At 40.2% G+C, this 72,089-nt stretch overlaps 1 protein-coding gene across 1 annotated transcript; it reads left to right on the forward strand.

The window, feature by feature from the left end:
- The first annotated feature begins 23,432 nt into the window (after positions 1 to 23,432).
- LOC147881762 (uncharacterized) lies at positions 23,433 to 27,627 on the forward strand. Its single transcript, XM_087401751.1, has 9 exons — positions 23,433 to 23,713; positions 23,823 to 24,741; positions 24,854 to 24,936; positions 25,097 to 25,105; positions 25,251 to 25,339; positions 25,516 to 25,589; positions 25,741 to 25,791; positions 25,900 to 25,976; positions 26,196 to 27,627. Exons 1-9 carry the CDS (start codon positions 23,452 to 23,454, stop codon positions 26,987 to 26,989), a joined length of 2,358 nt encoding a protein of 785 aa, XP_087257877.1. The 5' UTR covers positions 23,433 to 23,451; the 3' UTR covers positions 26,990 to 27,627.
- Positions 27,628 to 72,089: the final 44,462 nt, after the last annotated feature.

Consider the following 72,089-nt stretch of genomic DNA (forward strand, 5'->3'; position numbering starts at 1 on the left):
ACACCAAATACTAGGTGCACCCAAATGTGTATTCCACAATAGAGTGAAATATCACCAAAACTCAAAGCTCAAAGCATCAAAAGATGCAGCTGACTCAAGCGCATGTACTATGCATCCATATGAGCACATCTGGCCCAAAAGAAAACCTGCAATGGCAATCCAAAATGTTAATAAGTGCCAAATGGCTCAAGCATAAACACCGTCCATGGGCATATGCATCAATAATATCTCATCCAAGAGGGCATAACACTATCAGTGCATCACCTGCAATGTGTTAAAGTTGTCCCTCAGCATAAAATAGCATCCATGTGCAAAGCACCCATTAAAAATAACATCCCACATGGCAATCTAGACCTATGAACGCATCCAATAAGAATCGCAATGCATCCAAATGGCCTATAAATCATCCACTGCAACCCAATGCACACCACAAATGAGTGCACATGGCTCAAACTGCAACCAGAGTGATCTGCATAAGGTATGCTCAAGAAATCATGGTCTTATGGCAATGACCGCTACTTAAAATAGAACCTGAAATGCCTCAAAACATGGGTGCCATTGCATAGTCGGACTTAGCAAGAAAATCTGCAAATATCTCTCTTCTACTGGAACTCCAAAATCCCAACCGATGAGTGAGAAATGGGAGTCAACACTTATCCATTGCCATGTGGCATAAATCTAAGGTTTCAAAACCTTATAATGAAAAATGCATAATAGAGAGATGAAATCCAATACACAAAGATCTATAACTCTAAAATTACTCCACCTAATTGCACAAGAACTAACAAGTAGGGGTTTTTAGGCATCCGAAATGCAATGGGACAAACAGTTTTGGAAACCGTGGTCTCCATCACTAGGTCCAACACACAAACTGAAAATAGGTGGAGGGTCTTGGGTCTGCAAAGGTGGTTTCGGTCCCAATTTGTGGTTTGGGAACTAGATGATGTTGACCCTCCCTTCCTACTGACATGCTTGCGAAGGGTTTCTCCATGTCTACTGAATTTGTTTGGCCTAAATGTCCGAACATGTTGGAGAATGTACCTCTCAGCCTAGATGCAACCGAAGGTGCAAGAGACTTGGGAGAGGCCACATTGAATGGGACATCGGAGCCCTTCGGATGCCCTTGGACTTAAGGGGTCTTGCATCACTTCATCCAAGATCTCCGTCTCATCGGAACTAGATAGATTTTTCTATCGAGGGCTTATTAACGAGTGGGGGCTAGGAATCGGGCTTTCGAATCCCCAGCTAGGGTGAAGGGTGGGCTAAGTGTAGTTCAAAGAACTATCTTCCTGCATGGGATCCTTGGGCAAAATTCTCTCGGACCCAACAATCGTGGGGATAGCTCTATGGCAATATTCGTAGGGCACATGTCTCAGCTGCCACCACCTCAAACTTATCCATAGCAAGAAAATGTATGGTGTCCACACTGCATGGCCAATCATACAACGAATGAATGCCTGGTCCTAAGAGCCAGGATCACTATGCACACAAGCAAAGCCACCACCTAGGTTGTAGTGCCATATCTGCATAGTCAATGGCCATGACGAAAATAGTTGCATCTTGAAGATGCACAACAACCCGCCTCGACCTCAACAATACCAACCAGCACCCATCCCAGTGTACAAGCAACTAGCACTTGCACAAGCGCCCCCATCTCCGAGGCTGAATCCTATTCCCATCCAGACCCAAGTTTTGCAATTACTCAAGAATCCAAATCCATGACCATATCCAAGAGCACCAAATCCAACTCCTCTGATAGTTCCAATACAACAACTTCAAGTTGAGGAAGTGGATTTGCCATTTGAGTATGAAGTTGAGTACCCAGTGTACTATGTGGAAGGAGCAAAAGGCTCAATACCAGTCCATGCAAATCAAGTTCAGCCCAATACATATCGAGCACCAATCAAGTGCTACAATTGTGGAGAGAATCACCAGATAGCAGAGTGCCCTCATCATGGTAGCCCTGCTAGTTTCCAGCCACTCTGTAGAGATTGTGGCATAGGCCATGCCTGTATGGAATGTCCCATGAAAAATAACGTCCCACAACAAAATGAGACTAAGCCTGACATACCAATCGACATTATTGGGGTGGACCATCAAACTCTAAGGCGTGCAAGTGTAAGATCACAACTTGTGAATGTAATTACATGCTAGCAAAAATAGGCCACCAAGGACCCTAGTATTCCAATTCAATCAAGACGACTTCTTCAAAAGAAAGCACAAGTGCCTCTACCTCCGCCAAGCACAAGCTCATCCACATCAGCTCCCGAGCCTCAAATAAAAGAAGCTCCATACCCGAATGCAGAAGTGGAGAAGGCTCGATTTCAGGTACTTCAACAATGGGTACAAAAGGAACAAGCTCAATTTGAGGCTGAGAAGCAAAACCAAGATACAATCCTTGACTTGTACCCACTGAGTATTGATACTCTACTCGAGCCTCTATTCCAACAACAGAATCTACAACATAATGTACCACCATGCCAACTTGAAGGCCTCTTGAAAGAGCCACACTCTCTAGCATTCTAAGTTGCCCTATGTCAATTCCCATTGGAATCCTATTACGAAATTGTCCCAATCTCTGGGAGAGTTTCAAAGGCTGAGTTGAACTTGAAAATCCCCCTCCACCTATGGAAGACATAGAAGATATCCTCGTACTGATGGGTGAGAGAGATGACATATGCAACATCATTGTGCCTTTGATCCATAAGGCATATGATGAAGTCCAAGTCATAGTGGATGGTGGAGCAGGTGTAAATGTCCTATCCAAGGAGCTCTACAATGAATGGGGTCTCCCACTAATGCAAAAGGCTAATTTCAACATACGCCTTGTTGATGATTCATGGGCAAAACCCTTGGGAATAGTGAATGGCATGTCAACAAAAGTCATAGGAGTCTGCTTTTCCCTTCAATTCACAATCTTGGATCTCCCCAAGAAATCCTATCAAATCTTGCTAGGACAACCTTTGTTGCGTGAAGCATCAGTTCTCCATGATTCGGGAACTGATGGACTGACAATCCAAATTTGTGACACCGCAGTAAGTGTCAATGTGGGGATAGAAGCAATAAAGCCAATTGTGCCTAGAGCATTAGATGAAACCTCTTCAACGACGAGATCTCAAGCAAATAAGCTCCACTCCAACAGCATGCCATAGTGAGTGATAAACAAAGCAATGTCAATAAATGGATACAAGCATTGGCAACCATTGACAACTACCATTCACTAGACCCCATCTTCTCATAGATTGATGCTAAGGTCATGCGGGTAGATCCTCCACTCACAGAAGAACCAATTGATCTAGAGGTGCCATTCTTTATCGTTGATCTTGAGTGGAATAATGAACCTGAAGAAGGTACCCATATGAATAAGAACTCAAGTTTTCCTTGTGACCTTGAAACTGAGGCTGAGAATGCTCACTTTAAAGATCAAGTCTTTGACAAAATGATTTAGCCATTCTGCATGCCCTAATGGTGGTCAAGCTTCCCAAAGTTGAAACTCCAAAGTTGAATAACAACACAAGATCTCGCAAGAAAGCTAAAGGAGGATATTGCCACAAAGCCAAGGCCGATGAACACTTCAATGAGTTCGAACAAGTCCAAACTAGGATTGTTGAATTGTATCTTACCAAGCCAACTCCCTCAAAATCTGAGCCATGTCAAAATCTAAGCCACCTCATCTTGAATTATCCCTTGATGGACTTGAAGGAGTATGCACAGCAAATGAATCCTTACTTGGGAATACCTTGCCAATGGAAAAGTTACACCATAGTTCCAAGGTAAGAAGTTTCAAAAGTATAAGCCACATGTGTAGATGAAGCTTGATCAAGAGACTTTGGAAAAAGAAAGTCCCCAAGAGCCTTAAAAATTGGTTAATGATACTATGCCACCCAGTACCCATAACACATGTTAGCCTAGTTCAACACCATCAAAGGCTGATCTTTGAGAAGTGCCAGAGTACTTCAAAAACTATAATGCCAAGACACTAAGAGAAGTTTAAGAAACCGATAGCATTGGAGAGACTCCAATCTATGAGGGACTGACAAAAACTCGAACAATATCTCACCCTTGAAGGGGAGGAAGAAAATTTGTTTTTCATTGGGAAATAGCTTACACAGGAAGATGAAACCAAGCTCAAAGCACTCCTAATGGAATACTAAGACTGTCTAGCATGGTCATACAAGGAGATGAAAGGAATTTCACTAAAATTGGTAGTACACACGATACCTATAAGGGAAGGTGCTCACCCTAAGATATGTGGACCTTATCAAACAAATCCAAAGTATGGCACCATGGTTTATGAGACGAACTAGAAAAACTCTTAGATGTCGGATTCATCTATGAGATAGAGCACACTGATTGGGTTTCACCCATCATCATCATGCCTAAATGCAACAAGAAGCTAAGAATATGCATTAACTTAAAGAATGTGATGCCGCCACAATCAGGGATCACTATCCCCTACCCTTAATAGAAATAGTGTTGGAAAAGGTGGCAGGATCCGAGAGATATAGCTTCTTAGATGGATTTAGTAGCTATAACCAAGTACAAATCGCTCCTACTGACTAATCAAAAATAGCATTTTCTATCGAATGGGGTATATTTGCCTATAGAGTCATGCCATTCGACCTTTGTAATGCCTTGGCCACATTCCAAAGAGTCATGTTCATAGCTTTCAAGTCATTTCTGAATATGTTTCTATAGGTGTTCTTGGATGATTTGTGCATCGACTCAAACAAAAAAGACCATTTCAAATGTCTTGCAATAGTTCTAATCAAATGCAGGAAGTATGACACCTCCCTAAATCTAGCAAAAATTCCATTCATGGTCACCCACGGAGTTGTTTTGGGACACATCATTTCTCAACATGGGATTGCAACTTACATGGAAAAAATCAAAATCATCATGGAATTGTCTCCTCCTACAAATTCCAAAGGCATATAGGTCTTTATGGGACTTGCTGACTATTATAGAAGATTTATCTTGCGGTATGCCATTATAACCAGACCACTTTACAAATTATTAGTGGAATTCTTATGGACGAAAGACTGTGACCAAGCCTTTGATCTTTTAAAGTGGTGCCTAATCATAGAACCCATCCTTATATCTCACAATTGGGATATTGATTTTCATGTTCACAGTGATGGATCCAATTATGCAATTGGGAGTGTGCTTTGTCAACCTGGTGAAGATAAGAAAGACTACCCATTCTACTTTGTCAGTTGGACAACCCAATGATGTGGAGATCAACTATACTACCACAGAAAGATAAGCCCTAGCAATGGTGTATAGTGTTAAGAAATTTTGGCACTATCTATTGGCAAATGATTTTGTCTTCTACACCAACCATTAAGCATTGCTTAATCTTGTGAACCATCCGTGTACAACAGGAAGAATAACCAGATTTCTCCTCTTGCTTCAAGAATTCAACTTCAAAATAGTGGTCTGCAAAGGTGCCCAACACATTATTTCCGATCACATATCTCATGTCAAGTCAGGAGAAGAAGCCACTGGAGTAGAAGATGACTTACTAGATGCCACACTATTTCAGATAGATGCTGTTCCAAATTGGTCTACAGATATCATTGGGTACTTAATGGCAGGAAGACCACCCCTTGAAATAAAAGTAGTGGATGCTAGAAAATTAATTTTAAAAGCTGCACCCTATCAACTCATTGCCAGACAACTATACAAGATGGGCAAGGGCCAAGTTTTAAGAAGATGTGTAATGCCTCATGAGATCATGTTGATCCTGATTGAATTCCATGAAGGGCATTGTAGGAGGACACTTCTAGCAAGAAACCACATCAAGAATAGTCCTCCTCGTAGGCTATTGGTGGCCAACACTTTGGGCAAATGCCTACTATGAATATGTCAAAGGCTGTGATGTATGCTAATGGAGTACTAAACCACAACAAAGGACTTCAATTCCCTAACATTAGTTTTTTCACAAAAACCATTTGAAAAATGGGGGCTTGATTATGTAGGTCCCATCCATCAAGTAGCAAAGGGGACATAGGCATGCTACATCATTGTGGCCACTGATTACTTTACCAAATGGGCTGAAGCTAAAGTAGTCCAAAAGGTAGATGCAAAATCACATCAAGATTCTTATACAAGAATGTGATCACCCAGTTCGGATGCCCCATTGAAATTGTGTTGGATAGAGGCACACATTTTGTCAATGAGGTAATCCAAGAACTCTTGTCAACCCTACTACCCCCAAGGGAATGGATAGGCCGAATCCACCAACAAAATATTATGCATTATCCTCACCAAGGTAGTAGATCCACAACATTCTGATTGGGCAACAAAACTAAATGTTGCCTTATGGGCATACTAAACCACACTCAAGGTTAGTACAGGGAATACACCATTTCAATTGGTGTATGGCATTGAAGCTATGGTCCCACTTAGATTTGTAATACCAAGCCTACGCATAGCACTGCATGGGAGATCATGCATCCCTGAAAGAAAGACTCTATCAATTGGAGAAGCATACAAAGACCAGATTAGTCACCTACCATGCCATGACAATAGAAAAATGCATAAGAAAGGCATGGTTTGATAGAAATCTTAAAGCCAAAGACATCAAGGAAGGTGACCTAGTCTTGTTATACAATGCCAAAGTACACAAGGGAAAACTCAAGTATCTAGGTCAAGGACCCTATCGAGTGAAAATAAATTCCATTGGAGATGTGCTGCTAGAAAATCTAGATGGAGTCCAATTCAACACAACTATAAATGGGAGCCAATTGAAGCACTACTACTTCAACACGCAAGCCATCCCCGACAAAAATGAAGATTTGGCAAACCCAAGTCTTCCTTAGTTAGTAGTATTAGATTGTATCACGAGCACTCACTTGCATATGTACGTTTTTGGACATATAGGTAGCATCAACTAATTTCAACCTAGGGCTCAAAAGTGATGCATGAGTCCTAGCTGCCCTATGAAATCCTAGCAACAATGAAAAAATCATATAGTTAGTCCCTACCTAGTTACTAGGTCACGTGCACTCACACACTTTTGCTTAGACACATCATCGATTGCATGAATCATTGTTCCACACTCTCAAAGCATGTGTAAAAATAAGATTTCTCACAATACACACACAAATGTCATACCTGCATGCCAACTAATCTAATGATCAATGGTACACCATATGAACATGGATGCAAGTTCAAAAACAATGCTGCCACTAAAGAGAATGCAAAGAAAGAGCCCACCACCTCAGCCACCCACCACAAGACCCCCTCCAGAGTTCACAACCATCTACCTCCTCTCAACCAAGGTGACCATAGGAATTTGTGGTTCAGAATGATAGCTTTGAGGAGGATTCAATGCATGACATGGAAACCCAGGAAGAACAAATGCCACCCTAGGAACCACTGGCCTACACAACCATTGACAGGGCCCAGTCCTTGGAGATTGTGTGGCCACCTACATCGACTTATGCTCTTTCCAATGCAACAACATCTTTCTTAGAGAAAAGGGGTCTGGGTAGTTTGTATGAGAGCCTAAAATCCTTGGAAATTCCTACAATGACCACGTACATCAGGGACTTTCTCCATTCTTACCACTCCAGCGATGCACAGGGTGGCAAGTATGGCACCATCACTATACACCAGAGCCCAGTCAACATTATCCTCGATAGTGTAATACCCTCCACCTCAGAAGCCCCTATGATGCCTCCTTGGCAGTAGCAAAGCATGGGAGATATTCCCTACCCAATAAGTGCCCTTTATAGGCCTATGCTTGCAAGAAACATACCACTCCCTAGAGGACCTCCAATCCACCAACCTACTAGGCCCAACCCACTCCAAGTCACAATGCAAATGCCTAGTGGGCCTGGATCCTCCCATCCCAACCTCATGCCATCAAGTCCATGGAACCCTTCATTAGGACCACCAATGTATGGGACAAGGCCCACCATTCCACAACCTCCTCCTATATTGCAAACGGTCCTTCCAGATGAAGCTATGAGAATCCTAGTGCAAGCACTAGGAAGGGGGGCCACCACTCCACCACTAATGTTCCTAGGATGGGATACCAACCCCTCAAGGAGCAAACCTATTACAATATCCAAGCTAATCACCAAGTTTGTAGGAGAAGGAGACTCAGTCTCCCATGTTGAGAGTTTTGAACAAATCTGTGAGACCTTTAGTGCCATTGGGGATCTAGACAAGGTCAATGATTTTAGCTTGATTCTTGATGGCAAGGTTGGACAATGGTTTAGAGCCTTAAACCCTAAGGAGAAAATAAATTGGGACACACCGCATAAATCCTTCATTGTGGGGGTTTGCCCCCAGTGGTCCCAAGTGGAGCTTGCTTAACCAACTTTATGAGGTGAATCAGAAGGACACTGTCCTTAAGAGACTACATCACCAATATTAAACATCTAAATTTGTGATGTGAACCCCATGAGAGGATGAGTGATGTGCAACTTCTACCATGCTTCCTCATAGGGCTACGAGATGCTAAGCTGCATGATCATCTATTTGCTATGAATCTCACATCATTTGAGCTATGCAGCAAGACAGCGATATGCTTAGGGGATAACATGAGGGAGATGACCCAAAAGGATAAATCCTTAGCTTCCTCTGATATGTCCAAAATAGCACAAGCTTCAACCTTAGAAGCAACTAGGGATGCAAGCTTTATGCCCAAGGTGCTCAACATGGAAGAGTTGGCCACATATCTATTAAACAAGTTGAGCCAACAATGGAATTTGGAAGCACCAAAAGATGCTCCTAGCAACCCCCATCTCTTTCCACAAAGAGATAACATATGTTGTGGGGTATGCACTGGAAATCATCCCACTAAGAAATGGCCTCATCTTAGAGCCAGGCCAACACACTATTGTGCCCATTGTGTTCATTGGGGAAATCATTACACATCTGAATGTCATTATCCTAGGGTGCTTCCTCAACCCATGTATCAACAAAGGTTGCCTGCACCACCCAATCCATCTAATTAGGCACAATGGACAATACAAGGAGCCACATCAGCCAATCAAGGGCAAGTGGAAGAGCTACCTAGTGATTGGGGAGACCCCAGACCTACCTGCAATGGACACAACTATCCCTAAATTGGTGACAATGCAAATCAGTCTAGCATTATAAGTCACTATATTATACAAGGTGACCAACACATTCTAGTCTACCAAACGGCATTGATTCCTCAAAAAATGGGATATATGAATTTGACCAAGACACAATCCATTCAATGCCATATGTGTTAAGGGCCACACCCAACCAATGAGTGTCCATATAAGGAGCAATCTAAGCATCCAATCACATGTGCAACAACATGTAATGCACCACCACCATTATGCACTAGGTGTGGTGTGGACCATCTTTTTAAGGATTTCTCAATGAGAAAGCCATCTAAGTCCACAAGCCTTAACTTGTTAAGCATTTATAAAGGCCAAGTGTCATCATTATCCTTCAATGTAATCACGAGGTTGCAAGCTAAATCCCTTAATAAAGAGCTTTGCAACAAACAAGCCAAAAGGGATGAAGCTAGTACATCACAGCCTAGAGAGACAATTGAATCAGCACGAGTAAGCACAAAGGGTGCAACAAAGATTGGGAAAGGATAAAATATGGTCATCACCCAAGATGGGTCGACGAATGAAGATATAGCCTCCCTAGCGCCATCACCTCTGATGATACTCCCTCAAATGGTACCAACAACAACCACCAGCATGAGGCAAATGAGGCACCGATAATGGCTTCAACCCATGGCCAAGCTACAACACCTAAGGGTCATGGTGAATATCCCAACCCATGGGTGGGGAAACAAGGTCTCACCGAGGCACATAAATTGGTACACAAGAGCCAAGAGGAATGTCAGCAGAGTCTCAAGGCAAGCAAGAGTATTAATACAATTCATCCTAGACATGAGATAAATGCTCGAGCCTCAAAAGCCTTGCAAATACTTGAAAGGGTAGAGAAGAAGGTGTGTCATGCCCTTCAATAGAGGGATCCACCCTAATGCAATGGAGGTTTGAAGAGGAGCCTGCCTTGCAACAACTAAAGGAGGATGACAAATGTCCTTATATGGCTTAGGAGAGTCTAAATCAGTAGGCATGGTATCTATCACTGGTCCTCAAGACATTGCAAGATTAACCTCATTCCTATCCATTGAGATCAAGATGCCCATCACAACACTATTATGGGGTAATCCTACTCTATGGAGAGACCTCTTGGATTGGATAAATGGGCAAATAGTGACTCCTCAACTCACAAATCCTGATAATGTTGAATCTCCCAATCATGTTCAAGACCTTCCAAGGGTGCCAGTCAACAAATCGGGCCAATATTTTGAGAGTGATGACATGAATGTAGTGATACCCATCTCCTTCCATGATAAGAAAGCTATGGCAATCTTAGATGGAGTTAACATCATCACAAAACAATGCTGGGAAAAGTAGGGAAGTCCTGACCAAGAGAGTACTTCCTTGTTGGTAGTTAAATTAGCTGATGGAGACACGGCTCGGGTCACACATATCGAGTGTGCCTTGTTGTAATGGATTTCCAAAACAACCTTAGGTATGAAGCTATTCTAGGGAGACCTTTCTTGCGTATGGTAGGATTGTGGCACTCCAACAACATTTATCTAAGGAAAGATCAGCAAGTCATGAGGGTTGATCTCCGAACATGGAAGGCTCACACTATGCCTGGAAATCTATTTGCAGCTGAATCGGATACCATCGATATGTCTATGCATTGGTAAAGCTGGTTAAAAAATATGAGAAAGAGGATAGTGAGAAGAGTCTTGATGAACCTTGGTGTGTTCCTTTACCAGAACTAGAAGACTCAATTGATTGGATCCATACACTGGTGATAATAGATCCACCAACTACTGAGGGCACTCAGACAATGTACCTTGATGATGAACAACTTAACTCCATTACACCTTTTACACCATAAGAGTGGTACTACCTAATCAAATTGAATTAGGAATTGACAATTCCCTTGATCCTAATGAGATAGATATGACTCCATCTCAACTTTAGGTGGATCTAACATCAGTACAACAAGTGCAACATGCCAAATGCAGGCCATGGTAGATGGACGAGCAAGCCACAACCTCATCTCCTTGGAGATATTAAAGCATCTTGGCCAGGTATGCCTTCAAGTATGTGATTCTAAAATTCAATCCATATAGGGCACCTCTATTAAGGTTAATGTTCAATGTTTCCTTGGACAATTACATTGTGCCTTGCAAGTTTTTTGTAGCTCCTATAGGCACCTTAACAGAAGCCGCCATTCTTGGTAAATGCTGGATCCAAGACACTTACAAAGGGTTATTTGAAGATGAATCATCCCATCAAGATGCACCAATTGCTAGCCAAGGATCAACATTAGCAACTACTTCCACCTCCCCACCTCGACAAGGATGCCACCAACGAAGAAGATGAAGACAAAAGGCAACCAAGCAAATATTGGTCTGAAAGGATCTATTGAAGGCTCAAGGATACTTTGAGGGTGAATCATATTTTTGGATTCGAAAGAGACCTCAATAGATGAAGCCACCCCCTCCTCTAAACATCAAGCCTCACCATCGACAGCCACCCTCTCATGTAAACAACAAACCTCAACATCAAAGAAGAAGACGATGCCATCCAACAAGAAAGGTACATTACCAATGGGTTCCCACAAGACTACTCGAGGCCCAAGGATATTACCTTGGCAACTATTATATATGGGTACCCAAGCCTCACCAGAGCAATCAACATCCCATTCATGCTTGCCCTTAGCCTAAATGTACACCATCTCCATTGCAAAAGTAGGAATGAAGCCCAATTTCTATCAATACACAAGCATCAATGAGTGCAGATGCACCAATACTAGTCACACAATAACCTACTCTGCAAAGATGCCAAGAACATCAAGAACCTACTTCCAAGGATAAGGGAAAAGCACCAATGCAAGAGGATCATACGCAAAGGAATTCATCTACCTCCTCTCGAGTAGTTACACAAGAACCTGTCTCAAAACAGGATACAGTAACACAAGAACCTGCTCGATCACAAATCTATCAAAAGGGATGTCAATTTATTGCATCATCTTCAAGGCAGCTAGCAGTAACACAAGAATCTATCTTGAAAAAAGATATGATAACACAAGAACTTGCCAAGACAAATGCTGAATCCACGTTGGGAGCCCCACAAGAACCTTCCAATGTCAACAACAAATTATCTTCATCCCTAACAACTTTCTCAACTGAAATTTGGGCTCAACAAAAGCAAAAGATCTCTAAGACATGAGGAGACATTGTGATCCTACTCACATTTGATACATAGAACATATATCATTTTATTACGATGAGTGTCATAGAAGTGGTACATGTGGGAGATCGCAATGCTCAATGATGCAACATGACAATAAGAAACATGCCAACAGTAGATCCACAAGAACCTGCTTCTAAAAATGGAGTAGCTCCACAAGAACCTGCTGCTGCAATCAAGGATCTCGAAGAACTTCAAGCAACGTTGTCAATGGGATGACAACTACACGCCAAGAAAGATCTCTAGTGATGTCTTAGTGACTCCTTCCAAGTGATTATCAGACTTACATCAAGTCCCAAATACCTATACAATTCATATTCCTCTGTTGGTCTATAGAAGGATGTTCTTGCTAGGTTTGGATCACAATTGGTCAATATGTCACATGTAGAAGTCCTAGGTGAAAATAGAACTAGGTGAAAATGGGCAGACAGTCCTCTTCAGATCCTAAGCATGGCACACTCAGCAAATCACAACTACATCAGTCCAAGGGCTCCTTGGCCAGGAAGATAAGCTATAAACACTATGGAAAGTCAATACACCAATCAGCATCAACAACACATCCCTTCAATAGAGCCAAAACAAAACACGGCACTGACTTATGCCTAAGTCATCAGGGTCTTGAATTTGACTTTGCACATGGAATGACAAGTGGTTTTCCACAAGCAGCTCTCAACAATGCATTCAACTCCAAGGTGAATGTGATTACATAATAAGGGATTGGATGAGTTTCTTGTGACTTGAAAGCTTTTTTCACATTCCTTTACTAACAACACCATTAACTAACTTCTACTCATCCTCTTTTAGGAGTTTGTATGGTGTATTCTCAGACTCCTCTCGATTTGATGACTCAGACAAATAAAGCTCCAAATGGTGCCACAACCTTATTGGGCTCAAATACTTCCAAGCACAGCCCTCAATGAAATGGATTTTAAAGAATCTTCAATATAGAGAAGCAAGACAAAATTTCATGCACAACTCCAGACGTTTAAACATGGCATGACAAAGACATAGTCTGATGAGAATCCATTACAAGTCCTACTCAAATCAAATATGGGACTTAAGAGGATCATGAGAATGCACTTTACTTACTTTGCTAACACTACACCACTAGGGTCTTACATCAATCCCTACTGACACCTTCTTCCTACTAACTTACCCCTTAGATTTCTCTTTTTCTTTTTCTTATTCCTTCTTTGAATGGCCACAAGTACTCAACTCAGCTCACTCAAACCCTGAGGTGCTAGTTCAAAAAGAATTACGCATACATACTTCCAACAATCATTCCATAACAAGGACCCAATACATCCCTCTGCTGCTGCAATGGACCAAAAGAAGATTCAGCCCACAGTGTACACGAAAGGCTACCTTGCATTATCTTCATTGACAACACTCCAACAACCATGAACGCGGCACGATCCAGAGGAATGGACCGAGATAAGGAAGGGGACATGTTAACTGATTGGTTAACAATATGCACCATGGGTTAACAATATGCCACTGTGGGTTAAGTGATGTGATGTGATTTGATGAACAATGGCAAGTCCATAGAGCCAAGATTGTGTCTTGGAGCTAGATGGGCCCAAGATGATGGTAAAAGAATGAGAAGGGAGAGTGGTATAAAGAGATTAGGGTTGGCCCTCCCTTCAAAAGGTGACTTGTATAAAAGGCCAAATGGTTGACTTTGGTCTTCATTGTTGTTTGCACAAGTTTGAATACAAGCTCCCTCTTCTCTTCCAAGAGAGTGTTTTGGGTGTTCTCTTATTTCCATTGTTGTGCCCTTGTGTTTGCCACTCCATCCCCCTTCACTTTCCTATTCCCTTCTCCTTCCCCCTTCCTTCTCCCCTCTCTTCTCCCTTCTTTCCCTTCCCTCTTTCTCGCGTGGAAACACATTGCAACAATTCGGAGGCCGCTTGAGTGACACTTGCGGATGGCTCGTGCCTTGCATTGCTCTCACAAGGAGTAGTTTGGAGTGGAGTCTCCATCGACATCTCTTCAACATCCCCATGACATGTGAGTCACTGCCAAGACCCACACAATCATCAAGCTCAACTTAAAGTTCTAGTATTCTATTCATCAATGTCAAACTCACTCTTTCTAATTTACCATCTCACTTTCGTCAAGCTTTTGTACAGCCTTTAGTTGATCTTTACATTATTTCATGGGCATATCACAAACCTTTACCATGGCCTATAGAACTCTTCAATCATCCATCACAAAGTTGTTGTTGACTTTGAGTTCTAGTTCGTTGGACTATGAAAGGGAAGGATGGTGAGTCCAAAGAACTAGAACTTGTCATGGATAGACACTTCCCTTTTGGTGCCTGCAAAACTCTTCAAATATCCATCACAAAGTTGTTGTTGACTATGAGTTCCAGTTCTTTGGACTCTCCAACCTTCCCTTTCACAATTAGTGTACTACATACATGCTGAGGCTTGCTAACTAAATCAAGTAGGCCCAAATTGAGAGCATGCCTTGCTTTATCAGTGTTCGTTGGTTTTGGAAGTGAGGCTTTAACTTTTGTTCCCATAGAAAGGCATGCTTCCTTTAAGCTTTTACATATGATCCAATATGCTCTTGTACTTATCTTTGCGATTTCACAGACTTCTTATGCATTAATTGCATTGAATTGCTTCACAACTTTGTTCATTAACTCAGAGGTTATTTTTTATTTGAGACTTTTGAATTTGGGATGTTGTAGACTCCAAGATTACTTTTGTAAACACTTTACCAATAGCATAAAAATGTTAATCGTGGGTAGACATGAGCTAAAAAACAGTCTTGCAAGCTCTCATTCAACACTTCAAGTGCACTTTTCTTGGATATTTCATCCATTGGATGCCAAAGAAGTTTTTGAATCTAACCATAAATACGTGTGTGTTTTTCCTTAATTTGAAGAGCTATTAAATCATTTTCACCTGCAAAAGAGGAATCATTTCTCTTTAGAAATGATGCATTGTCTACATCAATTTGAAAATGGATGTCCACCTTTCTCTTTTTCCTAAATACCTTCATGGTTTCAAACACTTTCCACTAATATAAGATAATATTGATATCAGAAACAACATACAAATATGACATGTTTAAAAAAGGTATCAAATCAAGAAAAAATAAATTCCCAACTTGCATACCGAGCATCAAGTAATGGAGAATTAAAATGATGGTTACCCAAATCAACCATGCTAACATAAAAATACAAATGTCAATAACATCAGCAAATATAACATGGTAAAATGACAACATACAAAACTAACATCACACAGACACCATAAATAACAACTAAAATGACTTTGCATTAAAAAAAAATAGTAACACAATTAGCTTAGTGAATTGCATAGAAACAACACATAATACATTTAAGTATAACAAACATTGTTACATTATTGCATGTAATATGAATCAAAATAAAAAACAAAGTATATCAAACATGCTTCAAAAATTTATGAATATCAATAACATCAGCACATATACATGGTAAAATGATAAAAAGAAAATCTAATATCACATACAAGATATCACAAAAACAATAAATAAATTGACTTGACTTTAGTAAATTTAGAGGCACACTTGACTTCATAAATTACAAACAGACAACACAAATCACATTTGAAAATTACAATCATTGTTAAACTATAAGTATTATAAATAAGTCAGAAACTTGTGAATTAATAATACTTGGTTCTTGGAATAGGGACCTTTGAAGGAAAAATGTGATCAAATTTTCCAACCTAATGGCCCCTCTTATATCAATTTAGGTCCATGTAGCCCATCCACAACTCCTATACCTAGATGTGCATCTTGGATTTCTCCTCCATCAATCGCAACACTTGATTCATGGTGGATAGGCTCCAACCTTGGCATTAGGTCTAGAATGTTGGAGGATTATAAGAAGGTGTTGCTCAGGTCAAAGTTGGGGTGCAAGGTGGCATTCTCAAATTAACCGAGCCTGTAGCCACTAGAGCCTTAGGATAAGGGTCTCCGAGAGATGAGTCTATGCTTGCATTCCACTTGGGAAGCACCACGTTGAACTGCTACTTCAAGCTCTTGATATCAGGAGTCTCTACATGCATTCCATCCCTTTATTTGGTCCTTGAAATGCAACTTTGCCACCCAGAGCTCTTCCTTAGATAGGTCCCAGTTATGTTTGAAGAAGGCAATCTGATCTTTCATATTATGACCTCCATGGACTCGTTGGATGTGCTATGGGCCCAATCAGCCAAATGGCATGAGGGCGTCCGATGTGGTTGATTTATGGATCATGGGCACCTTTCCCTTATGTTGAATCATGGTAATCCCTATGTTCAACTAGACCTGGGTGGCAATTTGGTTGCTACTAGGCTATGTGCTACTCATTGTGGCCTCCTTTTAGACCACATTTTCTGGTGTGACTAAATTGGTAATCTATAGGGTTTGCTGTGGAGACAATGGCACACACTACCTTCATCACTATTTGTCTTTGGCTTGATAGATTTGCAATTAGGCTTTAGGATATCTAGTCAATGTGGTGCTGCCATAGGGAAGTGTGCTTTTTCACTGTTCATGATTGTTGTTAGTTAAACAAGCCCCTTCGGGTCTAGCTAGATATTGGTGTCAATTAGGTTAGTGGCTTCATTTTGTTGTGCTTTGAGGAGTGGCTTGGGTCCGAGACTCCATAGCCTAGTTCTTGATGTGGTCCAACATCTAGAGACGCTCCAAGCGGGTAGCTTGTTGCACATTGCAAGCGGCCATGACCTATGTGCTAACTCCTGAGCTACTTGATGCACTCCATCTACAGCCTTATTTTTGTAGCCTCTTGTGTCATGTTATCTAAAGTGAAGTACAACTCATCAATCCTCCCTTATAGGTGCTTGATTCTTGTGGGCCATTTGCCTCTAGGAGGATATCGGGCACACTTTTGGGCTACGAGTGATCTCCTCCCCACTCCCTAGCAGCTTAGGCTTTGACCTATGTCTCTTTAGGGTGCCATGCATGCACTCAGTCCTTGATTTATTGCACATTCATCAATTGCACATCAATAAAATGTGATAGAATCAACGCTATCTTACTACGCATCAATAAAAGGTGATAGAATCAATATGAGTTTATTTCATTTTACATCCAATTGTTAGGTATTTGTTGGGAAATCCATTACAACACATAAGAAACATTCATCTTCAGCTAATCTTACTAGGACATTATCTACACACGTATTTTTCCATCACTTTTCTCCTATTTGGTGCTATGTGATAAATGTGAGCTCCTATGCCATGCCTATCTTTCAAGGGCTTGAGTTTGAAAATATAAAATGATAGTGTATTCCATATTTTTTGGTGGACTCACATCACAGGATTGTTTTTTAACAATGACCCCAATCCCCCCCCCCTCTCCTTCCTTGGTTTCCCTTTCATGTAAAGATATGCTAACTAAATTGGTCTAAGTTCAATTCATGCTTCAAATAATTCTAAAGGTACTTGATGCAATGCATCTACAATGGAAAATGGCATGTTCCTATTACATTGACACCCCATTTGAATTTCTCAAAACAATTTACAATATTACAATCAAGTGCACAAATATTTTATTATGTATAGCTTGATTTAGACCTAAGATGATGATTTCTATTGAATTAGTACAATGATGTGATGTGATAGAAGTATAGGAACTTGTGATGATATAGTGATGATAATGAGTTTACGATAATAATTGAGGACATGTTTGAAAATATCATAATAACAATTATTGACGAACTATCTTATCTAGTAGTTCCCATCACGAAGCATTTGTAATAATGCAACCTCTCTCTCTCTCTCTCTCATGTGCATGTGTGTATACTTACGTACAATATACATATGTATGTATGTACATACATATAGACCTACATATCTATCTATCTATGTATATCTATATCTAACGTAAGTATGTATATATGTACATATGCACCTAGATATCTATCTATCTAGCTATTTATCTATATCTCTATCTACACACACATGCACGCACGCACGTACACTTGCACACACACACACACACGCATGCATGCACGCACGTACACATGCATGCATGCCCACACTTGCATGCACGCACACACACACACATGCACGTACACATGCACACATGCGCATGCACACATAGACACACACAACATAATTATCACAACAATTATGTGTATTAAAGCTCATAAAGAATGGATTTTATTTTTTAAGGAGGGTTACGATTGGTTTGCAAGCTATAGGCGTGCTAAAGAAGGAAGGATGACCAATTACAGTTAAGCCATCAATGTCAAAGAAGGCACATGGAATGAAAAATGCAAACTAGAATATATAGTTGCACATGTATGGAGCAAATTATGAATTCACAAAAACAATACAACCTATGAAATAGGAGGGTTCATTTTCCAATACAAGCTAAGTTCACTATACAATTTGAAAGGGTATAATCTCAAATTTGATCTTGTTATACCTATTCAACCCATACATCCTTTTGGCATGTCATCCCGACATCCAAGAATGTCTTCTTTTATATGCAAATTGAAACTTATTTTAGCTCCTCCTATTCACATCTCCACATTCCCACACCCTTGGGGATTCACCCAAAAATTTGTTGGTATACCATGTGACTTCAAATGGAGGGGAAGGTAAATTTAGTCCTTGGAAATGTATTTACATGCAATTTTTTTTGGGGAAAATTGGGAAAAAGCATAAGTTTGTATAGCAAAAGGGGTCTTTTTATCCATGCAAAATTTAAGGGGTTTTTGAAATTCCCCTTGAATGCACTATCATATCGTGTTTTCTTATTAGTGCATCCCCTTGGGTTCACTTTCCAACATATCCTAAACATGTGGCTTTCTCTTGGAGCTTTTCTTGGTTGGGTCCCTATTGTGAGAAGAAGGGCAATGCAAAGAAACTATTAAATTTATTGGTTCAAACACTCACTTTAGTTACAAGAATGAATCATACAAGCTCATAAATGTGATGCTACTCTTCCATTAAACTATGTAATCACAATGTAAGTGTTTAGAAGTCATTGTAATAGTTAACTCTTCAGGAGTCACAAAGATAATTGGCCTGCTCTATTGACATTTGAGTAACTATGAATTTTCTAATTTAAGCATACTATGAAGGACAAGAAGGGGAATTTTAAAACCAAACTGTATACAATTTTTTGAAAAAAGTGAATGGTTTTGGTCAAGCCTTAGTATGGTGAATGGAGAAACATATGGTAACAAAGTAATAAAGAAGGGGAACTTTTTAACCATGTAAATGCAATATACCATTTTTGGAAAAATGAATGGCTTTGGTGAAGCCTTGGTATGGAGAATGGAGCAAAAAATGTAACAGAGTAATAATTTGTCCATTGTATGACGATGTTATGTCTTTACTAGATCCTTACTTTTGATTTAAAGAATGAGGATGTGTATTTGAAGCTTGAATGTGAGTAAGCTATAGGGACCCCACACTTTGACAGCCTAAAACTTATTTTTTATTTCCATTTCACTAACCATCCAAGAGAAGAATTCAAGGCATTGAACGGTATATAAATTCCTTAATCTTTTTGTTGGTTTGTAGGCTTGCCAAATCAACTCTCCTTGGACTTGTGTGCCAAGCTTCCATGTGTGGATCCCTTTTCATTAGTAAGCACAACATGAACCAAAGCATTGAAACACACTTTTTAATATTATAGCACTAATCTATATTGTGGCTTGATGTGACTAGAAGTTGTAACCTGCAACATCAATTACTGCATTTACTAAAAAACCTGTGATAGAAGTATCAACAAAACCTATAAAAACTTTGAATGTTATAAATCAAAAAATAAAATGTAGTAGGTATTTTTTATAAAGCTAATATACCCCTCATGTAACTTGCTATATGCTCTTTATTATCTATCACATAACTTATTCTAAGCATTGCTAGGCATCTTTGTTTAATAACGATTGGTGCCCCGTCTGCCTACTCAGATGAGTCGATGACCAAGCCCTTTGCTTTTCCAATGGGGGAGCTGTCGGTACCCACACTTCAAATCCCTCCGCCACCACCACTAGTTCCAATTGATGTGTTCGTGAGATTACGTGGTCCAAGGGCTATAAAAAAAAGGTGACCTCCTAGCAAAGAAACGGCTGCATTGGGACGATTAGGGAGAGGTGCGGATTGCAACTATGGAGCAAGTCGCTAGGTTACAGAAAGCCAAGAAGCTGATGGACAAATGGCATCCGGTCATTCCGCTTTGTGACTCAAAAATGGAGGAGGGTCAGGCGAGCCCAACCCTAGCACAACAACACATTCCTCTGGACTCATCCCGAATACCCCAAGATTACTAGGTGGACCATTCCTCGACTCCTACCACACCGCCAGAACTAGGACTTGACAATTTTTCAGACAGCTTGTTGAAGGCATAAAAGAAAGCACAGGTTAAAATTTAGGTGGATTGGTTGCTTCACGTGGTCCCAAAAGTGCGACGTCAACTCATGAGTGAGCTACTCTAGCTACAATGAATGTGCGGTTTCTCTACATATTCTCTATTAGGGTAGAATACAAACTTGTCGATAAATGCATTCATTTATACTAGGTTTTGAGTGCGGTTGATTGTAGTCATTTAGTGCAAATCATTTAAGGAAAAACATTTAGCTAATGACGTGGATCCATTGGGGATCGCCTAGGTCAAGTGGGTTTGAAAACATTTTAGGAAAGCTAGATGTTTTCATGCATTGTCCCCCAAGTTCTCCTCTATGCGTAGAGAGGTTTAATTTCTTAGAACAAAATTGTTGCATTGTTCTCTTGAAGCTTCAATATGTTTTGTGATCTATTTAGAACTAGGGATATTAAGGTCGACACATTTTTACAATATATTTTTTCATGGAAGGGTTTGTGACATTTTTATGTAGTAGTACCCCTTTTCCTTGGAGTTTGTCTAGCCCATTTTCGGTCATGAATGAAGGTATGTAGAATGAGGAAGGTGGGGGAGATTATAACGGAATAGGAATTATAAGAGGATGTCCCCATTATATGCATCATTTTGAAGCAAGTAGTTCCTTAGCAGTGGTCTTTGTTTTTGTTAACAATGAGCATACCTAACAAAAGGATAGAGGTTGGCTCTTGCTTTGGTGAAGATGAGACTTGCCTTTGTAATGCCCATGATATGATTTTCACATGCACTATTACACAAAGCAACCTAAATTAAGACATAACAAAAAGTTATAAATTATAAGCATCTAGAGATGTGGCAATCAATGTTGGCCAATGACGTATTGGCATATTTGTTTAGATGGTTATCAAACACTTGTTAGGAGCTTGTAGTAAACTGGTTTTCCATGGCAAATGTAAATCACAAAATTTAAGATTTTACACGTCATTGTTTTGAGTGTGTAGATTGATGAGAGTGCAATAGCAAATTGCATGCTTCCAAAATGGAGGTGGTAGGAGGCGTAAGTTAGGGGTAAAGGGAGAAGGTTTCCACTACGAAACCCTCTAGCTTGTAGCTGTTGATGCATGTGTAAGTTGGGGGTAGAGGTAGAACTCTCCCTAGGCTAGGGGTTGATGAGTGTGCAAGTTGGGGGTAGAGGGACTTGTGAACGCAAGACTTTGGGAGAAGGGAGAAAGACAGCAAGCGAATAATCTGTGTAGGTAGTATGCAACCTTAATTTTCTGTCTTGGAGGAGAAAGCCTTATGTATCGTCACAATATTAATAAAGGAAAATGTTTACTTTTTAAATTTTTATGTGTAAAAATAAATAAAAATAAAAGTTTTGTGTGTGTGTGTCACATCAGCGGGCAGCGGGCAGGGACAGATGCAAGAGGGGGGGGGGGAGGCCGGACGGGGGACGGGGAGAGGGCCAGGCAGCCGGCCAACTTACAAAAGGAACAAGCAACAGGCTGCTTCTGGTGTTATTGGCAGGCTCAACAGACTGCAAAGCCCTTAGGCCACAGAACAGGCGGGAAGAAGAATTGGCCCAAAAAAAAAAAAGGTACCACCATTCTGACCCCCCCCTGCCCCCGCATTCACTGTACGCAACCCGGAACCAACCAGTAACCGGCAATCTCCGGTTTGCCCCCCGGTTCCCCCCTCTTTCCCCCGTATACATCCCCGTCGCCCGTATATAGCCCCCATACTTACCCGCCCTAACGTAAACGGCTTAATTAATGGCCGCAATTGAAACCGAATCTAGTATCCTCGCAGTACTATTTACACAGTAGATTGCGCGCACTGGAGTGCCTATTTCGTTCGTTTAAATGGGGTCAGATAGATTTGGCAATTGATGTCTTTTCGAAGTAGGCAATAATGATCGCCTATTTATTATTTCACGCGCTCTCAAATTCTGTAAATTCTTTATCGTCGTCGTCGTCGTCGTCGCCGTCTTCATCTCCTGCTTCCTTCTCTTCCTTTATTCACGTTGTCTTAGTTCGACTGTTGCTTCTTCTTCTTCTTTTTCGAAGTTCTTCTTCGTTTCTGTTGCGACTGCAAGCTTCGTTTTCTTCTTCGCTGCAACAGTTCTTTGGACGTTTTTCAGCCTTTCATTCTCACAGAGCCGAGCTCTCTCTCGAGCTCTCCCTGATCTCTCTTTCTCATTCAGCTTCTTCCTCACCTCGTTACGCTTCGCCATCCCTCCCTCGCCTCCCCTCCTCCCTTGTCACTCATCTCTCCGATCGATCACAGTGCTTCTATGCATACAGTCAGCCATTTTCTGATCACACCCTCCCCTTCGAAGGTCCCCCTCTTATATCCCAAATCACACATCATTCACCTCTTCCCTTCCCTTCTTGCTTCTCTACTCAGCTCGTATTAGGTCGACTTGCTCCAAGAATGAAGATGGTTGAAGATGATCAGTCGCAGTTTCGAACCGTCAGTGACCTCCTTCTTCCTTCGCCTCACATCGGCCCGCTCGTCGTCATCCTATCAGTAACCCCTTGCAGCGGAGGATCCTGTACATATGGCATAACAACGCCGCGCAGGAAGACGATCCAGCACGTTTCTTAGGGTCGTTGTCTCAATTGCTACCGACTTCCTTCGCGTTGCTTTCACCGCCATCGCTCCACTGACGAATGGTTTAAAGAGCCGGCACTCAGTAAACTAGGTGCTCCTGAGCTATCAAGCAATCGCTCCACTGACGGATGATATCTTGAGCCGGCGCCCTGCTTTGCCAGTAAACTAGGTGCGACTGCTCGTGAGGTCGTAAGCATCAGTGTCAGCGATGAGGTCTATGAGCAATTGGCTGGCGTTTTCGTTGTCTCCTCACTTGGCCGTGGAGGTGCCAGATTCTCGTCACGCTCAGAATTCTTCAGTGAATGCTCCCTACTCCGTTCCTGCCCCCCATTTGCCCTACAGCACCGCCTCCGACTGCTACGAGTTTTCTGGTGAGAACGGATCTTTTGGTTCGCAGATGCTGGATATGCCGTTAAGGCCCGACGGCTCTTTGTCCATGATGGAGGCTCTTACTCGCTCCGACAGCGGAGGTGAGTGATTTTTGGCTTCATGAATACCCTGGCTAGCTTCTAACAAATCTTTCCGTTGTTTATCTGTTTAAGAGAGGCTAACGAGTCAGTACTCTCCAACATCTCGTAGATTGGCAGTTTAAGACACTTGATCCACTTGCAATCCGCGCCATGCAACCTGGCCAGCCTCTGTATCTCTTCAATACAGACCTCGCCAGCTTCGCCAGCGCTCATGAAAGTGCTCAGCATGTTAGTGTTGGGGATGTTTTGCATCCAAAGAAATCAGAAGATGGCCCAAAGCTGGAGGATTTTCTGGGCGGTGCGTCCTTAGGAGGGCAATACTCCGAGGACCGCGAATCCCAGCCTGCATCTCTGGAGAACATATACTACGGGCATGGCTTCGAGAGGGAGGGTTCACGAACCAACGTCAGTATGCCATTCTCGATGGGGCGTACCAGAGAAGTGCCTCCATCTTTTCACGCCTTCGGATCTGGTGGGTCGGCCATCTCATCGCACGAGTTCGAGATCCATACTAGAAACAACATGGATTTACAAGAACAAAAGGTTTGCCGAGATTATCAACGGGATTCGCAAGCTCACAATATGACTATCCACCTACCTTCGAATCGGGGTTCTCAAAACGATGTTTTCTCGGATTGTTCCTTGCAATTACCTCAGGGTTCTGGGATGGTGGCCATTGCAAGCACACATTCAGGCGATAGGATTAACGGCAACATTCTCGGAATGCCTGCTCTCGGGACATGGCTGAGGCAGAACCCAAATCCTTCTCCAGAGAGCGAACCGGTCAGCTCATCTTGTAACTCTAAAGCGGCTATGAATGCTGTTGGTGACCTTCAGTCACTCTCTTTGTCGATGAGCCCAGGGTTGCAGTCCAGCGCTCTTATACTCCAACAATCTGTCGATACGCCCATTCCCGTAGAATCGAGGAAAAGAGGATCAAACAAGGTGGCTGGGAGCAGGGAACCCAATCCCCGTAAATCGATTGATACTTTCGGGCAGCGCACTTCTCAATTTCGCGGTGTGACAAGGTATGTTATAGTGTACTTGTAATGCTTTTCGTCGAGTGAACGTTACTATGGATGGCTTTGAAAGTTCGTCAGCTAGGTCTGCACTTCTAATGTCGAAGGTGCTTCTTGCCAGGCATAGGTGGACGGGACGGTATGAGGCTCATTTGTGGGATAATAGCTGCAGGAAGGAGGGTCAGACACGCAAGGGTAGACAAGGTAGGAACTAAGTTTCAGTCGGAAGTCAGCGTGCAACTTTTGTCTACGTTGCGATTTTTAGTCAATGGATGCATCATGTTTTTCATTGGTTCAACTTCTTACTATATAACTTTTTCTATCCTGTCCTCCCATCCTTTCGCGGATGTGCCTGCCTCAACAGTATATCTGGGTACAGATCTCTTCCCTTTCTATTGCTTTTTTCCGCAGAATTTCTTTTAGGGTTTGTCGCATCTATGCTTCCCCATGAAATTTTCTACTGTGCAATTTTTACTTGTTGATGCTAACTCTAGATGAGCTCCTGTCGGATTGTTTAGGAGGTTACGATACAGAAGAGAAGGCGGCCAAGGCTTACGATCTAGCTGCTCTCAAGTATTGGGGTCCCACGACGAACATAAATTTCCCAGTATTGCACTATACCCGAAGATGCGACCGGTGTTTTTTTCTTGCCTTTCGTAACGAGGTCGAAGGGCACGATGAGGGTTACTATAAAAGTGTTCGGGCAGCTCGTGGATTTGATTCTTGGAGCATGTGTTGTGAATACATTGTTTATGAGTGCCATGTGGACGGTTGTGCATGCAGCTGAGCACCTATGAGAAGGAACTAGAGGAGATGAACAACATGACAAGGCAGGAGTACGTAGCATCTCTGAGGAGGTAGGATCGCCGGCGCCTGGCAGATTGGCAGTCCTGACTCCTTGTTTTGAATACAAGAGCGTCTCACGGCAGAGCAGGCTTTGATTCTTTAAATTTCTCTCCTTGTACTACGTAGTTGTCGTATGCTTGACACTTCCAGGTTTGTGTGCAGAAAGAGTACTGGTTTTTCCAGAGGAGCGTCAGTGTACCGAGGAGTCACAAGGTAGTATTTGGAAGTTGGAAGTCTGATTGCGTCTTGCTGTCTTGCATAGTGGTATCATATTCCCCCTGACAATTTTGTTCCGCCTTCAATCCCCGCAAATGCAAACAGGCATCACCAGCATGGTCGGTGGCAAGCTCGTATCGGAAGAGTAGCCGGAAACAAGGACTTGTACCTGGGGACTTTCAGTAAGTGTTGTTTTTCATGTTGCAGCAAGCATCTGCGTTCACAACTTCACATAAAGCATGCATTTCCACCCTCACGCTCAGGTCCCACGGCTATACCTTATCGTCTGTAGTGGCGTTGGCGATTCCTGCTTGCGTATCTATTCTTTCAATACATTAACAATGCCGACTTCTGACTTTTATGAGTTGCCCTTATCTTTGCATCAATTTGAATCTCACTAGGTACTCAGGAAGAGGCAGCTGAGGCTTATGATATCGCTGCAATTAAATTCCGAGGCGTCAATGCCGTCACCAACTTTGAGACGAGCCGGTACGATGTGAAGCGTATCTGCTCGAGCAGCTCCCTCTTGGTCGGGGACCTCGCCAAAGTTAACGTGGAGCTCGGCAAAGTTAGCAGGGAACAAGATGCGAGCGAACCCAGTGGGGAAGAGCGTCATGTAGACGGAGAGAAGGCCGAGAGCAGCAACAATGCATCTGCTGCTGTGGCGGATAATAGGTTAGAGTGGCCGATGCAATGTATTGATCGGGATGGGCAGCGAGCAGGCTTCAAACAAGATCAGGAAAAAAATCAGAGCAAATCCACAAGAAGCTATCGCGATGCTACAAGCAAGAATCAGTCTCACGAGCAACGGGGCCGGCAAGATTTGATACTCCTAGATCCGTCAAACGGTGAAGCGAACCAGTCGTGTGGACCTGCGGGCGGCCTCTCGTCACAGAATGCATCGAGCCCTTCATCCCTGGTGAGCAACTCGGCGAACCCGTCGAGCTCTGAGAGCCCCGCAAACTCGATGAGCGAGATCGACAACGGCAGCCCAAAAGCCGGGTCCTTCGAAATTGGAGAATTCTCGCGAGCCCTGAACGTGGCACCAACGGAGCAACAATCCATGAGGATGGTGAGGGCAGGCTTTGAGGATGGTGCGTTAGTGGCGCCATGGATGAACTCCAACGCACAAACCATCGCCGGGAGGACAATCGGCGGGCATATGCCAATGTTTGCAGTATGGAACGAGACGTAAACAAGCATGGATGGAAGCAGGTTTCTGCGGTCTATGGTTGATGTTGCAGCACAGAAGCAACCGTATCTCCCAGAATGATCCAAAGCCGAAAGATCACCATTGCGAGAAAAACTATGGCGATCTGATGTCCAAACGAGATCGTACATTGTCAGCCTACCTGCCTGGTATGTGGGATACTCCAAAGAATTCTAGCAGTAAAGCAACAATCGTTGCACATGATCAAAAGCTCCCATACCCAAAATGGACGACAAGGAGTGCCCTTGGGTGATTCTTTTTGCTTTCTTCGAACCTCAAGGCAATCTTGCATCTGTCCTGCTCAAGAACTATATCTCAATCGAAGCACACACAACTACTTAACGCTTGGCTTTGTGTACAAAGCAATCAAGGATGGCGTAGCTGTTCCTCTTTTGCAGATTGCAGATTGTATCCAAAACAAGTCAAGGATGGCGTAGCTGTTTTTTGCGGTTTTCAGAGATCCTATAACCCTCCAGAGATCCTGTAACCCTCTTTTTTGCGGAGGATCTACTCGCTACATCCATCTCTCACCCGGCTTTAACTACAAACCATCTTATCTGTGCTGCTGCACAGCGGCCCTCTTGTAAGTGTTTTTAAATCACATTGTTATTTCATTTACAGAACCTCTTCTTCCATCTCTGCAAATTCTTTTTGCTGCACTAATTTTTTTGCTCTCTTTCCATCGCCCGGCCTTACTGGAATTCTCTCGCCTAAAATAAGATACAAGGTTCAATTCTTTTCGTTGTTTTTGATGTTTGTAATGTGCATCGTGGGTGAGGGTTATGATGCCTGGTCATCTTAAGGACCACGGTTCTGCTCACAACGGTAATTTTTTGGGGAATTACAAAGCTATTTTTGCAAATGTGCAATTCTTGGAGTACCAAGACTCCTAGAACCGTTGAATTCTAGAGATACATAGTTTTTCTCATTCGAAATCCAAAAATCTCATGAAAAAACCTCCTATTTGTTACATAAGCACTGTTTAAGAGAACACCTAGAACCGTATTTGGAATGAGTCTAACAATTTGACGTTTTGGCTCCTTACGAGTTTCCTAGGGCAAATCAATCTCCTAATGAGGGGTACCATCCTTGTAAAACACCCTCAATATCCGAGCTTGTAGTACTCCCTAGTGTGCAAGTGTCTCCCTTTTTCTTCCTGTTTATATCTATTACTATCCTATAAACCTCTCCCAACGAATACCTATGGCTCTTTTTGCTAATACCATCCTATCAACCTCTCCAAAGGAAGACCTATGGCTCTTTTTAGAGGTTCTCTTGCCACTTTACTCCATGGAGGACACTAGAGAATTGGGTAGTTTTATAGAAAAATATATTTATCTTTTTTGGATAAATCTTTAGATATGCATAAACTAGAATGTCAACACCTAGAACCAAAATATCAACTAGAACCAAAATATCAACTTGGGGCATATTATTTGGTGCTTCCTTTATTTGTTGATACCATCTTTGAATTATAACAAATAGTAAAAGTATTAATGGACTTTGTGAAGTACAAGTACATCTCAATGTTGACTATTCTTTTATTCTCCTAGGTTCACTTTTGCAATCCAAAATGGCAACTCATTTGGGTCACTTGAGATCCTCCATGATTTAGCCACTCGACAAAAGATCCTTGACCTAGTTTCCACATCTCTACAAGTCTTATACCAAGATACATTTTTGTTTCCTCTTAGCATTTAGCTAGCCTAACTTTTAGCACTCAGCTCACCTCTCAACTTCTCATCTTAGCTCAGGTCTTAGTCTCCCTATCAACTCTCTCGGCTTGCTAGCTTTGCTCTCTCAATTTAGCCTCCTCTCTTGATTGCTTCTTGTATGGTTGTTTATCGCCTTAAGTTTAGTTTATTGCAGATTGCAGCTCAATTCGTTGATAGCCCTTTACAGGTACTTAACAAGCAAGCCTCCAAAATCCTTTCAAAATTATCTTTCACCAAGTCTATAACTCATTGCCTTTCTCCATCTTAGTGCAATCTAGTTCAGAGTCTCTCCTTTGTTAGTTTAGTTTATGAACAATTAGGCTTAGGTCACCCTAGGTTGGGTTGAACCCCTAGCCTAACTTGGAGGTTGGGTCCATCAAAGGGGCACTCAAATTTATGCAAGCCACTATGGAACTCCCCAAGATGAAGTCATTTGTTTTCTTGACTCCATATGCAAGCCCTAGTACTCAGCCATTGCAGCCCTTTTGACACCCACCCCCTATGTAGACATCTAGATAAAGATGTTTTTATATCCACGAGCAAATCTATTACTTGCAATAAGAAATTAGGGTGGGAGGAAAGTGCAAGATATGGAGAGTAACAAAAAACGAGAAGTTATTGTAGAGGTCATACACAAATGTAATGCATCTCATAAACATTGACACTTGTCTCCACGGGTAAGGATATGATCATTAATCAAGTGAGCTCAATCAAGCAAGAAGTGACCATTGATGCAACCAACAAAGTCGATATAGCGGATCTCTATATAAAGGAAAACTCAAGCACAAAGGCCATGAATGGATGAAAGGTTGTGAATGGTTTGACAAATTGCATTTATTATTATTATCATTTTCATGTCATTTCTTAGATTTAGAAACACCTTTGTTATTGAGAGCGCATAATAGACCATGCAACAAACCACATGGAAAATTTCTTTTAGCTCTTTTGGATCAAGGTTGAAATGTGGGAGATTAGTCTTCTTTTAGTCCATGTCATCAATGATAATGGTTGTACATGTAGCTTCTGTTCTTGTGTTTTGCCACCTTCTTCTTTTCTTTTGCTTACATTTCTCTATGTTTTTATAGATATTTGATTGAGATGCAGCACTAAGAAAAGTGTAGTACCTCTCTTATATTCTCTTTTGAAATTGATGTAACGATGGTATCTTCAATTGGAGTCAAAGCATGGCACATTGCAAGATCTAATGGAATGAGAAGGTGTGAATTTCTTATGGGATGAATCTTGTCTCTCAATTTTACTTTGGAGCATAAGACTTCATGAAGGGACATGGAATTCGTCCTTGAACTTCTAAACTTCATTGCTCCATTCATGCCATTGGAGCTAGTAATAGAATATAATAATTATATGAGAGGAGGTTCACACAGTTTACATATACCTACAAATGCTCTAAGATAGTCCTCCTTAAATAAACTCATCAACCACAAGAGGCCTTCTAAAAATTTGGAGTGAATTAGAGTATATTAAGGTTGGTTAGTAATTGTAATTAGGGTTCCTAAATATGGCAAGCCTTTAGTGCAAAAGCCTTAAGTAAGTCATTCTAATACTTTAGAAGCTTGCTCCCCCAATACCAACCTTTGTTTCTTTCCTTTGGTTTGAGGTCTACTTTTGCAAGGCATCTCACCAACCATCACGTCCTCAACCTATTATATTTCATGCTAATGTGCCTTTTCAAGTTCATAAGTTAAGATTGATATTTCCTTTTTTTAGACATGATAAAATCAATTAATTTTACTCTCATTTGAAAAGGTGTCCACCTCGAAATTTAAAGGGGAGATTTATTAGATAAGAGGAGACGAGGGCACGATTAGCCTAAGTGCAAAGAAAGATTAATCGCCATTTAGGATTTTGAGAAGGTTCGAGGATTCGGGTTTCGAGAATGTTTTGGTTGCCATTAGGAAAGAAGGGAACTCGTTTTGGGGCCCTCTAAGAAATTTGCTATTTACGTATCTTTGTTACACCCAAAGTATGGGAAATGCCATAAAATATGGATACTTATTGTAAAAAAACCAATCTAGTACCCAGTATTCACATTGAATGCGAATATAAGATCCATTATTTTTTGTGTAAAATTTGATGATTCCGACATCTTCGGCTAGTCCGGGCCAAAACTCCCAAATTGACTTCGGAGACACTGAAAGTTGATGCTCGGAGGCTAGAAAAAGGGCAAAAATGCTTGGAATGGAAGATTTGCAATAAAATGCAATTTCAAAGAGTTGGCCGACGATGTTAGAATCATCAAATTTTGCATAGAAAAACATCTTTGAAGATCACGTATGTTAGATCTAATAAAAGAGAGATTTTGAATGACTTCTTTTATCATTTTATGTGATTTTCAATATTTTTCCAATGTTATGTTGGCCCTCTTCTAATTGGTCGAGAGCCTATTTTTCTAAACTCTAAAAGTTTCCAAAATGAGCTCCCCTTTTTCCTAATGCTTGAGTGAATATAAATATTAGAGTAGAGGGAGAGGGGGAGGGGGAGTTAAGAGAGAGAGGGAGAAGGGAGGGAGAGGGGAGGCAAAGGGGACTGGAGGGGGGGCGGGGGGGGGGGCTAAGAGGGGGAAGGGCAGAGAGAGTGGATGGAGGGGGAGAGGCGTGGGGAGAAAGAGTGGACGGAGAGGAGGCGCTTAATAGGGAGAGTAGAGCTTAGCTTAATCCTCCACAACAATTGACAAAGAGTGAATAGCATAATATTCTCTCTAGATATATATTCTCTTTAGTGTCCTAGATTTGGTCTTTTATGTGCAGTATTATTTAGATGACTCTTAAGTGCCCTAGGTTTTTTAAACTGGAAAAATCCTTGGGTCCGAGTACTATGCACATTTCAAAGGAACCCCCTAGAGATTAGTAAACAATGCAAATCTATTGTAGAAGAGGAAATTCCCTCTTTTATTTGCAATGCTTAAGTTGTCATTGGAATATCGATCAAAATAAGCATCAATATCAATGTTAATATTTACATCAGTACGCCACAATTACTGTGAATTTTTTGATGGTAATATAAGAAATTAGATCAATAATTAGATCACCTTGTTAATGATTAATTAACCAAAGTAGTATTTACATCAACATTTGCATCCTCAATCTCCAAACAAGTCTACCTCTAGTTCTATCTCCAAGTCTCATATATCGTTAAGACCTATAGTACCTAAACCTTGATCCTCCTATGGTGACAAGCATGTGGTACAAGCAATACAAGATGTACTATTTACGTATCTGTTAGACGATGATGAATTATTTTAACACTTCTTGTCCAAATGTAGTTGGATTCACAAAAAAATTGGCATCTCAGTATCCATATCACTATCTTCAAATGGTGACTCACTACATGCAACTATTTGGATCACATACCAACATCTTGCAGGTTTAGAATGATCTAAATGAAGATCACCTATGTTCAACATTAAAATACCATTATCAATAAACATACAAAAAATAGTTCAAAGTGAGGCCATTATTAGCTTAATTCATTTTTACATACTTGCTCACATTATTTAGGAAGAATAAAATTATCACTTTCATTTGTGTAGAGTTTAGTAGTGTTTATGGAAAAAGGTGCACTTTGTCTTTCCTCACTGAAGCATTGGGACCATTACAAATAACTCTAAACTATTTTACATCTAGAATGAAATACTAAATTGTCTAAATTAATTATCATGGTGGCCATATTCCATAATCAAATTATTCAAGTACGATCCAAATTGTTAAGTAGGAAGCATACATGCAGATCAAATCCCCTTGCAAACTCCCACTTGTTCCTACTTATTGTCTCCCTATTGTTCTTGGCCTAACAAAGAGATTCCTATAGCCAATGATGTCACATGTCTTTGGAAGAAGAGCAAGGTTACTTGGAATGGTTGTGTCCTATGCCTATATCAAAATCGGCTCCTTGTAACCAAGCTCTCTATTTTGGCCTCTTCATATCCACTTTTTGCATGTCATGGCTATTGAAAATACAAGACTTATTTACCATCTCCCTCAAAGATTCAAATCATCTTTTTTAAATCCCTTTTATTTGATAAATCTCACCCACCACATGATCATCATCTTTCAAGTGCCAAAGGAGAGGCATACCCAGATCCATGATTGAAAAAAACCTACTTGCACCAACCATCTCTTTTCCATGATTTCCATTATCCTTGCGGTTTTCCTCATAAATCCCTTAAAGACCTTTCAAGAAAAAATAGCAATGAATATGGATAGTTCGTACAATGGCTACCTCATCCACTACATGCATAAGCAAGTGCATTTGGATCATCATAGTGCTTGAGGGAAAGTGCTTCTCTAGGAAAGCACATAGATTGATAGAAGAATCACTAGCTTGTTTGATTCTTATAGGGATATCTCATTTAAACAGATCCATCTTTTGATTTGCACATTGGCAAAATAAGATAACAACATTACTCATCATGATCAATTTTATATCAATGTATCGTAAAGGAATCTAATGATGGATAGTAATAAGTATCCCTCACGAGGCCACTAGTCTTGTAGATGCCTTTTTTATGTCTTTTGACAGGCATCCTTTCACCAATATTGGAAGGATAAGCTATATGTACAAAAATGTGTTATAATGGTAAACTCTAAGTGTACAAAATCACATGATTATTAACATATGAACATTATAAAAAGTGAACCTATAAGAAATTACTACCAATGATGAGATATGAGGCTACTAAACATATTTCATAGGTAGTGAAAGGTCCCTTTAGGAAATGCATGTGTCTTGTTGGTGTTTCAAATGATATAATTTTGCTCTTGGCTATTGCTTCCTCCCTATTGGTGAAGACCCATGGTGCCTTTGGAGACACAACTTTGTTTCCATTTACTATGGCCACAGATCCTTCATCTTGTCCATTTCTCTCAAGGTCTATCATGCTCCCTTCATATCTCTCTCAGTAATCAAATGATCCCAAATGATGAATCCCAAATTTTCGAATATATGCGGGGGGTTTAAGAGGTAGATGATCTATAACTGACCCCAATAGGGTGGCTCGTGGAAGCTCAATATTTACTTCATCCTAGCTTCATTTTCTCCCCATGCCTATAGCCCATCACTTGCCTTCAAGTGGGGTGGTTTGGGACCAATTATCCCATTATGTTTAGGATGGTCACATGGAAGGTGCCAAATGTGAATTTTTTTAAAGACGTTGACAGTATCATGCTGATAATTCATCACCACAAATAGGAGAAGCATGGTACGCACTTGTCAATAAACCTACACACATAAAAGCAAGCACCTGCATATGATCCATGCTAATTGACATCTCAAAAGAAAAGATCATTGCACTAGCTAGTTCCTTTGGATTTGCAGCCAAACGAGTTCTAAGCATGGACTCCAAATTATGAGGTGCCAGTCTCAGCCTAGTTTTTTAAAGTTATTTTAATAATAAGATAGGGAGTAAATTTGATAGAGAGATGGACTTTGACAAAAGTTGTATTCTAAAAATCTTCTGGCTCTAATATAAATACACAATTTTTTGCCCTATATATATGTGTGTATGTGTACTTTTTCCTAAATTTTTTTGGCTCTATATATATGTATGTATGTATATGTATATATATATATGTGTGTGTGTGTGTATATATATCTATCTATCTATACGTATGTACGTACATATGCATGCATGCATGTATGTATGTACGTACAGAGATGTTTTTATCAAAGCTATACTTATATATTAATATAAAATGTTGCTAAAAGTTTATCAAGGTAGTTTTCTAGTTTCATAATATTGATAGAACATATTAAAATTTTATATATTTTCTTTTGAAATTTAGAGAAAAAGCTGTAAATTCTAGCAAAACTTGAATTTTTTTCTTATAAAAGTTTCAAATCTTGGCTGATGTTTCAAAACTTTATTTTTATTAGGGAATGAAAACTTTTGATACCAATATAAAACTCTCACTTCATAACAAAACTAATCGGAAAAAATCATCCATGGTATGTATGTATGTATGCATGCATGTATATGGTATGGGGAGTGGTGCCAAAGGGGTGTGAGTTTGATACTAAGAGGTATGATCCTGTCACGAAGGGTATGTGTCATTCTATATAGCAGGTATTCATGCAATACAATGGACAATCAGATAGTCTTGTTCTCCATTCTTGTCTTGTATCTGCTATTTTGAGAGTCTCCTATGCATTCTTTTCTAGTTGGGGCCTTTGGCCCCAACACATGGTAATCATAAGTTGCATAATCTTCATGGCTTTGGATTCCAAGATGTTCACTGGCCTAATGTCTTGTTGCAACCAAGCTATTTGTTTCATTCACCATTGAAGGCCTGACGTTTGCCATAATGTATGCTGAGAACTATAGCATGGATGCAATTTCTCGTGATCTCTCCAAGAAAATCATTTGATAGGGTCATGGTGCAGGTCTCTTCCTATTGTAACTTAACTTGAAGGTGAAAGTTGTGTGATGTTTATTACTATGGCAGACTTTCTATGGTATGACATAATTGCGTTGAACACACTATTCAAAATTTTTGGACTTTCTCTCCTGGTTTGGACTTTTTTTTGGAGCATATCCTCTCCACTCAACTTCACTTAGTGAGCTCAAAAATTGGGTTTTTTAGAGCACTAAATGGGTCACTTATATACAAATATGGCCTTATTAAGATAAAAAGTCAAGTGGTGACCTCTAATAAAAAACAATATGGCTCAATGAAGTTATAATTCCCAAACTTGTGCATGGTGCCCCCATCCAATAACTCTAATAATAATAATAGTAGTCTCCTAACTCTAGTTCAATTTTAACACTATGCGGATAAAGTGAAAATATGATACCATATGAAAAGACTTTGTTGAATTCAACATATAAGTGGTGTATAAATACACCATTTTTTTGAAAAAAAAGAGTTTGTTGAATTCAATATATAAGTGGTGTATAGATACACCCTTTTTTTGAAAAACAAAGCATACAATACATTATTTTATTGGTGGTGTATAGATACACCATTTGTATGGAAAAAAGCATACAAAACATTATCTTATGCATCAGAATCTCGTTCAGAGTCATCAGATTCATGTAATGTATTTGCGCTTAATGGGTCAAGTCTTGCCAAATGATGTTTAATATGGACATGACTTGGATCAAGGATTGTGATACATTTTTCAACATTGTATCCATGCTTCTTTTTAAAACTTTGTGTCCTCGATTTCTAGTAATGAATAATGCTACTGACTTCCACCTCTGTTAATCCCTCATTATTTGGAACCCATTCACGTTTCTTTTGCAAGCATCCCTCATAGAGTTGTTTTATTGTATATCTTCTCGGGAGATTTTTCAATGGCTTTGGTTCATACCATAACGCTGTGAATGTTATAGGAGTTCCCTTGTCATCCCTTTCTATCTTAGCAACCTTTGCAATCCAAATTGGGCCACCTTGGTCATCCAACTCTGAACCTAGATCAGATGCCCAAACTGCAACAAATAGACCCTCTTCAATCTCATTAGATGGTATAAACTCTGGTAAGGGTTTGTCTCCCTTCTTGCCATAATATTTTCGAGGTAAAAGGCATTCCTCTGCTTCCTCCAGAACTACCAACATATTTATATCCAAAGGAAAACTTGGTGACCTAGCTTGTTCCGGCCAAAATGATTCACAGTATTCAATGCTCATTAAGTTTTCTTGTCTTTCTAAAGATTGGATAAGTGCTTCAGTTGATTTAATTGTCTCCAAATTGCTTAGGATATTTCTGCATCCTAATTTGAAGATGTTTAATGAAGGCTTTCAAGCCTTTCATTTCATCTATGTCAAGTGATTTGTTTTTTCCAAGAACAAATCTAGTTTCCTCCAATGGAATTATTCGTTTTGTAATAAAGCATATGACTCACTCCATAAATGATCTCCATCTACTGAGTAGTGCTTCCATTGCATCATTGGAATATTGTTATGCATGTGAAACCGAAAGTAGTGTGGATTTGTGTGTCCTATTAGGGCATCATCTCCTGCTTGTAAATGTGGCTCTATGAATTCTCTCCAATCTACCATCCTCTCTAAGATAGCCACTTCTGATTCTTCCTTGCGAGACCCTCCAAATTTTTTCCCAGTTAGAAATAGCATATCCTCCATTGTCAAAACATCCATTGACTTCAACTCACTAGAGATAACACTGAAGATTTGATCTATGTCTTCATGTGTATGGCTGACAAGAAGAAAGCCAACTTCCACTTCTTCAAATATTTTCAAACCAACCAGCATAGAGCATAAAGCAAATATATATTTATTCTTGTTCTCTCTCCAACAATTATCAGCTTGTATTCGCAACGTGTTAGGTAAACATCCACGAGCATCTCTGACCTTTCTTATTTCTTTCATGATTGATGTAACAACCTGGTTACTATCATGGTCATGCAAACTATCAATCCATACATCACAAAAGATTCGGTATCCATGTACTGATACTCCACACAACAAGTGTGTTTTTAGTCCACGTTTGCCCTTCAATGCTGGTGGGATACGTCTATATCATGGCAAAGATGTTGTATTTTAGTCCATGCCATCAATGGTGATGCACATGGACTTATCGGCATGTGAAATAGCTTCCTATCTCCAAGAAGCATACAACTTTCGAGCATCCTGCACATAATGTAAATGGATTGATTGCCATTTAATATATCTTCTTTGCTTTGATGGTGTCTTGACATGGCAAAAATCTCTACGCCAAATTTTGTACAAGGTTAACTATGAAATCATGCTCTTGTCTCTGTTTTGTAAAGATTTATTGATAGTTTCTAGGACGACCTTCTTTAACATTCCCAAAGGAAGATGCTGTTGACATTCGACATGTCTATCTAGCATTGTTTGTTGAAGATGAGGCTGTGGTGGTAATGCATGGTCTTTGAGAACTTGCTTTAATGTTGTGGTTGCATTTATAGTGCTTCCATGGCATTTAAGCTTGCAGGTATTTCCATGAATTTTATGAACGACTTTTTCTTTCACCTCTGCCCAGATGGTCCAATATGTGCCATGTGATAGTCGAGTTAACCATTGATATCCTCTATTGCAAATGGGATTCCCATTAACCATGGGTTTCAATCTAGGTTTACAATGTCTTGTGCTCAAATCTTGATCAGTGCCTTGATGAAGAAAGCATGAAAACTCTTGAAGAAGATAGTTATGTCTATTAGGCATTGTCTTACTCCAAATACTAAGGCATATGGCTGCACAATCATCTTTCCCATTTTTTCTAATGCAAAGTCTCTTGCAACAAACTCGCATAAGCATCCTTTCCATATTCTCCTCGGATAACATTACATGTCACTTTGGTTTTGGAATTGATGCCATGATTCTTCGTCTCTTCACACTCACATACTTTCTTTTTGTAAATAGTGTCTTGCATTTCCCAGTTGTAAGACCATCAAACCTCGAATCCATTTCCCTTGAATCTTCATCTCTATAATCAAATGTTGTGTGGGCTTGAGAATTATTTGATGCCTTATATCTTGGAAATGGCAATCTGGTAGACATGTTCATTGATGTCAATTTGTTGCCAATGCCTCTTGAATTTTGTGGTTAAACTCTTTCTCCTTCGTAACTCAAGATTCTCCCATCTATATTCTTTGGCATGCTAGCAACAATATTACGAACAACATGACAAGTCTCAGATTCTCTGCTCCCTTTGCCCTGCATTCGAGTGGTAACATCATGATCATTGTCACTAATATCATCAATTCCTGTTATTGAATCACTTATCCCATTGATCTTTGCGTGTATTTTTCTTTGTGGTCCCATCTTATTATTCTCAACACAAGACAAGTCTTCTATATCACTAAGCATGTTTGAGTCACTTGCAACACAAGACAAGTCTTCTATGTTGAGATATCGAGCTCCACTCGTGATATGCCAGGGTGACCATTGTGCATTTATGTCACTGACTTATTAGCTGCAGATGCGGTTCGTACACCGCCCATGAATAATAGCTAGATGACAGCTATCCTTATGTACTCTAGTTCGTGGCTCAGTTAGTATGCCACCCTAGTTAGCTAAGTTTGGTTTGAGACCCACATATAGGGTTCTTCTATTTCTTTGTACTAGAGTTCTTTTGGCTTTCACAACTAAGAAGAGGAAAAACTGTTTTCAGCCTCCACCTTTGTGTGTATTCCCCCATTGTGTATGTGAGAAAGCCACAAGTGAGATTCCTTCCCTCTCTCCCACTATCTTCACATGGTATCAGAGCTTGGTTCGTGGTAAGGAGCTCAAGAAACCGAACCAAGTTCGCGGTGTCCTGGTAAGAGGACCAGTGGTGCTTTCCTTTTTTGAGTTGGGGAGAAAATCTCTGTAGGTAGCACAGCCGGAAAGTGCAAGAGTGCATTGTCTCAGGTTGAGACGCCCTTCGCGGTGTTGCGAGAGGGCAATATATGCTGCAGGCAAGGGCAAAGCCCTCAGTGATTTTATTTTTCTGATTGGAGGCCATTTTGGGGCCCGTTTTGGAGGCGAAAGTTCTTCGCAGGCATTGAGAAAAAGGCCCTGTTTTTGCTGTGCGACCACTGCTCAGCAGATCGGTGAAAAGTTGCCGTAGAAATTGCATCGTATGCCTGTGCGCAGAGATACTGGGAGTTACAGAATCATCGTTATTGCCTGTTGATGCAAAATTGTCACTAGGAAGTGACTGTGTGGTTAAATACCACTTTCGTCAGTTTTGCAGATTTGCCCGTGTGAGGCAGAAGCTGTGTTTTTTGCAGTGACAGAATATTTTGCAGTGTTTTGTAATGGCATCTGATTCTCTTTCATAGATTGTCACTGAAAATCTTGACAAGAACAACTTCCAAGCATGGAAGTTTAGAATGACGAATTTCCTTATGGGAAAAGGCTATTGGGAGTTCATTACAGGAAATGAAGAAGAACCAGTTCTTCCTAATGTTCCCAATCAATAGGAAATGCAGGCATTTAAAGGATGGCATGAGAGAGCTAGAAAAGTTATGTATTGGCTGTCTATCAGTATTTCGGATTCTATGATTGTGCATATTCAGGATGCAAGTACGCTAAAGGAGGCATGGGATACTTTGGCAAAAATGTACAGCACAAATACGGAAGCCAGGAAAATGCAGCTCAAGCAAGAGTTGCACAATGTGCAGAGAGAAAATATGAGCATCAATGACTACCACATGAAGGTGAAGAAAATTGCAAATGCACTTGCTTCCATTGGATCTCCAGTGGAAGATGATGATCTAGTTTCTGTGACCTTGAATGGTCTAGGAAAGGATTATGTACAGTTCTGGACATCCATTGCCGTCCGTGAAAAATTTTCTGATTTTGAGGAGTTGTTTGCTCTTCTAATTTCTGAAGAGTAGAGAAATGGTGGTGCATCTTCTTCAGGAGGAACTTCAAAAGAAACTATCTTCTACTCAAATGCTGGAAGAGGTAAAGGCAGAGGTAGAGGAGGCCGATCTGGAGCCATGGTAGAAATCAGAATATGCAGCAAACTCAAGAAAACCAGTCCTATGGAGGAGGACGTGGTAACTCTACAGGCAAGGGGAGCCAAAGAGGTTGTGGTGGATGGCAGAGAGGTCAAAATGCAAACAACAATGTTGAATGCTACTATTGTGGTAAAATGGGTCATATGGCTAAAGACTGCTATAAAAAGCAGAATGACATTATGAATGGAAAATTGCAGCAAGGCAATTATGCATCCTCTAGTAGTTGACTCAGGTGCATCAAACCACATGACAGGTCATGCAGAATGGATGCAGGATGCAAGGAAAATGGAAAGACCAGGTTTTGTGGAGACTGGTGATGATACTACACATCCTATTGTGCAGATTGGTAAAATTCCTTTGTCTATGTAGGATGGGAAAAAGAAATACCTGTCTGATGTATTTCATGTCTCGAATATCACAAAGAACCTGGTTTTAGTTGGTCAAATGGTTAAGCAGGGCTTGCAATTCAAACTTAATCCTCATGGATGCTTTGTTGAGGATATGAAAAATAACGGTCGCTTGATAGCAAAAGGAAAGAAGAAGGGCATGATGTTTACGTTGGATGCGGACATGCTTGAATTGAGTGCAGCAATGTTTACACATGGGACCGGTGTTGTTGTAGATATTGATATCTGGCATAAACGCATTGGTCATGTTAATGTACAGTGACTTAAATCAATGCAGGCCCAAAATATTATTGTAGGATTGCTTAAATTCAAGGTTGCAGAAATGCATAAGGTATGTGAAGCTTGTCAATTTGGAAAACAGGCAAGGAAACCATTTCCTAGGAATGTTCAAGAGAGTAAGAAGCCATTGGAATTAATCCACTCTGACGTGTGGACTACTAAAGCTGCATCTATTGGAGGCTGTCATTATTTTGTCACTTTTATTCATGACTACATCAGAAAAGTTTGGGTGCAATTTATGAAAAAGAAAAGTGAAGTGTTTGGGCATTTCAAAGCTTTTAAAGCTATGGTTGAAAAAGAAACAGGCCTGCAAATAAAATGCCTAAGGTTAGATGGAGGGGGAGAGTATCTCTCAAATGAGTTTGCAAAGTTCCTGCAGAAGCATGGCATAAAGAAACAATATTCATGCAGCCATACCCCACATCAAAATGGACTTGCAGAAAGGAAAAACAAGCATATTGGAGAGGCATCTCGGGCCATGCTAAATGAAAAAGACCTTCCATATTATTATTGGGATGAAGCAGTTGCTACAGCAGTTTACATAATGAACAGGACTCCCACTGCAGCAATACATGACATGACTCCAGAGGAGATGTATATTGGTAGGAAACCATATATTTCTCATTTGAAAATTTTTGGTTGCATTGCCTATGTTCATGTGCCAGAGGAGTTGAGGTCCAAGTTGGATCCAAAAGCTGAGAAGTGCATCTTTATTGGTTATTCTTTGCAACAGAAAGGGTATAGATGCTATAACCCTTCTACTCGTAAGTTTACAGTGAGCAGAGATGTTGTTTTTGATGAGATGAGCAGCTGGTATAAACCAATAAATTTGATGATTGATGTAGATGCACAAAATGGTAATACTGCACAGAATTCGCAGCAGCAATCACAAAATATTAGTGGACCTACAGTGTCCTCTAGCAGTGGTTCACAGACTTCGCCATGGACAAGCAGATTGAGATCAAGAGAATCTCCTCAAAGCAATGCAGATAGTGGTATGCAAGTATCACGAAAAGGAAAAGAGAAGGTAGATCAGCCCATGTTTGATATGAATGCAGGTCACTCTTATGTGGATGGTGAATCCAGTGGCTCAGAACAGAGCATTGATGATGAGTTCGGTATTCCTTCTGTTGTTACGCCTGGAGTAAGGAAGACCAGGGATGTTTTGAGAGCACCTGGAAGTGAGCCTATTTTGCACAGGTCTACCAGAGTCAAGTATCCTGTGGATAGGCTGAAATATGATGGATTCACAGCCATTCACTATGCCTATATGGTCAAAGTGATACAGGAACCAGAACCCACTTCTTTTGAGCAAGCCATGGGAAAAGAAAAATAGGAGAAAGCCATGGATGAAGAAATGGATGCCTTGGAAGCAAATGCTACATGGGAATTGGTGCCTTTGCCTAAAGACAAGAATGCAATTGGCTGTAAGTGGGTTTATAAGGTGAAGCACAATGCAGATGGTTCTATGAATAGATACAAGGCAAGATTAGTTGTCAAGGGGTATGCACAGACATATGGCATTGATTATGAAGAAACATTTAGTCCGATTGCAAGGATGGCAACCATAAGAGCAGTCATTGCTATGGCTGCATCAAAGGGATGGTTTTTACATCAGATGGATGTAAAGAATGCCTTCTTGCATGGTGATTTGCAAGAATAGGTCTTTATGGAGCAACGACCAGGTTATGTTCATGCTGTTCATCCTGAGTTTGTTTGCAGGTTGAAGAAAGCCTTGTATGGCTTAAAGCAAGCACCTAGAGCATGGTCTGACAAGATAGGATAGTATCTTGTCACTATTGGCTTTCAGATTTCCAAGACAGATTTCTCACTTTATGTGAGAAAAACAGAGAAAGGTATTATGCTGCTTGTCATTTATGTTGATGATTTGATCATCATAGGTGATAGTGATGAAGATATCCTTCATGTGAAAATGCTATTGAAGCATAAGTTTGAGATGAAGGATTTGGGAGAGCCGCATTATTTCTTGGGCATTGAGGTGATTAGATCACCAAGTGGGATATGGCTCTTGCAGAGGCAGTATGGATTGGACATGCTGTCCAAATATGGGATGACAGGCTGTAAGCCTATTTCAATTCCTTTGGAGCAGAATGTGAAGTTGAGCGCAGATGCAGGTGAGCTTCTGGAAGACCCTACTATGTACAGATGCATAGTAGGAAGTTTTATTTATATGACTATTACCAGGCCAGATTTGAGCTATGCTATTGGATTGGTAAGTCAGTTTATGCAAGCTCCAAGGAAACCGCATTTGGATGCAGCTAGATGCATACTCAGGTATGTGAAGTCCACATTGCAGTATGGACTATTTTATGAGGCTAGGGTTCAGATACACTTGCATGGATACAGTGATGCTGATTGGGCTGGTAGTATTTCTGATAGACGATCTACCAGTGGATATGTGTTCTCCTTTGTTATAATGGAAATGAGAGAGAGGGAGAGAGAGAGAGGAGTGCACACGATATAGCTACCTGTACACTAAGTGTATTGACAATGAACATGAAGATATACATGTGAACCCCTTAGGGTTAGGGTTAGGGTTAGGGTTTGCCCCTATGCCCTATGTGGATAGTGCAATTTACACTATCTTTAACACCCCCTCTTAAATTGCACTGGGTAAGTAGAGGGTGCATGTACAAGACCTTTTTGTGGATTTTGTTTGGTGCGTATGCTAGCATCCAAAACTGAAAAGAAAACTGAAAAGAAATTAGAGTAGTATGTGCGTATGTGAGCACAGTGACTACGAAGCGGAAGCATGTACAATGAGTACAACTTATGATCCTGTATATATCATGGGTTTCCCCCTCTTAAGTTGTGGGTCATCCTTCACCTTTGGGAATAAAACCCAGAAGATAGGCCGAAAGGAAGAGGAAGGAAATATGGAGAAAGTTAAGTCCACCTGGATCAAAGACTGGTTGATCAAAAGATGACTGCATGAATGTCTGCATGTATGGCTGCGTACTGAACATGTCAAAGCTGAACATGTCATGAGTCATTGTGGACTGTGCAGCTGCTCTGAAGAAGAGGCATCCAGATGTGAGGCTAGTCGATGTAGCTATGGAGAAACAATCTGGTAGGTTGTGACATATGAGGTTGTCACCAACCCAAAAGAACTGACAGCAATGTGTGAGGTATGCTACAGTAGAAGTATAATCTCTGTCGAATGATGCGAGATCGAAGAAGACTGCATAGTCGATGTGGACAGAGTGATCTAGGGGCTAAAAATCTGGGGCTGAAGGTGCGGGTATGATACACTGCTCTGCTAAAGAAGAAGCCCATAAAACTGACAAGGTATGGAAACCTGTCAAACCTGTATGCTCAACTGTCATGAGCTGAAGGTCGTCTGCTGTGTGCATGGCTAAACATCGATCGGCATGGGATGTAGCATCTGTCATAGGCTCATCGAGAAGGAGCTGATAGTGTAAAGGCCTAGAAGCCTGGAATACAACTGAGAATGCATAAAATGTCCCTGAAGCAAATGAGGTGCTGAATGTTGATGCAGGGACTGATCTATAATCTTGGATCCAACCACTGATCTGCATCAAGTATGGACAAAATACGACAGCCATAAGTGCATGATGAAACACTGAGTCTCCCCAGGTTGCGCTATGGCTGAACCTGATGATGTCTACTGCACTGGAGCAGGACCGTACTGATGCATAAGTATCCTCATACTGAGGAATGATTTGTTGATCGAAAGTGGTGGTCATAACTAGATCCAAGGATGTAATGCGGCATGAGTGAGCCGATGCTGAAATGTCCTGAAGACTGATCTGCTGATCTGAACTGCTAAAGGGAATTGAGCCCAAGGTATGCTCTATGTCAGAGGTGAAAGCATCAGTGATGGATGCTAGAATGGAATCACCTGAAGAGCTGAATGCGCTAGGGCATATATCTCTGCATGCGGAAGAAGATGTGAGTGCCTCGTGCTGAGGACTTACCTGCTGAATAACTGCATGATCATAGGTGAACTCCTGCTCAGTATCTGTATTTGTGGCAAAGGATGGAGTCAGATCCATGCATGAGGGTGATGGCTGTACATCACTGAAATCAGACTGAGCTAATGTAGATGGGATTGCCTCGTACTGAGGACTTACCATCAAATATGCCTCGTGCTGAGGGCTTACTACGGAATGTGCCTCATGCTGAGGGCTTACCAAGAAGTGTGCCTCATGCTGAGGGCTTACCGAGGAATGTGCATGATAAAAAACTACGGGCTGTGATCCATGCTAACATCTAAGGCATCTGCAACTGCAACTGATCTGTTAAGGCCAATGAGGCTAGAGTCTACATCATAGATTGGTAAATACCCTGTGGCAATGAATGGTCGAAGTAGGTTCTCTTTCCACTCACGGATCTCATCCGGAGTCATGACTGGTGTATCATCAACGAAGTGATGTGGATAACTCCATGCTGGAGGTGGTCTAGTGCTCTGTGCAAGAGGCTTACCCGTGTCCGGTGAGAGTGTCTACCCATGAGAACACTGTAAAGGAGCTACCACTGGGGGGCTTACACTAAACTGTCAGAACCAAGTCATGTGAGAACTGCTGTGTGCCAAGGATCAAGCCTGAAGTAGAATGATGACAACTGCGTGTCAGGTGTAGCCAAGAGGCTATACAAGGTTGATCTATGTGTATGGAAACCAATGCCAAAAATAGTCAACAAATGTGACTGTACATGGGTGGCATGTGTGCATGCAAAGGTGCAACAATCCTGAATCCGAGGAGGAAGATCACTCTGCCAAGTGTCACACTGAGTGATGAAGTGCCAAATGCCAAAAGGACTGAACTGGTGTCAGATGTGTGAAAAAGAATACCGATGATAGATCCGATGGGACTGATGCCGGTGGGAACTAATCGGGTAATGTGGCAATGGCTAACTTGGCTTGGTGGAGTTGGATCTCCTCTATGGTGGTGCTAGTCTATAGCTAGACTACACATCAAATCACAAAATGCAGCAAATGAATTTTATCTTAATTCATTTTAAGTGCTGGGTGTGCTGCAAAGGATCAAGAGGTGGTTTCGATGATGAGGAATCAATGATGCTAGCATGTGGAGATCTTGGATGTTAGATATGAGGTGCTCAGTGCGTAGAGCATGATCTGGCGAGCATTTTTGCCTTTTACAGCTCTGCAAAATTCCCTCTGGATCAAAAGATACAGCCCCTGGAAGGATAGGCCAAACTTTGATCCCAAGAAGGCAAAAAATGATGATGTGGCCTAGGGGGTGATGTGGTAGAATGGTGATCACATGCAGAGTACAACTGTGCCTATGAAGAGGCAACTGTGCCTAGCTGGCACTCTGTGTGCTGAGGTGGCACATGGGTGACTGTGCTGCTGAGGTGTCCCCTGCTAATGTGGCAGGCTGACATGTCACTGCTGATTGGGTAGCTGAGGACTGTGCATGCTAAGGTGGCAATGCCACGTGGCCACTGACTAGACCCAAGGTTAGACTATAGGTCCAACTAACCATGGTGTAACCCACAATTGACCCAAGGTTAATGTAACCCGGGCTACCTGACTCTTATCCGCCACATGTCAACATGATGATCCAACCATAGTCAACCCAAGGGACGAGAATTGCGAGGCAATGGCTGAATCGAGAACTATGAGGCGACAAAGTTGGCAATAGCGATGAAGACGACAGTAGAGGGCATCGTTGGAGGAGCTACGAGCGTTGCGGAGCTGCAGTCCATTTCTAAAGGGAGCCGCTAGAGAGTTGATGTTAGAGCCTTGAGTGGAGGCTGTGCTGCAGAGCGTCGGCTGTAGGTTGAGTTTGCCTTTGTTGGGGCTGGCATATGAAGCTGTCGATTGTAGAAGATGTTGCCAAGGGGTATTGGAGTCAGCCAAGAAGTTCACTTCCTCTTCATTAGGCAGTCAGGTCAGCCGGCTCGTTAGGACACCCGTAGATGGAGTTTTTGCTCTAGGCTACCCGTCGGTGGAGAGGCTGAACTTTGAAGTCAAAATGAAGGCCTTGAAAGGGTCATTTTTGGAGGCGGGCTGTTGAAGCTCTTGAAGGAGCGTCACTTGCTCCGTAGCCTTGCTTGCTTGGCTCTAAGCTAGCTCATGAGGACTCGTTAAGAGGTGTTGGAGGAGCGCTGCTAGCTATGATGGAGAAGCCTGTCGTCGAGAAGCCCATCTTCTACAGAGTTAGCATGGAGAAGTGGTTGTCGTAGAGAGCAGAGGTGCAGTAGAGTTGAGGCCATCGAAGCCTTGAAGCATGCGTTGCTTGTTGCTCGGGTATGCTCGACTCAGAGTCGAGGCTTATAGGAATCCAGGCTATTGGAAGAAGGCAGTGAAGGCGTTGAAGGCGCACTCACTAGTTTGAGGAGGAGGCTCATAGACGTAGTGAGCGGTGGAGGAGACCGTCGCTTTTACTCTCTCTGACGAAAATCTCTCTCTATGGAAGATGCCTCACGCAAGGAGGGCTTGACACTCATGAAGGGAGTGGAGCACCATTGGCTCTGATACCATGATAATGGAAATGAGAGAGAGGGAGAGAGAGAGAGGAGTGCACACGATATAGCTACCTGTACACTAAGTGTATTGACAATGAACATGAAGATATACATGTGAACCCCTTAGGGTTAGGGTTAGGGTTTGCCCCTATGCCCTATGTGGATAGTGAAATTTACACTATCTTTAACACTTTGGGAGTGCTGCAGTCACTTGGAGCAGCAAGAAACAGCCTATAGTTGCCTTGTCGAGCACAGAGTCTGAGTACAGGGGTGCAACGATGGCTGCATGTGAGGTAGCTTGGTTGCATAAGCTACTTTATGATATGCATCAGTCTACAGATGGGTCAGTTGTCATTTATTGTGACAACATGAGCAGTATACACTTGGCAAATAACCTAGTCTATCATGCTAGAACAAAGCAAATTGAGGTGCATTATCACTATGTGCGGGAGAAGGTTTTACTAGGTCTTATTGATCTAGTTTATGTCAGCACAGAGGATCAGGTAGCTGACATATTCATGAAGGCATTGGGTGCAGAGAAGCTGCGCAAGTTCAGAGACTTGCTTGGTGTGCAGGAATTGGGATTGAGCTCGAGGGGGAGTGTTGAGATAAGCTCCATTCGTGATATGCCAGGGTGACCGTTGTGTATTTATGTCACCGACTTGTTAGCTGTAGATGCGGTTGGTACACCGCCCATGAATAATAGCTAGATGATAGCTATCCTTATGTACTCTAGTTTGTGGCTCAGTTAGTATGCCACCCTAGTTAGCTGAGTTTGGTTTGAGACCCACATATAGGGTTCTTCTATTTCTTTGTACTAGAGTTCTTTTGGCTTTCACAACTAAGAAGAGGAAAAACTATTTTCAGCCTCCACCTTTGTGTCTATTCCCCCATTGTGTATGTGAGAAAGCCGCAAGTGAGACTCCTTCCCTCTTTCCCACTATCTTCACATTCTATACCAGTGAGCCTATTCGAGTCACTTGCAACACAGGACAAGTCTTCTATACTAGTGAGCCTGTTTGAGTCACTTGAAACACAAGACAAGTCTTCTATACCAATGAGCCTATTCGAGTCACTTGCAATACAAGACAAGTCTTCTATACCAGTGAGTATATTTGAGTCACTTGCAACACAAGAAACCTTTTCTGCATCAACATTTGTTACTATAATGTCCTTAATACCTGTGAGCATGCCACTATGATACTCTTAAACACCACTATAGCTTCTTATCAATTTGGATCCCATTTGTGTTATAGTCATTTTCTTCTGATAATATTTTGTTGTGTCTTCCATGACATTGAAGGAAACTGTCTTGGGCAAACTTGATTTCAAGAAAGCTAACCCCCATTTACAAGTACTATGAGCTTGTAGATGAGACATAGTATTATGGATGTCTAGATGTGAAGTACTATCCATTGCATTTTGAATGACACCTGCACTAGTCAACTTAATTATCTCCACTATATGGAGAAAACTTTGAGCATAGCCCTTAAAGTTGCCAATTTCTAAAACTTCTATGAAGCAAGATAACATCTCTACTTTTCCCCCTTCAAAATAAGTTTTCTTGATATCTTGAAAGTATGTCTTTGGAACAATTTCATCTTGGTCCCAGAGCATTTAGTGTGCTTTCATATCAAATATGTCACATTGTAAGATATCTCCCAATGTTTCAAAGTCTCCATATGGATATTTTAAATGTACTTCAGGATTTACAATGTTGGTGATTATCACTAATCTTCTCACCACAATGTTGGAAATGACACACATTCATAGGATCAAGACTATGAATTCGTCCAAAAGCCACCACTTCATTCTTCTTATATAACACCACATCCATACCCTCTGTTAGGGTGAATACTTGTTTTATGTATAAAAATAGATTAGCAACTCAAAAAAAGACATAATAAATAAGCATTGAGCTTATTATTACTTAATAACTTTATATGTAAACTAGTAGAGAAGGCATTAGACCTAAACCCTGCATCCTAAACTTTAAAAAATTAATACCAAAGCATCTTAACTACCGTAAATCCTAAACTTTAAACATTTAATCCCTAAACCCTAAACCCTAAATCCTAAACTCCTAAACACTAAATCCTAAACCCTAAATCCTAAACCTTAAACTCTAAATCCTAAATCCTAAATCCTAAATCCTTAACCCTAAATACTAAACCCTAAACCATAGACCCTAACCCTAAAATACAACCAAAATTTAATGAAATTTTTTTATTTATGCAATATGTTTGATATATCCCCCAACCTGTTGCACATGCAACAGGTTAAGGGTGCACCCAACCTTTTGCAAAAATCAAGGAATTTTCTTGATTTGTGCAACAGGTTTGATATACCAGTTGGGGGTGCATCCAACCTGTTCCACAAGTCAAGAAATTTCTTGATTTGTGCAACAGGTTGGATATATCCCCCAACCTGTTGCTCAAGGGGGGAAATCTTTTGGTGAGCTTTTTAACCATTTCCTTTGTTTTTGTGAGCTTTTTTTAGAAATGCATACATGTTTTTGTTATAAGAAAGATGGGGAGGTTAGAAAGAGGGGGAGAGAATATAGGATATGTTCATTTTCATAGCATGTGGGAGGGGTAGAAGAGTGTATACTATGCACAAGGGGGGGGGGGGGATATGAGTGGAAGTAGGAGGCAAAAAGTTATGAAAGATATGTCCATATTCAAAGTAGAAGGGAGGAACTATGGGAGATATGTACAATTTAAGTGTATAATTTGAAACTTTTAACCTCATATTTGGATTTCTCGTCGAATTCCGGTCATTTTGAGTACCAACATGACCATATTCCGATAAAAATTGAAAAAATGGTATTTTTGTCATTTTGGCCTGTTTTGGGCCTATTTTGAGTCTGCGCTAGCGCAGACTCAAAATACGCCCAAAACAGGTCAAAATGAATTCATGACAAAAACACAATTTTTCCAATTTTTATCGGAATATGGTCATGTTGGTACTCAAAATGACCGGAATTCGATGAGGAATCCAAATATGAGGTCAAATCTGTCAAATTATACACTTTGAAAATAAACAAATTTCCCACATGCTCTCCCTTCCCCTTTACATTTAGTAGATGAACATAACTTTCACATTCCTCATCCTCTCTCTCCTCCTTGCACTCCTCTTTGCATACCTTATAAGTTCCCCCTCTACGTTCTCCACTATGATAACGAATATATGTTCCAACTCCCCTCCCCTCCCTTCTCCATGCTACCTTACCCATGCGCCCATCCCTCCCCCTTTCCTTATCTCCTCTCCCCCCCCTCTCTCCTCTTAACTGCAACCACAACCCAAACTTTCAACCCACCCGACTCCATGAACTCCCCCCCCCCCTCTCTCGCTCTCAGGTGAATGAAAAGCTCGCAATATTCATGAAAATTGAAAAAAAGCTCATGACAAAAAGCTCACCAAAAAATCACACCCTTGCTCAAGCAGCAGGTTGGGGCATGTTGGGGGATATATCCAACTTGTTGCACAAATCAAGAAAATTCCTTGATTTTTGCAATAGGTTGGGTGCACCATTAACCTGTTCCACTTGCAACAGGTTGGGGGATATATCAAACCTATTGCACAAATTGAAGAGAATCATTAAATTTTGGTTGTATTCTAGGGTTAGGGTTTAGTATCTAGGGTTAAGGATTTAGGGCTTAGGATTTAAGATTTAGTGTTTAGGGTTTTAGGTTTATGATTATGGTTTTAGGGTTTAAGGTTTAGGGCTAAGGGTTTAAGATTTAGGGTTTAGGGTTTAGGATCTAGGGTTAAGGATTTAGGATTTAGCATTTAGGGTTTAGGATTTAGGGTTTAGGGTTTAGGATTTAGGGTTTAGGGTTTAGGATGAGAGTCTAGAATCTAGGGTTTAGTGTCTAGAAATTAGGTTTTAGAATTTAAGCTATAGGGGTTAGGGTTTAAGGTTTAGGGTTTAGGGTTTAGGGATTAGAACTGTTATATAAGTTTAAGAGCTTAGATTGTATAACCTAAGATTTAGGAAACTTTAGGATTTAAGATTTAGGGTGTAAGATTTAAGGTATATAGACTATATAAAATATGCATTCCAAAGTATTTAGTTTAGATATATATAGACTATATATTATATGCTTTCCAAAGTGTTTTGTTTATATCCAATACTAGGTACGATCCTTTGCAAAGGCTTTACTTTAAGTAATTATAAGTCTACCTAGTCAAAGTATCCTACTGATTAGGGACAAGCACATAGGCTAAAAGCACACCGATTTTCTTACATTCATGCTGCATGGTGTATCAAAAGAAATGAAGAAGTATGTGATAAGAAATATTCAGAAGAAATATATATTCCATATCATGGATTCATACCATGGATATTTGGTGGTTGCTAAAGTAGAAAAATGATATCCCAATGGATTCAATGATACTGTAGTTTTGTGCAAAGCCATAAACAAAGTTTAAGGCTTTTGCAAAGTATTACATAGTGTAACAAAGGTAAGCAAGTATGCTAAACCTCTTTCAGATTCTATGGTTTTAAATACCTACCTTACAAATACATTCTCTAATCCTTGATTCTTAGACTAACAAGTATTATACACATGGAAGATCTAATCCTTGATTCTTAGACTAACAAGTATTATACACATGGAAGAAAAGCATACATGCTAAAAGCACATGTGTAAAATTTAATATTTTCTTATTTTTTAAATTAATTTAATTCTTTGATTGACTACCTTTTTAAAATTTAGTATATAATATACATAATTTTAAATTTGATTAATCTATAATATTAATAATTTATATATTTATTAAAATTTTTACAATAATTATATTATATTTATATTAGTTTTTAAGTTAATAATGCATATTTTTAGTAAAACTAAAATTTAATATCTAGTTAATAGCAGGAAGAATATTGTAGAGATTTTTCATATTAAGAACTACCTTACATATACATTCACTAATTCTTCATTGTTTGAAGAACAAGTATTATATAAAGCACATATGCTAGAAGATCTCCCTTTCAAAAATATTTTCATTGTTATATTTTTTAAATTAATGTATTTATATAATAATTATATAATATTTATATTAGTTAATATATTAACAATATATATTTTTAGCAAAATTATATTTAAACATTAGTTAATAAAAATTTATTATATTATAGAGTAAAAATATTATAAATGGATTTGTTATATTAATAAGGTGTCATGAGAAGAGTTTTTGGAGAGATTTATGGTTAAATTTTGTTTTGAAGTTGTTGTGTACGCAAGGTTGAGAGAGAAAATTATAATAGATTGTTTTCTAATTTATTTTTTTTGAAAAATTATTGCGTGCCCAATAGGCTAGGAGAGTTTGAGTTTGAGAGAAATTTGTGATAATAGGTTGTGAGAGTTTGAGAGGTAAAGAGGGAAATTTGTGGGAAAAAAGATTTAATGCAAAAGATGTTTTTTTGAAGTTGCTGTGTACGCAACAGGTTTTTGAGAAAAGAATCAGATTTGAAAAAAAATTCAAATTTACAAAAACTTGATTCTTAGAAGTTCTTGCATATGCAATAGGTTGGAAATGAACTCACCTCTTGCAACATTTTGAAAATTTTGAGAATCCCACAATAGGTTGATGAGAGGAGAGAAGCGTGGAGTGTGAAAGAATGAACTTTGAATGAAAGAGAGAATGAAGAACGTTCTACTTATAGTGAACCTAAAAGAACTAAAAGAACCTTAAAAACGAAAAAAAGCTGACTTGACCTAAAAGCTACCCAATTCCTATAAAACTCTACTTCTCCTCATTCTCTCTCACAACTTTCCTCGAGCTCCTCCACCACATCCCCACCCAGGTACTCCCTCCCTCCCTCCCTTCCCCTCTCCTCCCTCCCCTCCCTTCCCCTCTCCTCCCGCTTCCCATCCCCTCTCCTCCCTCCCCTCCCTTCCCCTCTCCTCCTACTTTCCATCCCCTCTCCTCCCGCTTCCTCTCTCCCCTCCCTTCCCCTCTTCTCCCTTCCTCCCTCCCCTCCCTTTCCCTCTCCTCCTTTCCCTCCCTTCCCCTCTCCTCCCGCTTCCCTCGTCCCCTCCCTTCCCTCCCTTCCCCTCTCCTCCCGCTTCCCCCCTCCGGCGACGAATCCTCTCCCTCCGTCCCCTTTCCTTTCGGGACGACTTTTTTCTTTGGGGGGAGTGGGGAGGTAGAGGAGAGGTAGAGGGGGAGGCAGGAGGCGGAGGACACGGAGGAGAGGCGGGAGGCATGAGGCAGAAGGTAGAGGAGAGGAGGCAGGGAGGCGAAGGAGAGGAGGGAGGCGGAGGAGAGGAGGGGGGGATTAAACCCTCCTGAAGCTGTTGCGTGCGCAACAGCTTTAGGGGGGGTTTAATCCCCTCCCCTAAGCCCCCAAAGGGGGGGCCTATTGCGTGCGCAACAAGCCGGCCCGCACGCAACAGGCCCCCCCTTTGGGGGCTTAGGGGAGGGGATTAAGCCCCCCTTAAGGAGAGTTAATCCCCTCCCCTAAAATTTTAAATTTTTTTTTTTAAAATTAAAATAAAATGAAAAATTAAAATAAATTTAATTTAATTTAAAAAAATTAAAAAAAAATAAATAAAATAAAACTTTTAAAAAGGAAAAAAAAATTAAAAAAAGTTAAAAAATTAAAAATGAATTAATAAATTTTAAATATATAGATAAATAAATAAATAAATTTAAATAAATAAAATCAATTAAAAAAAATTAAAAAAATTTCTTTTATCTATGTTTATAAAATATTTTGAATTAAATTATTTATGTAAAAAAATATTACATAAAAAAATAGTATCTAGAAATATAAAAATATATTTTAACTTTTGAAATTTTAATTAATTTTTTATTTTTAATATTTAAATATTTAATTAGCAATTTTTTTAATATTTTGAGTTTGAAAATCATTGTAATTCTCATATTTTATTTTTGATTGCTTTATAGAAAACTATGGCTTCGAGTTTTGGTTCCAAGGTGTCTTTCAAATATCTTGAACATGCTTGGTATTTTATGGAGCGAAAATCAAAGTATTTTTTGGTGATCACTGCCGAGAATGTGTCAAGCGTGAAATATTCTCCAGAGGTAGTATGAGATGGTGGCATGGTCTCAACCATCAACATTAAAGAAAAAAATTTGATAGAAGTTGTGTGCAAAGGGAAGAATGACGATGTGGTCTACAAGTTACGAGTTACGCACAAGCACTTCTTGAAGCCCTTACCAGATTCAATTGAAGGATCCCAAGAATTACTTAGTGCCTTAGAAGCATTGAAGAAAATGTGGGATGCATTTCTAAGTGGTGCTGTTGTACCTTTAGCAGCATTAAGTATGCCATCTATAACATGTAGCCCTCAAGTTGTACTGCCAATATCTATGGCGATAACTACGGTATCTTTGGCAAGAGTAACTACAATATCTGTAGCAGTAACTACAATATCTCCAACTATACCTACACTATCAATTGCTGCAACTACAGGAACAAGAAGGAGTGATCGTGGAGCAGATTCAAGTTCCACAGCTATTCCCAGAAAGAGAGCCAAAATAACTCCTACTCCACATGTAGGTCGTTCAAGTGCAGCTTATAAAAACCAGGCAAAAAATTGGATAGTGATGATTAGGAGGATCTGCAAGAAGAAGATACAAGTCTCGCAGACTTGTCTATAAGTGTGACAGACTTACATCCTCCAGAGGATGAGGGGTACATTTGGGGATTTTCACAATTCAGCATGGCCACAATGCTGATTGGTCCAACTTCATTGTTCAGAAATCAAAGAAAGCTAGAGAAGACATTTGCACACAAATTGTATGACGATACGAAGAAAACAAGAACTTCAGTTGATATCACTCTTCATCCTATGGCGTTTAAGAGACTTCAAGAAGATGATCCTACATTGCCTGATGTCACATTTCAAAAGTGCGTGGACTTTCTTGATGCTTTTGAGAACTTTAGAAGGAGTGACTTTGTTCATGGAGAGGCTTTGTACCAAAGCCGATATGGGACTGACAACGAGAAAAGATACATGTTAGCAAATAATACATTCTTGGAAAGATGTAGGTTTGAGCCCATTGACGGGCAACACTTTTGTGAAGCTTGCAGGATCGCCCTTGATGAGGGAAGAAAAGGAAACTTGCCACAGATTGAGTGGATGGAAAAGTTTCAATGGGTCATTTGTCATGTATGCATATTTAACGATGACTCAAAGTACATTCTAGAATAAAAAAGGCTGAATTTTGCTCCATTTAGGTTGAAAAAAAGCTCTTCTCTTTCTGAGATCCTAATAAAGGCAAGGGAGTTATGGGTGGGCTATGGAAAGCCACAAATAGTGAAGGGCAGGAGACCAAACGGGCTTAGTTCTATAGATGCTTGAAAGGTGTTGTAAGCAATATGCAAGGCATACCACGTAATAAGGTTGAGGCAAAGGATCTGAACACCACCATTGCAAGATACATGGATGTTACTTGCATTGTCTTCCATGAGGACTTAGTGTTTCAGAGCATGGTGGATGTTTGCCAGGCATATGAAACACGAAATATATCCTTTGAGGCACTAGAGCACATTGTAACTCAGAGGAAAAATAATGAAACTGATGTCTATTGTTTGGTGGAGAGCATTAAGGTTTGTTCTAGATGCAATAACATAAGAAGTATGCAAGAAGATCCTAAGCGGTGACTGCTTCTTTGGAAAGAAGAGCAAGCATAGCAACTTGGATGAAGTGGTCACCCAAATGATTCAAAGTGAGGCTCCTCTCTTGACACTATTGTTTTTATTGAAATTTGATGATGAGTTAGCTCTGACAAGTCAATTGATGTGGATAAGAAGAAAGCACTTAGCCTAGGTCAACTCCCTTGATAAGACATGGGCTAGAAAGTGGTTGGATTCAATGGATGCAGATGCCACACCAACAAAGGATCTAAGAGCTAAAATGCCAAAGGTTGTTGAGACAGAATATATGGACATCAAGAAAAAGGCCTTGCAGTCCACTACCCAAGGTAGAGCAATTGGTGGTTTAGATGATGGTTCTCCATTCAGCTTCTCCTATGATATCTTTCTATTAGAGAATGGTACAAAATTTGCACACATCAATGGCATTGATACAGAGCATTTCATAACAATGAGCGGTCATGATTGGGAGAAGCCATGTATATTTTTCATAGATGAATTGCAAGACCTTGCAGTGTCACGGATAGTTAACTTGTGCGGTTTATCATAGAAGGCCAATGTTGGTCTTGTTCGTGACAGAATCACAAAGGGATGCCTTGTATGCAAGTTTGACATCTGCATTTGGGTATTTACTTTCAAAAGTATACCATGGTATAGTCCTACGCAATCATATGACTGTCTTGGAAGGCACTGCCGTTCAAGTCTTGCAGCCTTTCTTGATGTGCTTCTTATCTAGGGGTGGTGGCAATCTAATCAAAATTCCTTTAAGGAATCTTGAGCTTCATTACTTTGAGGACAATAAGGTTAAGCTTGATGCAGCAATGGTGGATTAAAGAAAGCCGATGGATCCTGATGTGATACTAGAGATGACAAAGAATTTACTGAATGATGGGTGGGAAGTAGCATTGTATCGAATGGGTTTTGCTGCTAATGAGAAATTGCTATGCCAAGGTAGAAATGTAAATGTCATTGATACCCCCATCAAATTTAGTTCTTTGACGCATATTATAGTTGCACGAAAATGTCGAAGAAGAGGGTAGTGAGGAAAATGTCGAAGAAGAGGGTAGTGAGACTGAGGGTGATGATTCTAGCCTAGGTGATGAGATGAGGATGAAAGCCCTACATCCGATGACTTACATCGAGAAGAAATCCGCACAAAGAATAAGGGTGATCAATTGGTAACTAAAGTCAAGGAGGTCCCACTCATCATACGGGAAGGCCCACGGCAGCAAGAAGTAGTAGTACAGCACGTCGTAGGAAAAGGTAAGGCTAAAGAGGTGGATGAACTTCCCTTGAAATTAAAAGTGAGTAAGGCACCCTTGATCTTAGGTGAAGGACATGCAAGTGGATCAAGCAAGGAAGCCTTACCCAAAGAAGGTATGGACGATGCAAAGCATGACCAGGAGGAGTTACCAGGAGGCATAGATGGTTCTTCAACCATGACCTTACAGACTCCAGAGCAGCCTACTAGTCATGAACCTAGTAGCCAGGACCCTACTCTCCAAGAACCTGGTCATGAGACTCTAGAGCAGCCTACTAATCAGGTGCTTGGAACTGAAGAACAAACTACTAGGTAGGATGATACTAGCCAGGACCCTGCTACTGAGACTATAGCCTTAGAGTAGCCTATTAGTCAGGACCCTGCTAGTTAAGGGCACATTGAGGACATTGATACTGTCTTAAAGTAGCCTGTTAGTTAGGACCCTGGTAGTCAAGGGCCTGGCATTGAGGACATTGGTACTGAGGAACATGATGGCCGATGGCTTTGTAATCACAAATTTTGGACTTCACAAATTTTGAACTTCTATGTAAATTATGTAAAGTGAATATCTAATAAAAAGTTAATTAATTTTTTGATTTCTTCACTCTCATTATTGTGTATAAAGACTGTTTATGAGGTCCATTTTATACTTAATGGTGTATTTTAAACTTTATGTCAATGTATTTTTATAGTTAAGGGTGTTTTTTAATACCAAGTGAGGTGTATATGTACACCACTTACACATAAAAGGATTTATATACACTACCTTTCTAAGGGGTTTATTTACACCACCTTTCTAAAAGAAATGGTCATAAAGGTGTATGCACACCACTTATACATAAAGGTGTTTATTTACACCACCTTTCTAAGAGAATTGGTCATCTATTGATGTTCTTAGGTGATAGTAGCTCAATTCATAAGAAGTTATGAAGATGTTTATGTAGACTGCCTTTGTAAGAGATTTGGTTATGCATTGATGTTCTTAGTACGTAAACATAGGTCAATATGTACACTAGCTTTCAAAGAGAACTGGTGATGTATTGATGTTCTTACGTAATAGTAGCTCAATGTAAATATTGAAAAGTTTTTGAATGAAGGCCAATACATGTACACCACCTTTCAAAGAGAATTGGTGATGTATTGATGTTCTTAGGTAATAGTAGCTCAATGTACTCGCAAATACTTTAATAGCAAGATTTTCATGATCATATTAGGCAGTAGAAGAGTATACTATCTATCCTTAATAAGATATGCATCATAGGAAGTATGTACTTAATCACCAAATCTTTTTTTTTGAGTTGTCAAATCTAGTTCAAAAAACAACATTACTAGTATATTAAAAAAATTTGGACTATTTTTTAGTCCATTTCTCAAATTGGACTTTACACAAGTCCAAAAATTTTGAATAGTGTGTTGTTGTTTGCAAAGGTGCACTTGCAAAGCTAGTCCTTTATCTGAAGATGATGATACAATGTACCAAGAGAGGTAGAGTATGGGAGCATATAATGTTCATCATGTTGGCATGTCAAGGATTTGATTAATGGAGACCTTGATATAGCAACACCCAATAGTGCAACCAGTATGGTAACTTTTTGTATGGAGACCTTTTTTGGATCCTAGCATGGGGATATTTAATTGGATGAACTTAGAAAGAGAACCAACCATGATCAATTGGGATCAATGATCATATAGATGGTGGTGACAACAAAAATAGTAGCAGTAGGAGGTGTAGCAAGAAGTGTTTGTTGTGGAGGGAGCTTACAAGTTGCTCATGAAGCCCAACATGCTCGTGGGACTATTACTCTTCAATGCTAGATAGTGCTTGTTGGTTCTCGTCAGTGTCATCATTCCCCAATCACAAGTGCCTAGATACACTTCTTCGGATGACCCTAAGAAATGAAGCATAATGTTTTGCGCATGCAAATCGTTATGTAGGATGTTATGTTAGTGCATGTAATGGAGAATGCACACTTAGAAAATAAAAAACATGCTGACAAACATGTGGAGCTCTAACAGGGATTTCTGCATCATCTGTATGTCCCACTAGAGAGGGCCTATTTCCATCATGTTCGAGATAGGTCATCCATCTATCCAACTGATTTCCATTCCAAAACGGGAATGTTATCAATGGATTAGTATCAGATACTAGACCTATAGCTCGGATGATGCTAGGGTGTGTGACATCCCCCAAGCATGTGGCTTCTGCCAATGATTTTGTTTGCAAATCCTTTACTGTGTTGGAGTGCTTGAACATCTTGCAAGCAATCAATTTTATGGTGATCGAATGCGTTGGTGGAAATGTGGCACATGATAAAATTGCCAGGTGTGCCGATGCCCATAGCTGCTCTACTAGTGTGAATTAAACATCGCATCATTGTAGAAGCACAAGTGCTAGTCACTGTGGCATTATCGCTTCAATGGGTTTAGCATGCTGTTTTGGTGGTGTGGCTACTAGTTAAGTCGAGGGGGCTATGGGTGCAGATATGGGCGAGTATGAAGGACATGGAAACCTATCTATTTGTGCAAAGGATGTGCAAAAGGTGTGAAATCATGATGTGGCCTCTTTGAGGGATGTGCAACTAATTTTAGAATGTATGTCGGGTGTGGATATGGTGATATAAGGGGTGGGGGACCATGTGCAAAAAAGGAAAGCCGTGGTTGTGGTTGTGGTTGTGGCTGTGGATGTGGGGGATGCAGTGGTTGTGGCTATGGATGTAGGGGATGTAGTGGATGCAGCGGTTGTGGCTGTGAGGGTGGGGATGCAATGATACTTGGGGATGCAACGGTACTTGACCAGGTGTAAGCTGGGGACATGGGTGCAAAGGTGGAATGAAGGATGAGGTAGCTCCCTTGCCCTTGAAGGCTTGCCACACATTTTTTATGTACGTGACTCTAGCTTCTATGGTGGGACCCTCCCACTTTGTGTCACATGAAATGATGTCTCGACCTATTTGACCAAGACATCGCTGACTCACTAATGCAAAGTGATGCATGAATTGATCTCTCGTCCTTAAAAAAAATGTGGAAATTGTTCATGCAATGCCCTCACCCTAGCCACCATCATTTGTGCAAGATTTTGCATGCGGCTTTCACCATAGTTAAAAGTGATCTCAATGATGTCCTGATTGACATTCATTAAGAAGTGCATGTTCTCATTCTTCAGCTCCTTCTTTTGAACTTTAGTGAGATCAATCCTTATCCTCTCTCCCACGTGAGCCATGAAGTGCAACAATGAAGCTGCAACATAGAATTTGAAACCGATTTAGTGCCAGCACAATGACGAATAACAACACATGCAAATTCATAGATGCTCAAGCTAAATTTAGACTCATCTAAAAATACAATCAAATCACAAAAAATCTATTTATGAGATCTTGTGAATGTGTTGACTAACCATTCATGTACATCTAATACTAGGCTTTAATTGCAAAACACACAACTATTAAGGGATAGTTGAGTGTTAGACCTATGGTGGCTATGAACACATCACATCATATCAAGCTTAGAATGCAGCACACAACTCTTAACCAGGGAGACATGAGAGCCAGCCTAAGCATCTATGAGAACATCTCTAAATATAGACTACAACACACAACTCTCAAGATTGATAAGAGAGATGAGTGCTACACTAAGCATCTATAAAAATTGAGACTACAACACACAACTCAGATGAGTGTCAATCTTAGATAAACAACAAACATTAAAATCAAAGCGGAGACTACAACACACAACTCTCATAAAAGAGATGAGTGCTAGCTCCAAATGCAAACATGCAAACATGAATATTGAAATCAAGACTGCAATACACAACTCTCTTGTAGCCTTATGTAAAAAACAAACATTAAAATCAAAGTAGAAACTACAACCCACAAATATCATAAAAGAGATGAGTGCTACCCCGAATGGAAATATGCAAACATGAATATTGAAACCAAGACGACAACACATAGCTCTCATAAGAGAGATGAGTTCCAGTCTTGAACATGGGAGATAATTTTACCTATACGAGAGTAAAACGGTGCACTAGTAGGTAGGTGGGGCCCTAGTAGGTAGGTAGGCAAGAAGAAAATGATGGAGTATTCATCCAAATATAGGCTATAAATGAAGATTTACTTTGTTTATACTGCTTTTATTCATACGAATAAATTGGGTTATTTGTACGAATAAACTGGTTTGTTCATACGAATAAATTTATTCGTACAAATACTAGGTTATTTGTATGAACAAATGTATTTCTACAAATAAAACTACATAATTCGGTTGCTCCATTTAAAGTTTAAAAAAATACATATTTGGTCTGTTTTTCCCAATTAAAAAAAAAAATAAACAAATTAATGCAACTTAGAATGCTGGTCTTGGGCTAAGGCATCCTAGAAGATTGGTAGATGAAGGTATATCATGGTAGGTGGAGTCTAAGCATTCATTTACAAAGATCTTGGATTTTGAGAGGTCGGCCATTTCCTCTATGGAACATAAAAATGAACATGAAGACCAACTTAGAGAATGAAGAGAATGACTTTGATAGTACTGGGCTAATATTCTAGAGGAATTACCTTGAGAAAGATATGAAGGAAGACCAACCTAGACCAACTTAGCGAATGAAGAGAATGACTTTGATAATACTCGCCTAATATTCTAGAGGAATTACCTTGAGAAAGATATGAAGGAAGACCAACCTAGACCAACTTAGAGAATGAAGAGAATGACTTTGATAGTACTCGCCTAATATTCTAGAGGAATTACCTTGAGAAAGATATGAAGGAAGAAGGGCAACCATTGCAGATGGCCAAAGGATCAATTGACAGGAAGAGCAACATGCTTTTGATGGAGAGAGATGCCACCAAAGACCAATGTGGAAAAACTTAGGAAATTTTCTCGAGTGCCTCTTACCATTATGGAAAGAAGTTCTACTCAACATGCAAATGTACAATAACCTGCACCTCTAAGGCCTATAGATAGTATAATGCACTGACTATAAGATAGTCAACAACAAGCCCATACACATGAAGGTAGGTATGATAGGTGGAGAACTAATGACTCGGTTCTACTAAGCAAAAGATCTGTCTAGTACTGGAACCACCTCTGGAATGAGCAGAGAAATCTAAGTCCAACACCAATGTCAAGGTACAATTTTAAAATTGCAAGGGCATTGATGACAAAGACCCATATAGTCATGTGCAGAGTTTCTTGCAAGGCGGCAATATCTTGATGGTGCTAAGAATACATGGAATACTTTATGTATACCTTAATAAAAAATAGACACTCAAGAGAGAGAACTTGAAGTGACCTTCATTACCAATAGAGTGAGACTCCACTCCAATGCAACTCAAAATACTATAAACACAAGGGAGAAGAAGAGGTTTCATATGTATAAGAGGGAGTGAAAGCTCCAAGACTACTCATAGAGAGAGAATAAACTAGAGAGAGATAGACTCAAGAGTCTACATAAGAGAATATCTACAAGAGGGAGAGAAGGCTCATGGAAGAGGCTTGAGGAGACTAGAGCTACAGCAACATGAGGCCTAATCGTGGAAGAGATGATGAACAAGGGAGAGGAGGGCTCCTTTTATAGAGATTTTGTCACCCTCCTTCACTCATTTACAATTGCTGCCTGTAGATTCTTTTCCCCATCAAGCACATAAACCCGTATGTCACCATCCATGTCCTTTTTGGCTACTCTTGCCATGAGTCCCATCAAAATATGCTCAAGACTCTTAAAATATTGAGAAAGTCAAGAGTCTCCCCACATGGAGCCCATAGGGACCCTCTCTTTTCCATATGTCCACATCCTCCTTATTCCACATGGGAATTCTAGAAGGATTCCTCTTGACTCCACACTCCTCCACACGCTTGGCATGTGGCCTCTCTTATATTATTGGAACACATGGACATGAGCCCACCTTTTTATATGACTCACTCTTCCTATTTTCTAAAAACCCCATAATATCCCATACACAAATAACTCTCACCCCATACCAAGGTATTTACAATGATCCCATTCCACTCATCCTCTCAATCCCATATGATATCTTAGAAAATAGAAATAAGTGAGAGCCACTAGGCTATCACTTGATACTCAAACTCTTATCAAACATAGAAGAAAACAATACCAATGCCAAATAAAAAATATCAATTTTTGGCATCACAGTACCATTGTAACTACTCTCACTAATCTACCAGAGTCTAGTTTAGTAGATATAGAGGCATCCCTCTTGAAAGAAGAAAGAAATATTAAACAAAGGAATGACTACAAAGAAAGTGAGGCATCTCTGTCAAAAGCAACTTCAAAGGATCTACAAGCAAGAGCAAGATGAAGTGCAATTTCTATGGAAAGCTTGCACACTTTGAAAAGGATTGCTATGCAAAGAAGAGACTTTCAACAAATCTTGTGGAAGAAGCAAATAAAGAAGAAGAAGAACCAAAGGAGATTAGGTCTCTCATTGCTTTGACCACCCAAGTCAATCTTGATAAAATCAACTAGCATAATACACAACTAGCATACCGGCTGCAACCAACATGATGGTTGTTATTTCAACCACCATGCTAGTCGCTTGAAAAGTAATATTCTCTCTCTCTGTCTCTCTCCCTCCCTCCCTCTCTCTCTCTCTCTCTCTCTCTCTCTCTCTCTCTCTCTCTCTTCCATAATTTCATAAGATGTAAATGACAATCAACCAGCAAAATGATTTGGGAGGAAAAAAGCTAGTAATAGACACAACCACCAAGTTGCTTGTCTACAAGATTTAGATTATTCAGGTTAGGGGCATAGATCCCCAAATAGACATTCACGCATGCTACATCAGGTAGTTTTTAGGTGACTTGCCAAGCACACACACACATATGAAATTTTCTTGCTTACATTACATGAGAAGTTTCAACATATGCTCTCAATGCCAACATGTGGTACACCATGATGAGCATGCTGAATCATTTCAATAATGCATCATTATGGGCATCTAAGTTGCATAATGATGGTGAGACTTGCTTCATTTGAAGATTTTAGCAAGGCAACAAAATTATCAAAACCAAGGATGATGGTGAGGCTTGCTTCCTCCTTGCTTCAGGTGATTTTTGGGGGCAACAAAATTAAAAGAATGGATGATGATGGAGAGCCTTAACTAATGTCAAGATTTTTGTAGGGAAACAAAATTAAAAGAACCAATGATGACGGTGCTCAAGGCTTGCTTTTTAGAAGAAAACAAAGCTAAAGGAATGGAAAATGGTGAACCTTGCCTCACATAAAGAATTTATAAGGGCAACAAATTAATTACCAATTGAAACAAGAAGCAAGGCTCACCGTCAATCATGCATTGACCTATAGCTATCAAATGAATGGGGACACTCACAAGTGACTAACCATTAATAATAGCACATGAGCTTCAACACATGGAAAGAAACACTCAACATGGACTCAATGGAGAATTCCTTGCATTCCATTCACCTTTGATAAGATCATAGATATCTACCATGATAGATTGGAGATAACAATCTTCTCTGTAATATTTTTTTGGGTAATGCTTGACCTTTTATAGACTTCCATTTTTAAATGGTAAACTCTCTCTCTCTCTCTCACACACACACACACACACACACACACACACACACACACACACACACACACACACACACACACACACACACACACACACACACACACACACACACACACACACACACACACACACACACACACACATGCACACACGCACACACGCACACACATGGAATGACATTGAGAAAACACAAAAATATTTTTTGCATCAACACTTGGGTGTGAAGGTTACAATACCATACTCAGTACTGCTTCTAGAGACAGGACACATGCCCATTGAATTTCATGCTTTAGTGAAGGTAATGAAATATAATGTCCAAATATAGCAAATGAATGATGGTAGACTACCCCAAAAAGCATAGTATGTGAGCATGAAGTTGCAAAAGAATCACGAAATCAAAGTTATATCCACCAATGGATATCTGAAATTGGTTCAATAGATGGAATGTCGGTGCTTATTTGACTATGCCACCAAGACAGTCAACATACATTGCTTCTAGATGTCTCTCTTAGATGCACTCTAGGATAAATGGTGGACAAAGGAGAAGAGAGCAAAGCTCGAATACTATCAGGCATACATCAATCCCTCCTATTGGTATCTATATAAACAAGATACATGCACACACCCATCCCGCTTGTTTGTAGCAACAGAAACCTAGCACGGTTCTATATCTGGTTGCATACACTTGCCATAGAGTAGAGTGGTCGACATGTCTATATGGTCCTTGCCCCTAAAGGGGACCCCTCAAGGGCTAGATCGACAATATCCACTAGCATGTTGATATGGTCCTTGAGGGGTCCCCTTTAGGGGCAAGGGCCATATCGACATGCCAGATTTAGTCCAAACTGAAGTACAGGTAGCCAAGCAAGAGGTCTCTTATAATTTATAGACATATAAAGCATGACACCTAGCACAGAACATATGTTAACATATAAAACACTCACATAAGAATTTGCATTACTGTACAATGCTAGCATAGAACCTATGCTAACTGACACAAAACCTATGCTAACAAGCATAGAAAAATATATACTCTAGAAGTTGACTAACACTAAGAATATGCTAACTAGCACAGGCAATATGCTTACTGGAAGATAACATATGCTAATAGGCATAGAATAACATATGCTAATAGGCATAGAATAACATATGCTTACTGGAAGATAACATATGCTAATAGGCATAGAATAACATATGCTCTAGAAGTTAGCTAGACTAAAACATATGCTAAGTGACACAGAACATATGCTAACTAGCACAGAACCCTCATAGAATATATGTAGAATATCTCTAGAGGTTAACTTAAAGAGAACATGTGCTAACATGCATAGAACATATACCAGCTAGCATAGATCATATGCTAATGGGTAGATAATATATTATACACAGCATAGAATAATTGCTAACTAGTAGAGAATAATTGCTAACTAGTAGAGAACATATGCTACCTAACTCAGAACACATTCTAACAATCATAGAACATATGTTGCCTAACATAGTTCATATACTAACAGTCAAAGAATATATACTAAATAGCAGAGAATAGATGATATCCATTAATGTATGCAACCCATATATTATGAGTGTTACCTGTTGCAATTTTCCAAAGATTTCCTCAATTTCAATTTATGTGATGCAAAAAACACAATAATTCCATCACATGTAAATCATAGCATATATTGAATAAATACTGAGAACAACATATACTCCAAAAGTTAAATAGACTGAAAAATTGTACATTTATAAACCTTTATAATTACACCAATTGAGAATAACAGATAATTACACCAACTAAGAATAGCACATTTTATCAATTGTTGTACATTTACAAAGTATGCATCTTCTTTACAGTGTGAAATACACTCAAGCTCTCATCATCCAACTTTTGTGTCTATTTGGTTTGCCAATGAAAACTTGAGATGGCATTCCGCAAGTAGCCATTGCCATAGCCAATTTGCAATTATGTTAGCCAAGTATCCAGTGAGTTGTGAGTTTGCCAGGTCTTCAAGCTTTGGAATTATGATACAGCATTGGCGTAGATATTTTTAAACATTTGTATGATGAGTCATCAATTTTCAAAGAATTATCATTGTTAAACACTGGCAACCTGGCCCAAAAATCATCCAAACACTTATACAAAATGGGCTTGTTTGTTCCAGGTATGGTTTGCACCCTCTTGTAATTGACAATCTTCCTAGCTAAAAAGATGCCTTCTAATTTGCATCTTGGTCCAGAAATGCTGACCATACTAGCCGCCTAACTTTGTCTAGCCATACACAACTCTAGATGAAAAAACTAAAATGCTCCATGCACCATTAAAAAACTTATTGCTTCTTTACAGACCCATACATGCTTACGCCAGTTAAATGGCACCTCAGCCACATTGGCACCTCTATCATCCAAGCTGTGTGCCCAGGAAGTAAGTCCCCTGCCCTTAAAACATAGAGAAGAATACCATTCAAGTCAAATGTGAGTGTTCTACGATCATTCTCCTCTGCAAGTGGCATAATATTTACATTAGGGACAAATAGTAAGTAAGTCACTGCCCTTATAACATAGAGGAGGATACCGTTCAAGTCCAATATGAGTGCTCTACGATCATTCTCCTCTACAAGTGGCATAAGATTTACATTATGGACAACATTTTCCAGGATAGGTAGCACTCAAACAATGTCCTCTATGTCTTCCTCTACTAGTGGTTATCTTTTCTCTCATGGCCTCTTTTTTTTCTTTGGTTTCCCAAGAGCCAACAATGTCTTTTTTTCTCTAGTTGCCCAGGGCACAACAATGTCTTTAACTCTTCACGACACATTATGTTTGGTATATGTACACATGGAAAGAAATTACGAGGCATGTATGCTTGCTAATACATCAAACCAAAAATTTGTGGTACCCACGCAACATGCATGACATCCCCTTCTGACCAATCAATGGCAATGCATATGAAGGGAGGTAGCCAGATAACTAATGTACAACCACTAGGAGCAAAGATTCTTGCAAAGAAAGTTGCAGTACTTAAGCACGACTGTTACAATAAAAGATTTTGTGTCGTGCATAAATACTAAAGGGTTATACTTCATTATATATCTGATTGAAAAAATAGAGTTTTCACTATCATTAATCTTACAAAACACACCTCCTAGAGGTGGGGATCTTACAAAAAGACACCTCCTAGCAACCAAGAAACTCTGAACCTCTTAATTTCTTGCATGCATGTAGTTTGGGGGATTTTGTTGTGGGGAATTTAGGTTTCAGGGATTTTGATGCACCTAATGTGCCCTTGGCTTTATTTGCAGAGAGATTCTTGACTCTTTGTATGGTCATGTCCCTTCTTCCTTGTTGATAATTTTTTTAGGATGTGAACCAAGGGAAAGTTGTCTTGAACTGCATCTTCAATCTCTTCTGGGCTATATGCAACAAATGCAAGATTTGTGATGAGGTTGTCAACCATTTTTTATAGTTGTCTACCACTAGGATTCCCGGGGCTCTTAGTTGCATTCTGCATGCTGCACCTTTGTCTCCTCTACCTCTTTCAACTTATATGCAATTCCTAGTTGCAAGCAATGAAGCTAATGAGTCATCCATGTCTTCACTACCACATCCAACCCACAAACTATCAGTGGCATTCTTCATGTCAACCAAAATTCTAGTAGAGCATAAGTCTTTGTTGCCTACTTTCATGTGCATTTGACCACTTGCTACTGGCATGTTCTCCGTCTACCTTGATGAAAACACGTTAGGATCATATGTTTTTGTTAATGAGTTACACATTGGTGGATCTTAAAAAAAAGTCAATTCAATGACCAATACCCAAAGTAAGAAAGAGCTCCAAAACTATTTGTTAGCAGTGCGTGATAACTAGTGCATCATGCATGCTAAATAGCATACCATGGGTGGTAAGTAGTATAGAGAGTATGCTACCTAGAACAAAACATATGCTACCATGGAGCATATGCTATATAGTACAGAAGATATGCTACCTAGCACAAAACATCTGCTATCTAGCATAGAACATATGCTAACATACAAGATATGCTACCTAGCATTCAAGATATGCTAACAAGCATACAAGATATGCTTACCAACATGCAACATATGCTAGCTAGCATACAACACATGCTAGTCGGCATACACCTAGCATACAACATGCTACCTAGAATACAACATATGCTAACATACAACATATGCCAACTAGCATACAGTATGTGCTAACATACCACATATGCTAACTAGCATACAACATAATATGATAACTATCATATGCTAACTCTGCACGGAACATATGCTAACATACAACATGTGCCAACTAGCATACAACATGTGCTAACATACCACATATGCTAACTAGCATACAACATAATATGATAACTATCATATGCTAACTCTGCATAGAACATATGCTAACTATCATGTGCGAATGGACAAATGGACAAGTGCTAACGAGCATATATATTAACATGTGCTAACCAACATGAAATAGATGCTACAAAGCATAGAATAAATATTATATGCAAAATAAAATTAATGATGTATTTACTTGCTCTCCAAGCCATGTTGGAATGCGTAGTCTGTGGAATCTCCATAGTACAATCGAGATATATGCATATACCACCAACAGAGCATGCAGCTGTTGCAAAGAAAATGGCATGGTACGTGTGTTTGCATGGTAGCATTACCAACATCAAGGTCTCCTCTACATCAAAAGCCATTCTGCAACCAACACAGTTTCCTAAATGAGTTAGGTCGTCTGCATGACTAGTAACCATAGAAGGAGCAGATGGGAGAGGGCAAGCGTGTATGTTGCCCTTCCAACTCCTTCACTAGGTGAGACTGTAGCTCCACATCAGCCGACAATATAGAAACATGCAAAGGAAATCAATTTATATACACATACATATTACAACAATCGAAATAAAGAAAACCAAAAATTGATAGTGCCACAATAAGGGACATCGTATCAAAGTCATCTGATTCTCCTCCAAGCAACTCCAACATTGATTGATTTGTTGCTACCTGCACCTCAAGTTTGGATCTCTCAATGGAATTCTCAAGAGACTATGAAGAGAGTGGGAGAGAAGTAAGGAGTCTCACTTGCAGCTTTCTCACATACACAATGGGGGAATACACACAAAGGTGGCAAACTAACTGAGCCACTAACTAGAGTACATAAAGATAGCTATCATCTAGCTATTATTCATGGGCATTGTACCAACCACATCTGTAGCTAACAAGTCGGTGACATAAATGTACAACGGTCACCTTGGCATATCACGAGTGGAGCTCGATATCTCAACACTCCCCCTCAAGCTCAATTCCAATTCTTGCACACCAAGTAGGTCTCTGAACTTGCACAGCTTCTCTGCACCCAATGCCTTTGTGAATATGTCAGCTACCTGATCCTCTGTGCTGACATAAACTAGATTAATAAAACCTGCTAGAACCTTCTCGTGCACATAGTGATAATGCACCTCAATGTGCTTTGTTCTAGCATGATAGACTAGGTTATTTGCCAAGTGTATACTGCTCATGTTGTCACAATAAATGACAATTGGCCCATCTATAGACTGATGCATATCATAAAGTAGCTTATGCAACCAAGCTACCTCACATGCAGCCATTGTTGCACCCCTGTACTTAGCCTCTATGCTTGACAAGGCAATTGTAGGCTATTTCTTGCTGCTCCAAGTGATTGCAGCACTCCCAAAAGAGAACACATATGCACTGGTAGATCGTCTATCAGAAACAATATCAGCCAGTGTATCCATACATGAACCCTAGTCTCATAAAATAGTCCATACTGCAATGTGAACTTCACATACCTTAGTATGTGTCTAATAACTGCATCCAAATGCGGTTTCCTTGGAGCCTGCATAAACTAACTTACCAACCCAACAGCATAGTTCAAATCTGGCCTGGTAATAGTCATATAAATCAAACTTCCTACTATGCCTCTATACATAGTAGGGTCTTCTAGAAGCTCACCTGCATCTGTGCTCAACTTCACATTCTGCTCCAAAGGAACTAAAATAGGCTTACAGCCTGTCATCCCATATTTGGACAGCATGTCCAATCCATACTGCCTTTGCAAGAGCCATATCCCACTTGTGGATCTAATCACCTTAATGCCCAAGAAGTAACGCAACTCTCCCAAATCCTTCATCTCAAACTTCTGCTTCAATAGCATTTTCACATGAAGGATATCTTCATCACTATCACCTGTGATGGTCAAATCATCAACATAAATGACAAGCAGCATAATGCCTTTCTCTGTTTTTCTCACATAAAGTGAGAAATCTGCATTGGAAATCTGAAAGTCAATAGTGACAAGATACTGTCCTATCTTGTCAAACCATGCTCTGGGTGCTTGCTTCAAGCCATACAAGGCTTTCTTCAACCTACAAACAAACTCAGGATGAACAGCATGAACATAACCTGGTGGTTGCTCCATATAGACCTCTTCTTGCAAATCACCATGCAAGAAGGCATTCTTTACATCCATCTGATGTAAAGACCATCCCTTTGATGTAGCCATAGCAATTAATTCTCTTGGTGCCATCCTTGCAACCGAACTAAATTTTTCTTCATAATCAATGCCATATGTCTATGCATACCCCTTGACAACTAATCTTGCCTTGTATCTATTCACAGAACCATCTGCATTGTGCTTCACCTTATAAACCCACTTGCAGCCAATTGCATTCTTGTCTTTAGGCAAAGGCACCAATTCCCATGTAGCATTTGCTTCCAAGGCATCCATTTCTTCATCCATGGCTTTCTCCCATTTTTCTTTTCCCATGGCTTGCTCAAAAGAAGTGGGTTCTGGTTCATGTATCACATTAACCATATAGGCATAGTGAATGGCTGTAAATCCATCATATTTTAGCCTATCCATAGGATACCTAGCTCTGGTAGACCTACACAAAATAGGCTCACTACCAGGTGCTCTCAAAACATCCCTTGTCTTCCTTACTCTAGGAGTAACAACAGAAGGAATACCCAAATCATCATCAAGGCTCCTGTTCTGAGCCATTGGATTCACCATCCACATAGGAGTGACCTGCATTCACATCAACCATGGGCTGATCTACTTTCTCTTTTCCCTTTCATGATACTTGCATATCACTATCTACATTGCTTTGAGGAGATCCTCCTGATCTCAATCTGCCTACTATCCATGGCAAAGTATGTGAACCACTACTAGAGGACACTACAGGTTCACTAATATTTTGTGATTGCTGCTGTGAATTCTGTGCAGCATCACCATTTTGTGCATCTACATCATCAATCACATTTACTGGTTTATACCAACTGCTCATCTCAT

Source organism: Dipteris shenzhenensis, chromosome 30, assembly GCF_047967505.1.
Source record: "Dipteris shenzhenensis isolate YYH24624 ecotype China chromosome 30, Dip_SZ_1.0, whole genome shotgun sequence".
In the NCBI taxonomy this organism is placed as follows: domain Eukaryota; kingdom Viridiplantae; phylum Streptophyta; class Polypodiopsida; order Gleicheniales; family Dipteridaceae; genus Dipteris; species Dipteris shenzhenensis.

Coding starts and splice junctions, on each gene's coding strand:
- LOC147881762 (XM_087401751.1), top strand. CDS start 23,452: ATGAGGTCTATGAGCAATTGGCTGGCGTTTTCGTTGTCTCCTCACTTG. Junction 24,742..24,853: donor CAATTTCGCGGTGTGACAAG/GTATGTTATAGT, acceptor GCTTCTTGCCAG/GCATAGGTGGACGGGACGGT. Junction 25,977..26,195: donor CTTGTACCTGGGGACTTTCA/GTAAGTGTTGTT, acceptor GAATCTCACTAG/GTACTCAGGAAGAGGCAGCT.